The following is a 72,089-nucleotide window of genomic DNA, read 5'->3' on the forward strand; positions in this document are numbered from 1 at the left end:
TACTGGTTCTGTGAGTAGATCAAAGAAGCTGGAGACCTGACTATCAGTGGGGGCAGTTTTGGAAAAGAAAGCATAATTTAAGAAGTATTGAGCTAGTCAGTGAACAAATATTAAGTGAATGCCTACTATATGCCAGCGACAATTCTTTGTCTTGAGAGGTGAAATCCATGGCACCTGGAGCTTGACGGGATGTGTTGGTTATTGCACAGAGTAACTAACAATCTGCTAGGGGAAGAGGAGAAAAGGGAGAAGGTCTGTAAAGGCTATTTAGAGCAGATGGAATTTGAGTTTGGTCATGAGTGTTGGGGAAACTTTTTAGAGGCAGAGACTGAAGAGCAAGCGTACAGCTGGATAAGCAGAACTAAAAAGCTGAGCCAGGGCTGGGATGTTCCAGGTTGGAGTGTATGAGGCCAGCTTGTCTAATTGAATACTGGGGTCTTTCTGCTTGTGATGGGAAATGAAGCTAATCTTTAAATAAGTCATACATTGGGAAGACTTTTGAAAGGCAGGATAAGGCCTTTGGATTTTATTCCGAATGCAGTGAATGGTCACTGGGACATTTCATTTCATAACAAATTCTAATCATACTTAATAGACTATTTAAGAAAGAGATGAAGACCATGTACTGTAGGGTGAACCCAGCCCTGTTTTAAGAAGATATTTGACTTAAAAATAAACTGTATCAGATAACAGTTATCCAATGATGTCTGTTATGCATATTTAGGGTATTTTTGATAGACTGAGTCAAGCTGTTTATAATTCACACAGTATATTATTATCTAGAACAAGATTATATACTTTCCCAAGACCTGCCTGTTTTTCTTCTATGTTAAGGACTTTGTATGAATTTGTTAGATTAAATGACAAGACAGTTTGATAGAAAATCTTTTACTTTTCTAAATTACTATCTTATGTTATTTTGTCTCTGATTATAAATGTCTATTTCATATCAAATGCTAGTTACATTTCAAAGAAATCATTTGCATTAAATCAAATGTTGCATTATTCTTCCTGTTCTAAAATCATAAACAGGTATTTAATCAGGAAGAAAACATTGCCAATATTAGAACTTTCTTGTCTTTTAATTTGCAATTTACACATTCCTGCTAATAGCTCATTCAGTCCTATGCTAATATAACTAATGATTTAACAACATTTGGAAATCAATTTAAAGACTAAGATTGAAAAGGCATGTTTATATTTCTATGCAATTTCTACCTAACAGTGTTCAGACTGGTCTGCTGCATGTCCTGTAGTGGCCTATACCTTTAAGCAAAAGTATCAATTATTTTTTTCTAAAACCTGTTTCAGAACTTGTTGCCTCTAGGAAGCCTTTAAGGACTAATTTTTGGCACATGTTTTTTCCTTATTCTGAGTAGCACTTCAGAATTTAGTCATTTTCTGCTTTTCTAAGTCGTATCTGTTATTTAGTGGGAAACAGGTAGCAATCATATAGGTTCATCAGTAGTGTTTAAGACTAACCCCTTCCTCCACCACACAACTGCAGATACACAGAACATTTAATCACTAATAACTCCAAGGGACAATAGGTAAGATAAACATATGGCAATCTGAATGTTCCTTCTGGGCAAAAATGTCTTGTCAATTATATTCCGTCCATTACAGAACCTAAAAAGAAAGCATTTAATACATTTCTCATTCCCTCTACCAAGTTCAAGGCAATCCTGAGCTGGATCTTCGGAACTGGTTTTCGTGGGAACATGAGGAAGGAGAAACACTTTGGTTCCTAGGGAGCAAAACCTTTGTAACCTGCTCCGAGAGAGAGAGCTCAAAGCATTGGCGGGGAATGCTTCCAGTTATCCATGAGCTCAGGCAGTAGCCACTGCTTTGGGTTCTCCCCAGGGCTGAGGTTTCAGTGCTTCTGAAGATGGCAGCAAAATATCTCAACCATTTGTAAAACAGGGCAGGCTCCTGCAGCTGAAAACTGATTCCGGTTAGAAGAATGATTGCGTTAGAAAGCATGAACATGATGGGGAAGGCCGGCTGCCAGCATGCCCGTGGCCCATGCTACCCCCTCACCTCTGAGTGACTCAGACATGTGAATGAAGCTCAATGGGTTATTTTCTTAGACCTTTCCTTTGTGGTGTTTGGCTCTGTTTCTAGATGTATCAGAAGAGCATTTTCTTTAGCCAAGTGTTCGCAGGTCAATAACTACATAGCCTTATTGATCACTTTCTATTTTTCTCTCTATATATGATGAAAAACTCTTCATGGACTGTGTTTTCTTTGGTACGTTTTGCACAAAATGTCAATCTTTCTGCAATTCATGTATATAGAGAGTATATGTATTTTTTTCCCTTTTAAAATCTTTTCATAAGGTGTCAATTCTTCTGTGATCCACATAGACAAAGTAATACTCGATGGGTGATGGAAAACTAAGAAAGTGCAATCATAATACAGCTTAAAAAATGGGCACATAACATGGCATTCTTGGGCTATGCTGTTTACAGAAAAGTCAAAGATCCATATTGTAATCAAGTGCTTGACTTGAACCCATACCCATAGAGATTGGAACTATAGTTCTATCAACCTCCATTCCAGTGACCATGGCAACATTTTTGGGCTGAGAAAGTGCCCTTGTTAAAGGTAACCCCAAAAGAGCCAGCAGTTACGTTGAAGTGTTCATTGTAGTGAGCCTGTGGCATGAAGGTCCTCCCCAGTAACCGTCAGCCTGCAAACAGAATCACTAGAGCTTAGCAACAGTGTCATAGCACCACTGGAATGGTGGTAGAAGGCTCTCTTCACCCCTAGACTACCATGGAAGATTGGAACCCAGGAATCCACAGAGAGAGCACAAGATTTCTATCTAGAAAAAGGGAGCAAAAGAGAAAGGAAGGGAGTGGATAGGGCAGGACTCTGTAGTTCAGGGGCCTGCAGTCTCTGCACCAGGACACCAGGAGACCTGACTCAGAGAAGAGACTAGAAACCAACAGAAAGAAACTAAAGAGCTGTCTGGTAAGCCAGTGATTAGTAACAAAGACATCTTCCAAATAAGTTGAGCTTTATTTATTAGTTATCCCTGAAATATAGCCTGGTCAGATACTAAGCTGCAGGGACATACATATCTCTTGGGAATTACCAAAAGGGAGAGAAGCATAGCCAATATCCTTTCTTCCACCTTCTCCAGCAATAACCGGGCTTATCACCTCCTGTTCAGCACTCAGACTCTTTCTCTGCAGACACACCAGAAACACCGTGATCCTAGACTCCTGCTAGGGAATCCAAGGCAACTTCTAAAGAAACATCTGATTTACAACTCTTCAGCATGGGATGGCTATACAAATAAGGAGGTCTTCCAACTGCTCTAGCCTGAGGGAATTGGATTTGGGAAAGAGAAATGACCAGTCAAGGCTTGGCAAGTCCTCTAGACCTGCACAGGATCAGAGAGTGGATCTTTGGTGGCCTGAGAACATTTGCACCCACTTTAGAGTTGCTTGTGTTATATGCAGGCTAAATCAATACATGAAGAGTAGTACTGAGTTTAAAAAACAAAAGAATAGGCCCATGGGTATAGCTCAGGGAGAAACTTCCTTACCTGAAAGCCTGAATGGGTGAAAGAAAAATGAATGTAACAGGAACAGAAAGGTGGAATTTGAGGCTTCATGGCAACAGCTCACAGATATGATTTTGATGGACTCTCAGTTTTCAAACATAAGACTAAAAGAGGGAAAAAAAGGCATGAGAGAGATGAAAGGGAAATGAACCAGAGTGCATGCACAGCCTTCTCTCTTGTTACCTCTACCAAATGAACCAGGAGAGGGGATAATTGAGGGCCTCCATTTAACCATCATGGGCAATGTTAACTTTGGCAGTCAGTGTTTACTGTAAAATATGTAACCAGTAACTGAAGTTGACGTTGACCTTGGCAGAGTTACTTAACTACCTTTTGTCAATGAGACTCCTCCTTGAAGAAACCTCACTTTTCCATCCAAAAAACTGCGTTCCTTTGACACCCCAAATCCTCAGAATTTTGCAAAAAGATATTTTTGAATCTCAAAGGGCTATCTTTAATTAAACACACCAAACATATAAATATCCTAAAAAGGAAGTTATGGTATGAACAAATTTTGGCAAATAGCTTTGTCACCACGTACTATACTGGTTCTTCACATTAATTCCACATATGTATTATATGCATACATATATGTATGCATTCTCATTATAGAAAAAATTCTCAAGCATCTGTATATATTTTTGAATGTTAATTCTTATAAAGAATTGGAAAGTCATAGCTCGAAGTGCAGGAATTACTTCAAAACAGTCTTTTTAATATGTGGAAAGAATGAATTATATAAGAGTTCATTTCTACATTTATTATGTTGACTTTTTGTAAAAACATGATATTCTTGTAAGTTAGCTATGGAAACTATAACCTGAAGCAAAGTATTTCCTTAAAATGGTCAATTATAGGAAAGAGATCTTTCCATAAATTGTTAATTGATATTTTCTGTTAAATCACCTTTGCAAATGACCCCCAGGAGTCTTAAATGTTGTGAAAACATCCTCACATTCAGAATCTGCCAACCTGCAGGTAGGGAGCTTCTTAGGAAAGTGGATAGAAACTAGTTACCAGGAGGTGTAAATACTTAGGTAGACACCCTTGCTCCAGACTGACCAGGAGCCAGCATTCCTCAAAATCAAACTCCAGGTTGAATTTATTGTTTTCAGCTAGGTTGCTGCCTTCAGGTTTTTGTGGTTTAACCCAAGGATTTTCTGAGTCAGCCAAGCCCCCGGATTGAGTACTTGTTGTGTATGATGTACTCTTCTAGGTCTTTGGGAAATGAAGTAATATTTCCAACAGCTATAAAAAAATAAACAGGGTCGAGCAGGTCCTAGTTAAGAAAGAGAATTTTATTTTTTTTTTCCTTAGGTCTTAAGGAATGTAGAAATTGAGGTTTTTCATTTGTCATAGTGAAGAAAGATGACTTTTATATTATAGAAGCAGGTTAAGAGCTAAGCAGAATGTATCTTAAAGTATTCCCCAAATGAAAATGATTTGTATCTAGTTATACATTCATCTCTGGGTCTCTCCATTTTCTTATCAACAGGCTTTAAATAAAAGTCTTATTTAAATATGTAGCCTCTTTTCAATTTTGCTACAAAAAGATATATTGGATGATAAAGAAGAAATGTCCCCACAGGCCAGGAAAGTGTTGATGGCAGGAAAAATGAGGGGTCCTCAAGGGAAAGGTGTAGTCAGAGGATTAGAGCTGGGGATAGAAGAGTCTATTTCCTCCTTCAAATGGAAAGTCTTTTTCCATGGCCAGCTTTCAAGGTTAGGGTTTGATTTTATTGGTTGTGGCAGTGTTTTCTTTTTTTTATGTTGATTTTATATACCGTGAAGAACTGTGCTAGGTTCTTGGAACATAAAACAGATAAGACCTAGGCATTGCCCTAAGGGTGGTCAAGTTATCTTGATTAATCTGACTTTTTTTTATCAAGGAAATTTTGATTTGCAGGGCATTTGTCGCGTCATTGCGTCGAAATATAAAATGACTATTTTAAAATAGCAATAATATTCTTAATCACACTTTACCTAATTTCTACCCCTCTTCCCAATTCTTACTCCTCCTACTCATGGGGCAGGAATGGAGCGGAGCCAAAAGTAGGAAAAGAAGCGCTCATTTTTTAATTTTAAAAGCTTGAAATATAATGGCTAATTGTTGAGGCCATGTAAAACTAGCTGTTTCATTGTAACTACATCTAAATGGCTGCATGAAATTGTTTACAGGGAACTGTCTTGGCCTCCTGACTCACAGGTTTCAGTAGAAACATGAAGCTGTCAGTCAGGTCATCTGGGTTTTCCAGGAGAAATGATTCAGAGCTGTGATTTCCAGCTGGGGGAGGTGCAGTACGATTGACTGTTTTTGCAAATACTTAATGTTGAAAAAGTTAATGATTGCATCTGCTTTAAATCTAGAGCAACCTTGGAGAAGAAAGATTTCACCCACAATTTCTCTTGCTTGATTTGATCAGAATCTCAAATGAGACCAACAACTGATTTGTTGACTTGGTTGATAGTTCCTAAGGGTTACTTTTGGCCAAATAGCTCTGTGCACTTCTGATTTAGAAGCTAAACTAGATCTGATCTTCTTTTAAACCTGTCGCACCAAGGCATGCATTTTGACTTGTGTATTCATGCTTGACCACACACTGAATTGTAATCAACTACTAAGACAGTTCCTTTCAATGTAGTGAGATGTGATATCCCAAACTACTGATCTTCCCAGTGTAGAATTCTCCAAAGTATGTGCCACAGAACATTAGTGACCTGAGCTTTTAGAAACTTTTCTATGAAAGACAAGATTTTTTTGGTTAAATGAGTATGGAAAACCTTGGTCTAAACAATGTGGAATGGATTTATTTACTCCAGGATTTCTCAAAACTTCAAATAGCAAAGTAAGAGAAGTGAATTAGCTGTGAGTCCTAGCTCTACCTCTTTGTAATTTTTACCTTGAGCAAGTTATTTAATCTTTCCAAGGCTTAATATACTTATCTCTAAGATGAGGATACAAATACCTACGTCACAGAATTGGTCAGTGGATTAAATAAGATAAAATACCAAAAGTGATAATTTTTGCCGTTTGTTTTTGGGTGTATTTTGTATCACTGTGTTTCTACATCATCATACAATTTAGGTTGTGTTTTGGCATACCAAAATGTAGATTCAACTTTATTTTTAAAAATTTTATATATTTTTATTTACTTTTAGAGAAAGGGTCTTGCTCTATTACCCAGCTGGTATGCACTGGCATGATCATATTTCATGATAACCTCGAACTCCTGAGCTCAAGTGATCCTCTCACCTGAGCCTCCTGAATAGCTGGGTCTACAGGCAGGATCTATAGGCATGTGTCCTCTCACCTCCAGCTATTCAGGAGGCTGGGGTGAGAGGATCACTTGAGCTCAGGAGTTTGCGGTTATAGTGAACTATGATCATGGCAGTGCACGCCAGCCTGGGTGGCAGAGCAAGACCCTTTCTCTAAAAGTAAGTAAGAATAAATAAAATTTTTTAAAAATTCTATTTAAAATCCAATTCTAATTTTAATTTGCAAACAAAGCAGAGGTATTGTTGAGCATTTAAAATTCTACTTAATCACTCTTCTATTAGATGCCCCATTGGAAATCACACAGCAAATCTCTGGGAATTATCTGACCATTTAATGTCCATTTTTATGTGACCTTGGTATTATCCTATACTAGTCATTGATTTTTCTATTGGAATTCTATAGACCTTTAAATGGCCTTCCACTAATGATGACAATGTGTTTTAAAATATTGGAAAGGTAAAGCAGTGCTTCCTACATACCATGCATGCTCTCGCTGAGAAGCTGAATCTCATCAGAGGCCCTGATCTTTGTCTCATATTACACTGAGTTGAGTTGCCCAGATTACTACTCAAGAGCCATCAGGATGTCTGAACTCTGGGTTTCCAGCCACTTACCTTATTTATGGTCACATTATCCATCTTCATCAGGGTACAATAAACATCTCTCCAGTGGGCACTATCTTGAAAATAGTTCAAGTATTGGGTTCAGCCCAAGAAGAACTTGAGTAAATCATACCTTTTCTGCTCTTTAGAATCTTTCCAGCCTACTTCATAAGAGACCCCATTTCAGAGACAGAGAGGACTTTATATATCCTTCAAATACTACTTTGTAAGCATGCCCTTTGGAAAAAAGAGATAATTGTGACTACACATAAGAAACCTAGGATACACTATTGTTCACCTCATCGCGTTCTCTCTCCCCCATGACTGCAAACAATAGGCATTACATTTTCAGTTATTATATGAAGATTCTGAAGAATGGTAACATGTAAGTCCAATTCTTTTTTTGCACATGACTGTATTAGATATGAAACCTAGGTAAGAGCTAAATAAAGGGTTTGTTGTTTCCTATTAGGCATATATAATATCAAAGATGGGGTGTCCCATCCACCTGTGGGACAAGCAGGTTATAGTCAAGATTTTCAGGGAGGCTGTGGGCTCTGTGTGGCAGGATGATGGTCCCTTCTAAGTATACAGCTCATGTCAGTCATAGTGTATTGAGGACACCACAAGTGCCTTCTATATGCCAGGCTCTAAAGAGTAGCACAAAAGACCTCTGTCCTCAAAAGTTTATTTATAATACCAGGACATTCGAATGATGAAGGGCAAAAATAAGGCAACAGATAAACGCATAGTGCATCTACAAATGCTGCAGGAGGTCAGAGGAGAAGAGATGCTAGTGGGCTGTAGACAAGCAAAATGACTTTCTCAGAAGAAAAAAGTCATTGGAACCTTTGAACCAGAGTAAGATTGGATTGGCCAAAAAGAGAAGGAAAGGATTCCTGGAAGTAGGAAAGGAGTGGCAAAGAGCAGAATGTGAAGAACCAAGTAAAACAATTGCTGTGAGTGAAGTGAATTAAGAAAATAGCAAACGCTTTAGACAAGTAGCTTAGAGCAAGTTGAAGAAAAATTCTGAATCTATAATTTGGCTTTGATGGGTAGATTACGGGTGATATTGTAGGTTCTAGAAATGACTGTAGGAAAACAGAGCCTCAGGAAAATGGATTGGGTAGTTTTGTGCAGGAAAAGTTTGAAATGAAGAGTAAGGAGAGAGGTCACTGGGATGACCTAAGGGTGAGGTTACTGAAGACTTGGATGAGGGTCAAAGGAGGTGGGTGGAGACGAGATAAACAGAGAAACATTAAAAAGAATATCTTGCAAGGGATGGATGATACCCTGAAATGCTTAGAAAGTGTAGTTAGTCAATGATGTGAAGAAAGTGTTATGTTTGAAACGTACGTGAAATGCTGTAAAAGTTATGGAGTTTAGAATTGTACTTGAGTTTGAATCCAAGCTTGCTTCTTAACAACCAACAGTGATCTCAGGAAAATTATTAAATTATTTATACTTAAATTTTCCCAAATCTAAAAGGAGAATAAAGTTGTTTATGTGAGGATTAAACAAACTAACACATAAAATGCCCAACACTAGTAGGCACTCAAAAAACATTAGGCCTTGTTTCTCTTAGGTAATCCTAAATCATGCCACAGGGAGCTAGAAACAAGAAACTGGAAATCAGGTTGAAGTTCAGTGGCTAGAAGTGAAGTTAACTACCATCTAAAAAGAGGTGGCAGTTTGAATCATAAGTAAGGTCCACAATTGTGTTGAGGAAATAACTAAATAAGGAAAAGAAGAAAAGGTGCATAAGATTTAGAGAAAACTTGAGAAAACAAAAAGAAGCACTACATAAAAAGATGAGCAGTACATAAGTGGTGTCTTTAGTATGTAATCACTCAGTAAAAACTAGCTGTTACTATTATTGTTGTTATTATTGTTAGAGATGATCAAAGGTATAAGAATGAACACTGGCAAGAACAATGTCATGATCATAAACCAGTAAACTAAGCTGCCAAGAGATTAGGATAGTATTGCAAAGCCATTTCATTCAAATGAAAGTAGTTGGTGACAAAGTATTTGACCTTTGTAATTCTCATCTCTAGTGGAAACTTCATCTTAATTTAGGAAAAAGACTATGTGATGCTCACATAACCACCTGAAATATGAATGATGCATGACTGGGTTAACCATCACCAAAAATACCTCTCCAGCTGATACCCAACCTGCCACAGAAAGAACAAAGAATCAGGGTCCTTAAAATAAATGCAATTGGCAAGCTATTCTAACATAGAGAAAAATAGGAAACTATGAAATATCAAAAAATAGAATTCCCTCTGATGATTTTTAATAAAGCCAAATGCCAAATATTGGCTTTCCCTTTTGTTAGAAAATGAATAAACAGTTTTGCAATGACCTGGAGGCTTGGATAGAATAAATAAATTATTGACACATGAGGAGTAGACAATTCTCCATCCACTGTTGAGCTTTTCATTTTTTTTGTGGAGCAGATGGTCTAAATAAAGCAGCCAAAAATAACAGGTGGGTTTTATTACATTAAACCATTGAAAATACTAAGCATCTACAGTTTAAATCATGTTCAAAATATTAAGCCTTAAAATAACTTTTTGAAAATAGTCTTTCATATTTGCAAGACACCTTTGTCCATCATCGATGATATCAAAGCACAGGGACCAAAGCATATATGAAAACATTTTTAGGGACAACAGGGGAAAGGCAGATAGGAAGGAACAGCTGCTCTTCATAGAAATGATTTTACATGGGGTTGTTAAACCATGTGGATACACACTAACTGAAATGGATAACATCACCTCTTCTGGGGCCAAACAAAGCTTGAGTCTAAGTCATTTCTATCAGAAGTCTGGTGGTTTCGCATGTCCTACACATCATCATTCAACATATGAACAGCAACTACAAAGAACCTCCTCTAATTTGTCAAACACACAACTTTAATTAGAATTCAAACTTCAATCCAATAACACCTAACCTATATGCTATGTATGTGCCTTTTAATGTATATTTTCACAAGTCAAGGAAGGAAAAGAAGAGTCTGCAAGGTGGGAAGAGATAAGAGAAAATACATTGCCTGGCTCGTCAATGGAAGAGATACTGTAGCTAGCACCATTCAGAGATTGTTGTTGTTGTTGTTGTTTTGTATAGTATTCCTTATTAATTAAATACATTTGGTGACTAGTTTTAAAAATAAAAATCATGTCTTCTTATCATCCTTCTCCAATCTCCCACTTCCCTGGAATAAATACCATTAATATTTTCAAGAGTAACCTTCAGAATCTGAGCATGTACCTTGACAGTTGAAATGCTCAAACCATTAAGCCTACAATGAATTTTAGGAATCTTTTACATTTATAAAACATCTTCATCCCTATTGAATAATTTAAAACCATAGGCACCTTCCTGGGTGTGAAGCATGAATTATAAAAAATGGAATTATGTCTCTACTCAATGTTTGAAACTTGCTTTAAAAAAATTTCAACATTGCTTCATGGATCACTTTTACGTGTACATGGAGATCTACTTTATACACGCCCTTTCTTTAGGTATATCCTGTTTATTTGATTATTCCCCGAAGGATGGGTATTTGTTACCTTCAAATGTCACTAACATAAAGCTCCAATTAATACCCTTGCTTATGTATGCTCTTACTTGTGCAATCACACAAGTATTTCTAAAGAACTTATTGCTAGAGGAAGGCTTGATAGATCAAAGATTTTGTGGATTTTCATTTCAATACCTCTTGGAATATCCATTTTCAAAACTTCCTCAATTTTCTTTTACTTTCAGTAAGTCATACTACATTTTTTCTTCTTTAAATCTAAAGTCCTATTTATTTAGGAGACATCTATGTCTCTTATTCTTTCATCTCAGGCTGGCCGCATTTGAGAATCAATTAAGAATTATGTACTTTGGCTGATCATATATGGGTCAGGGAAGAGGGTCTGTTGAAAGATAAAACAGTTTAAACTGTAAGTCATGAGCTCAGATAAATATTGGCATTGTCACTGGGACATGGAAGTAGTAATAATTAGGAGTAATAGTGTATATTTCATTGATAAATCACTTGATGTATAAATATGCCTTTTGGGCTTTGTTTGCCAAAAAATCTATCTTATGTAAGCTCAGTATGAATACAGATGCTTGCAAAAGAAAATATAGGGGGTGGGTATGTGGTGGCGATATGGGTTAAGAGATAATTTCTGCCTGACATAAAAAAGGAAAGGTGTGAAAAGTTGTTATTATGATAGTTGGAATGAGCCTATATATACAAGAATAAACACAGGAATGAGAAAAATAAAGAAATTGATCCTTTAAGAAGATCCTGAAGAAATGGAAATAAGAGCACATTTTGATATGCAGAATACAGAGGTATTAACTAGCTATGAGTGTCAAGGAGCTACCTCAGGACTTGTCTCCCAAGAATCAAATTATATCACATGAAAATAGACAGTGGAATTGTGGTAGAGGCAGACTAGAACTAGAAAGCACAGCAAGTAAGGTCTGAGCAGGGCCAGCCTCACAACAGGAGACATGAGAAGGAGAATCTGGAACTCAGAAGATCTGGAACTTGGAAGATTCTTCAGTTGCTTAATGCAACAGTCCGGTGCATCCGGACTCTGAGGAGTGTCTGCAATGTGATTTCTTTTATATAGGTTTTAGACTCAGTGCAGCAAACATAGATAGGGCAAATAGAACTGTCCCCAAATAGTGAGCTATTGAAGCCAAGAAGGGTCACATCACTCAGTTCTACTGAGGAAAGAAAAGCCAGACCTGGAGCACACTCCTTTCACTCATTGAACTTATTTCCCTTTAGCTGGGATCTCACCGTCCAGACCCACAGAACACTTCCTTTTTGTAAGTAATATTAGCACTGAGCCTAGAGGATATTAGGTAGTGTTGGCTTATGTTTTCCTAGTGTAGACTGAGTATTTTGTGGTTTTGCAGATACATATACAGATATATACTTGCACATGTGTATCCCAATTTAAAGCTGTATAGAAAATTAACTGAGGAACAGACTATGGGGTCTTTGATCTTCCTTCTCATCAAACTTGTGTCCCACCAACTTCAGGCCTGCTGGAGCTAGTTATTCTTGGTGAGTCAAGGTGACTGAGTTTCCAAGAGTTATTTTGGTCCATATGGAGTACTGTTGTAGTCTTCCCATGTTTACACTTTCTCCAGGTGTTCAAGAAAATTATTGGTCCTTCTGTGACTGGCTTGTTTCACTAGAGTGTCTTCCAGATTCATCCATGTTGTCACACATGACAGGAATTCCTTTCTTATTAAGGCCACATAACATCCCATTGTATGTGTGTATCTCATTTCATGTAGGCTAAAATAATTCAACTAATAGAAGCAGAGCATAGAATGGTAGGTGCCAGGGGCTGATGGGAGGGAAAGATGGAGAATTGCTCAAGAGGTGTAAAGTTTCAGATATCCAAGATGAATAAGTTCTAGAGGTCTGCTGAACAATCTTGAAGTATACTTCACCATACTGCATCACGGACTTAAAAATTTTGTTCAGAGGGTAGATCCCATGTTGAGTATATTTACTGTAAAGAAAAAAACCCAAACAACAACAACAACAAAAATAACCCAGGGGCATGAGAAAACTTTTGGAGGTGATGGATTCATTTATTACCTTGATTGTGTTAATGGAAACAGTTGTATTCATATGTCCAAACTCATCACATTGTATACATTAAATATGTGCAGTTTTTTGTATATCAATTGTATATTGATAAAACTGTCAATCAATCAATCAGTCATTCGATCTGTCCCTATTTATATATTAAAAGAAAAGAAAAGAAAAGCCAATGGTAGTTAGGAAGGCAGGGATTAAGAAAAACACTGAACAATTTAAAGGCAAATATTCTCCCCATATCATTGTCTATTCTGGCTGTGTCCATAATTACCTGCTCACCACTGGCAGGCTGGCATTGGTTTCTAATAAACTTTTTTTGTGTGTTGACTTTTTTGTGTGTGCTTCACGCTCCCTGTGCCCCTAGTGCCAGAGTCTCTACAGCAAATCTGTGCTTTTCCATTGCTGCTCTAAGATCAACCTTTCTTCTTTTCATACTATAATGCTTTAGAACCTTAAAATCCTTGCTTATGTCAATCATTACCCTCAGTGTAGCTTCCTTTCTTCTGTCCTTCCCTTCCTCCTTTTTTCCATTCATGGTGGTTAAACACATGCACTCTAGAATGAGATAGCATTGGTTCAATTTTGGCTATATCTATTAAACAGTAGTGTAATTTTGGTTATTTTCCTTTCTGAGGCTCAGTTTCCTTATCAGGAAGATCAGGAGGAGTTAATAAGTTGTTCATTTTGTATGAGAATTAAAATGTGATAATGCATATCAAGTGATTGGCATTGCATCTGGCACCAGTATGCAGTAACAAGAATAATAACCTATTAGCCATATTGTTTATTATTCTTGTTAGTATTAAGCACCTTCTATTTTCTAGACACTGTGTAAGGTACTGAAAATACAAAGTTAGCTTATTATTTAAATAAACTATGGTCTCTTGAGAAATTTATAATCTGGTCAATGTTTCCAGCTAGACTTTATTTATTTATTTATTGAGACAGATTCTCGCTCTCTCGCCAGACTGGATGGAGTGCAGTGGCGTAATCTCGGCTCACTGCAACCTCCAACTCCCTAGTTTAAGTGATTCTCCTGCCTCAGTCTCTCGAATGACTGAGATTACAGCCACGCGCCACCATGCCCAGCTAATTTTTCTATTTTTAGTAGAGATGGGGTTTCACCATGTTGTCCAGGAGGGTCTCAATCTCTTATCCTTGTGATCTGCCCGCCTCAGCCTCCCAAAGTGCTGGGATTACAGGCATGAGCCACCGTGCCCGGACAACTTTATTCTTATTGCTGGTGCAAACACCTGGCGAGGTTTCTATCTACCTTTAAAAAAAGTTTGAACAGAACTAGAACCTCCAAAGTGTGTTGCTCATATTTTAACTCTATAACAAAAGTTTATTTTATACAGAGTGCAACATGGCAAAACCAGCCCAGTCTTCTGGACATACAGTCAGGCTCCTGACTCTGTATTTCTCTTCTTGCGTGAGCAGAGAAAAAGCTCTTTATAACCATATTTATTGTGTTTTATCCTGTAGCCATACTTCTGGTATCAGGACAAATGATTCTATCCTCCTCTACCCCAAATTTTCTTGGGCAGAGGTAGTTGCAAGAATTGGGAAAATGATCCCGTGTTCTTAGTTCCTACAATCGGTCTGTTCTAAGCATTTGATCACTCCCAGGGAAAGGAAGCCACTCCTACTGAGAACTAATAGAGAAAAAAAGGTTTTTACCTCCAATGAAACAAGGAAGTTTTCACAACTTCAAACTATAAGCACACCTACCAAATACTGCAACAAATATTCCTGTATCACAGAAGCATTCAACCTGTTAGGTTTCAATGAAAAGATCTCTGAAAAGATTTCTGAAAAGATCTCAGGGTAGATGTAAGACTTCAAAGAAGAAATTATAAGACAAAAGATGAAGAAAAAAATGATCTAGCATGATCCAGAGGAAATATAAGAGAAAACCAAACCATGATAAAGATAAAAGTCATATTAGGAAAAAAATGATCAATGGAAACAAAAATGATTGCTTGGAAGTTGATATGTATGAAAGAAAAAGAGATCCTGTTTATACATAACTGGTGTCTCTGAAGAAGAGTGTGGAAAAAATGGAGCAATTAAAATTATAAAGCAATATCACAGGTGAAATGTCACAGAAATGAGAACAAACTCAAATCTGCAAATTGAAAGTACACCCTGAAAAATTGACACAGAATCATCTGAGACATTTTGTGAAACTTACTGGACTTCAACAATGCAGAAAAACATCATATGAATGCTATGGACTGAATGTGTCCCTTCTGAAATGTACATGCTGAAATCCTAATCCCCAATGTGATGGTATTAGAAGGTGGGTCTTTTGGGAAGTAATTAGGTCATGGAGCTGGAGCCCTATGAATGGGATTAGTACCCTTACAAAAAGACAAGGGGCCAGGGAGAGGACACATGAGTGGGCACTTCCTTTCTCTCTCTCTGCTCTCCCTCATGAGAAGGTACAGAGGTAAGAAGACCATCAACAACTAGGAAAAGTGCCCTCACTAGCTACCCACCAGGATCCATTGGTGTCATAATCTTGGACTTTTTATACTCCAGATGGTGAGAAATAAATCTCTGCTGTTTAAGTCAACCATTGTGTGGTATTTTTGCTACAGCAGCATAAACTGACTAAGACAATGAGCATGAGACAAGAAAGGCAAATAGTGTACAAATGGGAAAATTCGGTTGGCTACAGATGTCTTTAAGGCAACATTCAATTCCTGAAGACAGTAGACAATATCTGAAAAGTCCTGAATGAGTGGCCCAGTAGTTTATACCATCTGCTCTTCAAACAAAACACAAGAGACATTTCCACAAAGTCAGCAACTTTGTTAGCAACTTAGGGACCAAAGCACTCTTTAGTAGAATCGATACCAGTCAGACAAGAGATGAAGCATAATAAAAACTCAATTATGAGCTAGACATGGTGGCTCACACCTGTAATTCCAGCACTTTGGTAGGCCTAGGCAGGACAGCTTGAGCCCAGTAGTTTGAGACCAGCATGGGCAACATGACGAGACTCTGTCCTTACATTTTTTTTTTTTAATTAGCCAGGCACGGTGGTGTGTGCCTTTAGTCCTAGCTACTTAAAAGGCTGAGGCTGGAGGATTGGTTGAACCCAGGAGTTCAAGGCTGCAGTGAGCCGTTGTCGCATCACTGCTTTCCAGCCTTGGTGACTGAGTGAGACCCTGTCTCAAAATAAAAACCAAAAACATACATATGGAGAAGACATGGTAAAAAGACTGGCTGTAAATAGTGAATCAATTTAAGCACCGAATTATGGTTTCAAATCAAAAATAAAAATAGATACAATTTAAAATAGAAAAGTAATTTTGTATAAATCCTTTTATATTAAAATGTAAAGATTTTTAAGGGATTGAGTATCTCTTGAAGAAACCATTATTTCGGTTTTACTTAGTTTCTTTTTCTTTATTTGAATTCCGCAATTTTTATTTTAAACAGCAAATATAGTATGATAATACTTTACATAATTTTTTTTCATTTTAGGTTCTGGGGTATATGTGCAGGTTTGTTACCTGGGTAAATTGCATGTCACTGAGGCTTGATGGATGAATGATTCCATTACCAAAGTAGTGAGCATAGTATTTGAAAGGTAATCTTCAAACCCATGTTTCCTCCCACCCCCTACACTCAAGCAGTCTCCAGGATCTATTATTCTCATCTTTATGTGTATTCTTGTTTATCTCCCACTTATAAGTGAGAATATGTGGTTTTCGGTTTTCTGTTCCTGCATGGGTTTGTTTAGGATAATGGCCTCCAGCTGCATCCATGTTGCTGCAAAGGACATGATTTCATTATCTTTATGGCTGCATAGTATTCCATGGTGTGTATAGACCACATTTTCTTTATTCAGTCCATTGTTGATGGTCAACTTAGTTGATTTCATGTGTTTGCTATTGTGAATAGCATTGTGATGAACATACAAGCGCATGTGTCTTTTTGGTAGACTGATTTATGTGTATAACCAGTCATGGGATTGCTGGGTCGAATGGTAGTTTTATGTTCTTTGAGAAATTATACTGCTTTCCACAGTGGCTGAACTAATTTACATTCCCACCAGCCATGCATAAGTGTTTCATCATCTCTGTTACCTCGCCAGTATCTCACCAGCAACTTTTTAATAATAGCCATTCTTACTGGGGTTAAATGGTATCTCATTGTGGCTTTTATGTGCATTTCTCTAATAATTAATAGTGATGAAAATTTTTCATATATTTGTGGGTCACATGTATGTCTTGTTTTGAAAAGTGTCTGTTCACAACCTTTGCCCATTTTTAACGGGTTATTTGTTTTTTGCTTGCTGATTTGTTTAAGTTCCTTATAGATTCTGGATATTAGACCTTTGTTGTATATATAGTTTGTAAAAATTTTCTCTCATTCTGTAGGTTGTCTATTTACTCTCTTGATGGTTTCTTTTGCTTTGCAGAAGCTCTTTAATTAGATCCCATTTGTCAATTTCTGCTTGCTTTTTTTTTTTTTTTTGAGACAGAGTCTTGCTCTGTCACTCAGGCTGGAGTACAGTGGAGCAATCTCGGCTCACTGCAAGCTCTGCCTCCCGGGTTCATGCCATTCTCCTGCCTCAGCCTCCCAAGTAGCAGGGACTATAGGCGCCCACCACCACGCCTGGCTAATTTTTTTGTATTTTTAGTAGAGATGGAGTTTCACCGTGTTAGCCAGGATGTCTCGATCTCCTGACCTCGTGATCTGCCTGCCTCAGCCCTCCCAAAGTGCTGGGATTACAGGCGTGAGCTGCCGTGCCCAACCAATTTCTGTTTTTGTTGCAATTGCTTTTCAGGACTTAGTCATAAATTTTTGCCAAGGCTGATATCCTGAATGGTGTTTCCTAGGTTTTCTTCTAGAGTTTTGATAGTTTTCAGTTTTACGTTTAAGTCATTAATCAATCTTGAGTTAATTTTTCTATATGGTGAAAAGAAGGGGCCTAGTTTCAGTCTTCCCTGTATGGATAGCCAGTTATCTCAGCATCATTTATTGAACAGAGAGTCCTTTCCTTATTGTTTGTTATTGTCAAGTTTGTAGAAGATCAGGTGGTTATAGGTGTGCAGCTTTATTTTTGAGATCTCTATCTTGTTCCATTGGTCTATGTGTCTGTTTTTGCACCAGTACCATGTTGTTTTGGATAATACTTTTTGCTCCATTTCCTACTGATCTCTCTGTAAGGAGGTGTATGAAATGGTGCTCAGCAAATAATAACTAGAGTAATGTGGAGGTGGTGAAAATTCATATGGTTTAAACAACATGTTTTCTTTATACTTTTTGAACTGCTTGGCTTTTTCTAAACAAGGAACTATTAATTTTACACAAAAGGCATTTACTTAGCTTCAATTCTAATAATGTAGGAGAAGAAATGTGAGTGGAAAGGAAATAAAGCAGTAACTATCTACTCTTTCTGAAATACCATAACTCAATCAGTGAGTTCAAAATCAGTTTAAAGACTGGTCACAGAATCATACTATTCTGTCTACATTTGTATATATTTAATATTTTCCTTAAGACAAATTTTTAAAACACTCAATTTGTAAGTTATTGAATAAAAGACCAAACTTCGGCATACATATAGTCCCAGAACATCTTAATATTGTGCCCAAGTTTCACTGTGAAAATAAAATGTCCTTTTCTTTTGTCTAGTTTGGCTGCTTCTCATATTAATGACAAAAATATTAGAGTCAATCAGGGATGAAAATTATTACTTCTGTAGCTTTTCATTTACAGAGGTGAATTTGTATATAAATTTTTTAGTCAGAAAAAACTGAGTTACACAACCTTTCTTTATCATTCTCATCTTAAAAAACTGTTTTTCATTTGATTTAAAACCAGACTAATTCAATGACAAAGTAACAAGGGAAGTAAAATTATGACAGATGAGGTTGGGCAGGCAGATGAATTTTGATGTGGTATCTGAAGCTAAAACCATGTTATAAAACTCATGTGATTCTATTTGTTTTAGTGGAATTACTAAGCATTTATTTGCCTCTCATGAGCAAAGTGTTTTATTACTGTATTACAGAATTTTCATAATGTCCAACAACCTTTTGTGTGCCAAGAGAAAGAGAGAGGGGAGGGAGAGTTGAATAAAAATGTAAAAAGAGCAAACAAAATATTTGTCTCTCTTTTACAAAACCATTTAAAATTCATTGAGTCCCCTTTATTAGCTAACCCAGTGTCATAAACAAAATACAAGGGAGAAGACTGTAATGTAACATTCTGAGGTCATGTAATGATCAGATTCATGAAATGCTGAAATAGGAACTTTACTCTCCTGACTCTTCTTCCTTGTAGTCAAGCAATGAAAGGAAAGAATGTTCGAAGTGGCAACTTATGACCTTATTGGGTCTCTGAGTGGTACAGTAAATGTGATTTTAGGGCAGAGAATAGAAAATATTCTATCTGCTATTTTCTTCAAAAGGTTTTAAGAAGTGCTTACCAAGTCCCTGCACTACCTAGGAAATGACACTAATACATTTAAGCAGATACAACTCCAGTTTTTCCAGGACAATGGTTTTTAACTTGGAGACCATGGATCTGTTGAACCAAGAATAAGTTTCAAAGGGTCTATGAAATTTTTACATTTCTATGTTTCTATATATATGACTTATAGAAGAGAGGGTCAGAAGTTAAGAACAAATGCTCTAGAAGTTATTTATCTGAATAATATTACAAAAAGCAAATAATTTTAAAAATTACATTAAATATTAATTTTTTTTGGAAATAGCATCCCATAAAATGTTGGGCTCACAGGAAACCTCTGAATACTAAAACAGAACTTGTTCTACATGTTTTATAAACCTACAAACTAGATTCTCCCAACCAAGAACACTCATAAACCTGACCTGATTACAACATACCTCAAAAATCCCAAGTGTATGTATATCTTCTGGGCTGGTGAACATGGTCTCCAACTCTTCAAGTTTTATGCACAGTAGTAGAGGCTAGAAGAGGAAGCTCAATTTGAATCCCAGGCGAATCTTTCCAAATTCCCCCACAAACAAAATGCAGTTAACATTTACAGAATAGAAGAGTGCTGTTGCATTCTTTTGGAATTTTAGTAAACTACTGTATGAGCCATGATACTTTTTACTTCTTCTCTTACAAGACTTATCTGAGAGGCCAAGAAAAAAATAACGTGTGTTATCAACATTCCTTAAAACTCTATAAGTCAACTTTACAGGTTGCAGGTAAAGTTGCAACCTGCAAAAGGTTGGAGGGAGTGTTAACAAAGCCCACTAGCTAGAGCTTTTCATATATCTCAGGAGAACATCTCTTGGGTCATATCTAAGAGCATATTAATTTTCTAGTTCTTTTCAAAGTAGTATATCACTGAGTAATGGTCTTCTGTTGGCCTTTGTATTATTTAATAAATACTTCATCTGTTCTTGTGATGTTGACATGTCAGAATTTCAAACCTAACTGGAAGAATGTTAAGTTGGAGGAATAATAAACTAGATCACCTTTGGAGCCAAAAACTGATGTGATCATGCCAAGAAAACAAAGTTATACTTTAGTGTTTTTGGAAACACTGAACTCTATACTTCCATTTTTGTTCCTCAAGTACCAAAAGGCATTTATTATGTTCTCAAATTGTTTGCTGCTCATATATGATGGAGTATTAAGTATAAAAATGGCACATCTCTTCTTTTTTTTCCAAATTGTACATGATTTGGTAGAAATGGGAAAGAAAAGAAAGGAACAAGTTAGTTATGTTCTTCCCTATCCCTATGTCTCTTGTCTTTCCAAGTGCAAGAATATTGTCTTTCTAATTCCTTCCATTAAGTATGCCACTTTTGGATTCTGTATTTGTTCTCTTTCTAAAGAGTAGCTGACATGCTACTATTTTCACTATCATCTAGAAATATAGGAGACATTCTTCACTGAGAAAAATTCTCAACTGAAAAGCTATGACGTAAATTAAAACTGCAGTTCTTCTAGATGAAGATGTGACTACAACAGCAATTGACCTAACTGGCAATATTCTAAGCCAAAGAATATGATTAATTACTTTTTCTCTATTGTTTTCCACCTTTTAACAGGTGTTACTATAAATTTGGAAACAATAGGGTTCCAACAGCTCATGAATTGTGCAATGTTAATGCTGTCCATGAAATATTGTGTCCTGCTTTCTATAAGCAGTGAATGTGTTTGCTTTCTTTTAACACTCTAGAATTTATTAGCACATAGATTATGATGTGAAACACACTCATCATTCCACCAAGTTGCTATAATCAACGTGCCTAGAAGACCAGCACTATTAAGTCACTCCATATATCTTGGTGACTGAATGGTTGATCTTTCTCATCCCATTGACTAATGAGGAGACACTTGAAGTGATCTCTAAATTGGTATGCAACATGCTCTTGATTTATAGCAGCACCAAAACTATACTTAATGAGTTCTACGCTGCAGAGGTACCTGTAACTATAACGTTTCTTCCAGCGAAAATAACTATGGCACATTGACAAGTCAGCAGAATCTCTTGTCCTCAACTCTTCTTTTTCTTCCCTCTTTCCTTCAACCTTTCAACTATTACCCAAAGTCCAACAGGACCACATTTTGATATTTTTATTTTGAAAGCATCGTAATTCTAAGCTTTTAAGAATTATCTTTATCACTAGTAGATAAAGTCCAGATAAAGTCACGTGGGGTGATTGTGGTATAATGGTGGCATTGACAATACCTGTTTGCAAAACACATTTCAGTTAATAAAGTTTTATCACAAGCATAATTATCTCAGTATTACCAATAATCAGACTGGATCTCTAGATTAATTGACATGAGCTATGTCATGCCAGACTGATTGGCAGATCCATGATTTGGGCTAGTTCTTTGAGGTCTAGTTAGGTGCTCTTTCTACTACATCATATTGTGACTATGCAGCCATTTTGTTCCCAAAAGCAACATTTTCAACAAGGAAAGAGGATTTTATAAAGGCCTACATAAGGAGACAATGACAGGATATGATTTGAGCACTGCTATGTGACAGTGTGACAGAAAAACTCACTCATCTTTAAATCCCTCTTCAACTAGACTATAACAAATGTCTAACATTTTAACATTAGTAATACATTCCCTCAAGCAAAGACTTATTTTTCACACATACCCCTGTTAAAATGCAAATATTCCAAAAAGGCAAAAATTCAAGTGACGAAGAGAGTCAATTTATTACATTTATTTTTAATGCTAGGTGAGAAGAAATTGAACACAGGCAGGTAAGTATTCAGTTTAGGAAGATTTGCTATAAATGTGTCCTGCTAAGGAGAGCAGTTCTGAGCATTTTGTGACAATAGGGTTTTTTTCTGGATTAAGTTTTGGCAACATTACAGTGCTAATGTGGGCCTTGAGTGTTTTTTTATTACTGTTTATTAGTCTTGAGTGTTTGTATTAGTGTTTCTTAAGACACTAAAAAGAAGCCAGATTTTCCTAGCAACAGAGTCCAAGGGAAAAAGAAGAAAAAAATAATAAATAATAAAAAGGAGTCAGAAGCATTGTGAAATTATTCATTTGGCATGCTGTTTAGTGACCACTTTTAACCACTTCCTTTTTCAATTATTGTTTTCATATTTTCTTGGGAAATTCTACTGCTCAGGGTAGAAGGTAGACAACGGGGACAATGAAAGGAAACTATAGGCTTGGTGTATTACTCAGGGTTTTCCAGAGAAACAGAACAAATAAGATATAGATAGATAGAAAGATAGATAGATAGACAGATAGAGAATTGGCTCACCAGAAATTGTGGGGGATGAGAAATCCCAGCATCTGCTGTCTGCAAGCTAGAAAACCAGAAAGCTGGCGATGCAATTCAATCCCACTCTGAAAGCCTAAGAAAGGGGTGGGGGAACTGCTGGTATAAGTCCCAGACTCTGAAGGCCCCAAAACTAGGAGCTCCCATGTCCAAGGGCAGGAGAAGATGGATGTTCAAGTTCAAGAAGAGAGAGAGAGAATTCACCCTTCCTCCTCTTTATGCTCAGGTCCTCAGTGGATTGGATGATGCCTGCACACATTGGTGAGGGTGGATCTTCTTGACTCTGGCTATGATTCAAATGCTAATCTCTTTGCATAAACACATTTAGAAATAATGTCTTACCATCTCTCTAGGCATCCCTTACTCAGTCAAGTTGACACATAAAATTAATCATCACGCTTGGGGTCTGGAATAAGGTGGAAGAAGCAAGACTAAAGAAAGTCTGTTGAGATCTCTCTGAGATGGAATTATCACATCAGCAATGCCTAGTCTTTCGAGTTATAGACATCTTTATATATTTGATAAAAGCAATCACTCCTCTCTCCAGAAGAATGCATATAACATGGCACAAAATTTTACATAGAATTTTGAAAGAATCATGATCTACCTGAACACCAAATATAGACTACTAAGAGACCTATGGAACTTACATATTAAAATTTGCACTAGAGGCCATGATTCATAAATATAGGCACTTCAATCTTTTTATTATTGTAGCCTCAGTGCCAAATATCATGTCTGAGCACATGGAAGGTACTCAACAACTAATTTCTAAATAAATAGACTTCAATAGTAGTAGGCACCAGTAAGAAAAGAATAAATGACTGCTATATACAAACACATGTGTTAATCTTAAGAAAAAATAATGTGGTTGGGAGACAACTGTCCTTGGATATCTCAGGGTGTATGCATGATCTAGGCATTCTGAGTAAAGGATATTGGCAAACATGCCCTAGAAGCTAGAGATGGTGTCTCCCTAAAGATACAAACTCATAGAGACATGCAAATTAATAAAGTCTCTTTCCTCTCTTTCAGATACATTTGTTCACATTACAGGTTAGTAATCTTATCTTCTTCTTCTTTCCCAGAAGATATGTTTAAATTGCAAAGTAAAAGTCTTTCTCTCTAGGAAGCAGAGTGACAGGTGTGCCAGCCAGTATATGTAAGTTGCAAGTCTCATAATTTGGGGTTCCTCCCTTGTGATGCAAGCCCATTGCATATGTAGGTAAGCATCTGGCTGTCACTGCATCAGCTTGTGGGGATTGGAGAACAGGAAACTGCTGCTCAGATGCTGCTTTGGCTACTCTTTTCCTATAAGTAATAAACAGTCTGTGTCTCTTACACAGAGCTTTGTTTTCTTTTGTCAGCACGGGTATATAAAACTATGACAAACTAATTTGTTATATCACACATGGAGGTAATCACAGTTCTGTTATAGTTTCAGACAACATGAAGGAAACCAGACATTAATAGAGAAAATTTTGTATGATTTATCTTACATTCAGGAAAAAGCAAAACTAATCTTCAGTGATAGAAATCAGAGTTGTGTTTTTCTTTGGGGTATATGAACTGAAAAGAGAAAGGAAGAAGTCTTCTGGAGTGTTTACAATGATCTATATATTGCTTTAGATGGTGGTTACATGAATATAAATATTCAATTATTACCTAAGATTTGTGTAGTGTACTGCATGTGTGCTATACCTCAATAAAATATTGCATAACAGAAAGGCCAATAGAAAAATGCCCTTTAAATTTCAGCAAGAAGTTAAGCTTAAGAAGAGAGCATATGTCTCCAAAAGCTTTTTATGAGGTACTTGACCCAACCTCTCTGATGTATTTTCACTGTTACATAGCATCAGAGTGTGCCATACATCACCTAGTTAATTATTCCTGCTGCCAGAGCTGGGAAACCTGGAAGGCTTGTATAATGGCTAATTTTATGTGTTGACATGGCTAGGCCATGGGTTGCCCAGATATTTGAAAAGATCAAACATTATTTGGATGTTTCTGTGGGATGTTTCTGGGTGAGATTAACATTTAAGTTGATGGACTTTGAGTAAAGCAGAAAACCCTCTGTAATGTGGTGGGCCTCATCCAATCAACCAAAGGCCTGAATCAAACAAAAAGATTAGCTTCCCTTGAGCAAGACAGAATTCAGCAGACTGCCTTCAGCCTTCATCAGCAACATCAGCAATTCCTGATTCTGTAGCAGATGGCCTCAGACTCGAACTGGAACATCAGCATCAGCTCTCCTGAGTCTCTAGCCTGCCATCCTACATCCTGCAGATTCTGGACTTGCTGGCCTCCATAGTAACGTGAGCCAATGTTTTATAATAAATATTTTTATACACGCTCCCATACACAAAGATGATCCCTGACTTACAACGATTTGACTTATGATTTTTTGACTTTACAATGATACAAAAGACATACAAATTCAGTAGAAACTATGCTTTGAATACCCATAGAACCATTCTGTTTTTCACTTTCAGTACAGTATTCAATAAATTATATAATATATTCAACACTTTATTATATGATAGGCTTTGTGTTAGTTTTGCCCAACTTCAGGTTAGTGGAAGTGTTTTGAACACACTTAAGGTAGGCTAGGCTAAGATACGATGTTTGTTAAGTTAGGTGTATTAAATGCGTTTTTGTCTTATGATGGGTTTATCACGATATTACCCCATCATAAGTCAACGAACATCTGTGTATACACACACACACACACTTTCTACATATATATGTATGTGTACATACAGACACACACACACTTGCACCCCCACACACATGCACCCTATTGGTTGTGTTCTCTTGAGAACTCTAATAGAGCTTATCAATCTCAAAAGTTCAATATCACCATCACTTTTACTAATTATACGGCCTTGCCTGTCCTGTCTTATTGTCTTCAAATATGGCAGAAAACCACATCTCAATCCTTACTATACTCTGCTTAAAGTCCATTCCTTCCTTCTGATTAATCATCTCTACTTCTGCTTGTTTTTTACTGAAATAACAGGTGTGCATAGACAAAATCGTGAAACCATATTGAGAATATCATGTGTTTGGGAACTCATAAGGGCCAAAACCTGGGATGTCATCAAAAAATCAATCAAAATTTTCTGGAAATCAATATTGTAACAGTATCTTTTTTTTTTTTTTTTCTTGAGATGGAGTCTTGCTTTGTTGCCCAGGCTGGAGTGCAGTGGCATGATCTTGGCTCACTGCAACCTCTGCCTTCCGGGTTCAAGCAATTTTTTCTGCCTCAGCCTCCTGAGTAGCTGGGATTACAGGCACCCGCCACCATGCCCAGCTAGTTTTTGTATCTTTTAGTAGAGATGGGGTTTTGCCATGTTGGCCAGGCTGGTCTTGAACTCCTGACTTCAGGTGATCCACCTGTCTCAGCCTCCCAAAGTGTTGGGATTACAGGCGTGAGCCACCACGCCTGCCTGTAATAGTATCTTTAAACTAGTCTGCTCCTCAGTTTTCCCCTCTCCTTTCTGTATTTTGCTGTATTCTTCATTATATTCTTGCTAAATATACTACCTCCATTGAACATATGACAAGACATAGCGTTATTCAATAGTGGATGAGGATTGGAACATATAATTCTGGCTTCCTGATTATCATGACCCTTTTATATCTATTTACATAATATCTTTAGAAGGTATAGTATATAGAATACATTTATTTTAGTTGAGTTTTATATCCAGTAACAGCTATTAAATTTTACATTTAATCCTAACTGGACTAGTTCAAAATTCATAAGACTAAACACATTTCTCAGTTTTTGCTTTTTTCTCTTAGTTGATTTTATAAAGCTATATAAGACCAACATTCACATAAAAGACAACTTTTACCAACTATTGTGTTTTCTGGCTCCTAAGTTAATTGTACTAATACATATTTTAAAGGAAATTTGTCAATCAGATAAATGTCTTTTTAGATAAAAATATAAGAGCAGCAGTGATGGCTGCTGACATTTATTGGAATATGCACAAATGTCTCACCATAGCTTGTTAAATAACTATTTTCCTGCTGAAAATATGTTTAACTTTTACCACCTTAGCAAAAGTGGATCTGATAGCAATTCTCAGAGCAGATCTCTAATTTGGTAAATAGCCCACAGAGGTATTTTATTTACGTGTTTCAAATCCTTTTTCAAAAAGTAAGGTCTACTTCAATAAAATGGAGGGATAATTTTTACACACACACACATACACACACTCTCAGACTTTATCTCTAAGAAGAGTATGGTGGCCATGAGAATGCATTTCACAAATCACAGAGCATAATTTTCTGATGGCTTTCACTTCTGTATGCTGAAGTTTATCTCCACATTCTGACTGAGGCTATGGCTTCCACCGGCTGCACCCAGCCAGTGCCTGATCGCATCAGGGATGCTAAAGCAGGCCCATTCCTGATACATGTAGAACTCCTTTGATGATGACTTTGGCTCAAGACCTCCCCCTAGTGAACTTTCCTTAGAACTACACGGCAGGCTAGGGGCTTCCACCTGGAGCATCCGCGGTGGAGAGCCTCCGCCTCTCCTCTCAGGATGAGACCTCCGCCACCGCGGTCTAATGGCTTTCCAGGTCTCCCCAGTATCCCTCTCCATTTTCTCTCCCTGGTATCTTCCATAATAGGTCATTTGCATGTTTAATTCTTGATATCTGATTCTCGAAGGACAAAAGCTAACAAATACAGAGATATTTTATTATTGAAACAGTTTCTTGAGATAAAGACTATGTTTTTAATGACGTCTATATAGAGAAGAATACACTAAAGGATAACAGAGAACGGGAAATAGAAAAAAGAAGATGGTACTCAAAGGGCTGGCAGAGAAACAATATCAAAGAGAGGAGAAAGATAGAAGAGGTGAAAGCCAAAGGCTCCCAAAAAGGGAGGTGGAGACAGATAGTAAAAAAGAAATAGCATCAGATGATGAATACAATGGCAAGAAAATCTGACTCCATGTTCCCGAACTTAGCAATGCTGTCAGCTTCTTGCTTATCCTTCACCCTAGGGTGCTGTGGATAAGGAGGTGAAGGAGACGGAAAAGTTACCGAAGAGAACAGAAACTCATCTAACATCATCTTTCATCTCTAGTCATTCTTCATGTGGTTCATCCTTCTCAGCCTGAATAAAAAAGTTTCTCTAGAGGCACGAGTGTCTACAATTTCAGATTTTTTTTTTTTTATTTCATCAATTTTACACATTTATTTATTAGGTTTTAATGTTTCTACTACTTGTGTGTGCCAAAAAATTATTGATTTTCTTTTTTTTTTTTTGATTTTTTTATTATTATTATTGTTATTATTATTATTATTATACTTTAGGCTCTATGGTACATGTGCGCAACGTGCAGGTAAGTTACATATGTATACACCATCATGACCGAATTACCTTCCAAAGGCATTACCTTCCAATACCAAAATAATCATAGGAATTAGAATTTCAACTCAATTTTGGAATGACACAAACATTTAGTTCATAAGAGTAGCCAAGATGTTCTTTCATTTAATCTTTTTCCTTTCTTTTATTCCTTTATCTCCTGTTGCTTAAAGGAATCATCATTTTTCTTTTCTAGGTGTCAACAGTTTTGGCATTGCAGAAGACCATGGAGACAACTTTTTTATTCCTTCATCACAAAAGGACTGAAGATACAAAAATGAGTTTTTCTTTCCTATGGCCTTGGACTAGCTATATACTATAGTAATTAGCAAGCAGGCTCTGAATTACACGAGCCCCTCCCACTGACTCTTGTACTTTTTAGCTATAAGAACCTAAGCATGAACTTCGCAGAGCTCCAGTGCTTCTGTTTTGAAAAGAGATAATATTTCCTATGGGATAGGGTTGTCTGGGGGTACTAAATGAGAAATACATACAAAGTACTTAATGGAAGGCATGTAGGACTCAATAGAGGTAGCTATTAAATTGTATGTAAGTAACAAATCCTGATAATGTTCAATTCTGAATAAAACTTAGCAAGGTAGTTTTATTGTCTTTATTATTTTTTATTGATTAGAAAACTGATCCTAAAGTAAGTTAATTAATTTTCCCATAGAAATACCCATTTATTGTACAAATTGGTGATTTTCAAACCTAGATCTATTTTCCACTGTCTTGCAGCAATGCTGTGCAGAGCTGGGCCTGCCTCATGCCCTTGGCATACCTGTGAGTTACTGTGTAAGCTGTGTTCGCCTGCTAAAGAGTTCATCTTCCAGAAAAATCAGAGAGATACTATGGGCAAAAGCCCAGAATTCCTTAAGAGTATAGGAAGATGTACAATGAACACTCCCACCCACTAAGAAGGAAGAACAATTAAAGACTGAACTATGGTGATGCCATATTTTTACATCCGAAGGCACTGCACCACAGGCCCACAATGAACATTTAGCTCTCATAAGTCTCCACATTCTTTATTCTGTTTTTGGAAAAGCTTCCTGTTTCTAATTTGACAAGCCATCTGCCTTGTTAGCTTTGCTTCCTTTATCATTTTTTTTTTTTACCTTTGAAAATAAACTCTAGAAGCAGCCCCACGTAAGGTAAAGAAAAATAATGAAGAAAAACATGTGCCAAGGGCTTCACCGCCACAACGTTCATCCCTAGTGTTTTTAATTTGTCGATTTGTTTTGCTTGATTGGAGGTCCACTGAATAGGAATATAATTTCTATGCTACTGCCTGTATGCAAATACAATCATTCACTATTTCTTAATATAAAATTGCAAGATGGCTTACTTTTAGAAATACAGAGGGAAATGTAATTAAGTATTGAAAACAGTTTCTCTTTTCCAGTCAAAAGTGTCTGAATAACTTCTATTTATATACTACTCTGTAATTGCCAAAGCACTTTTATATGTATCATTAGATTTAATCCTCCTATTTACCTTCTCTGGGATTAAATTAGCTTGTAGTTGAGGATGGGGTGGGGTAGATTTTGTGAAATTTCTACAGATTCTGCTGTGTGCTCCCTTCCTCTTGTTTAAATATAGGAATTTTAGGAATCTGCACAGGTCTCTTAATTTATCACATACGCCTCAGGTAAAAAAACTGGCTTAGGCACAGGGTAAAAACAGACTTAATGTGTCCCTTCCAGGTAAACATTTGCATTTTAAGCACATTTAATTATCTCTGAAATTCCGCATTTGACCCTTTCACCTTCCCCAAAAACTTGTTGGGGAAGAAACCATTGGTTTGTACTCCTTGAGAAGCCTCTTGCAAGTTGCTTAATATTTAAAGGTTAAAAAATAATTACTTGGGCTCAAAATTAACAGGTTTTTGCTTGTATTCCCTGTGATCTATGAGCAGATTACTTTATTAGAAAATCATTAGAGCATAATTTGCTTCTACTTGTTGCTGACATCAATTTTTATTTCTTATAATTAAAATACAGGTTCTTATAATATGTCATTATTGTAAATAGCATGCTGCCAGATATTGATGTGGAATTGTCATTAACCCTAACACCTATGCTTTTTTTTAAAAGTGTGTGAGTTTACCAAGGTTATGCCACATTTAGACCCCTTCACCCTACTTATACACAAAGTGCTCTTTCTACAGACAGCCTGGGGATGGGTCTCACAATGAATTTCCATAAATATTTCCTTTTGTGTTGTCTTGCTTTTATTCTCGAAAGCCATGAAAACCCAACTGAATTTGTCTGGACGATTCTGAATGAGTTTCTTACTGATGTAGGAAACACAATATGAGCAAAAGCAAAATCAGAGTCTAAGCCGGACTGAAGAAGATGGGAAGTCTGTTATTTATGCTATTATAAGAGGGAGGCTGGAAATCAGGACGTTTAAGAGACAAGGATGCACAGAACCCCAGCTTAAACTTTCTGTTAGACTTTTAGTCTTGTCATCAAAGTCTTGCCTTAAAAGACAAATATGTCTTAGTTTTACAGTTCAACATGCACCAAAAATTTTACCTAGCTAGAGTTTCTAGGCTATTCTCTCCTTGGAAATAAATTATACCTCTCAGAAAATTCAGCCCAAGAACCAGTTCTAATGCTTATAAGAGGGATTCAATGATCAGCCCATATGTGATGAGAAATAGAAATCGGAAGAAAAGAAGAAAAGTTTATTATTTTAACATGCACACTTGGTAAGAAAGCATGTGAGTGTATGCATGCAGACAAAGTGTAAGTCTTCTCCTGTGCGCACTTTCAAAATAATTAATTTGTTTAAAGTTTAACAGTCATTTTGTGCATGCCCCTTTTCTTCATTGCCCATGGTTTCACTTGGCTATAATCAAATAAAAATGGATTCACTGGTCCTCTTAACAATAGAGCAGATTTGAGAGCAGAAAATAGGCCTTTGGGATTCAGCATGTGTCCTGCTTTGGAAAACCTTGAAATTTAGCAAAGAGTTCTTGACAATATATTAAAACTTCTGTAGCCTCTTACAGACCCATTTATTACACTTCATCTCTTTTTTTAAAGGCGTGAGTCCATTCCATGAGGTTTTTTTTTTCTTTTCATGATAGCTGATTTGTAATGCCTTCCTATGTGTCACATGGTTATAGAAATCATTATAGACTCTAGATGATAGAAGAAAATGTAAGCATTCTATATCCAATTCTCTGTGCATGAAGAAAAACAAGCTAAATGATGTACATCCAATAGCTATTGGCTGTGCTGGAACTAAAATTTAAGCTATTTACTCTGAAATAGTATGCACTGTACTATGCTGTCTCAGGAATTTGTCTTCTGAAAAAAAGACTTCTAGGAAGGAAAAACTGGGTACTGTTCTACTGGAATCTCCTTTCTGGTAAACTTTCTTCCTGCCCTGGTCTCCAATCTGGGAGTTCCCAGCTGACAAGTGTGTTAGTAGCCTCGCCTGTCCGCCATTCAGGAGCTGTAACATGGTGGTTCTGTGTCTTAGCTGCACATTCCAAATCACCTGAGGAATCCAACAAAAAAGAGCTTCTATTTCTGGCCATAATTCAACATCTGGTATTGAACTTACCCTAAGTAAGTTGTAAGGAAGTATAAAATTGAACAAAATACAAGGCAATTGTTTTCATACATTAGACAATCAGAGTCAGAGGACTGTGATATTAGAGAGGATGAAAATTTAAGAGATATGATTCATTTTGCCCCAGGTTTTTCCTGGTAGTACCTTCCCAATCTAAGAACAGGAAAATGGAATGTGAGTAGAGGGCAGGTGCCTCTCTGAGCCATTGGGCTGAGGATGGAAGACAGAGAATGCAGCTTGGGATTGCCGAAGCAATTGGGGCTTGCGGAGCAGGATGCAAGAGAAGAGGGAGTCATGTAGATGGTTGTTCCAGAAAATGGCACAGTTTCCCTGCAACACCCTAGCCAAAAGCTGCTCTGCATGTGCAGAGGGGAGATTGTCAGGCCCAGCAGAGAGCAGATGCTGCAGGCCCAATTGCTGTACAGAAATCCCAGAGACCATGAATGGCTGGGAGAGGTTAGTGGTCTAGACTGGCTAGAAAGGTGCTGAATTTTGTTCTGGCAGCTGGTTAAATTGTTAGTATATCCTATTGTATCTGTCGAGCTTTGTCTTAAAATAGGAATATAGTGTTGTATTTTCTTTATCCTAAGTCATGGTTAAGGTATAAGCCCTTACTCTCATTACATAGCCTTTCTGGATCTCAGCTGCATGCTCAGCAAACAAAGAACACCACATCTAGGCATGTAATAGTTACACCACTAAATACAAAAGATAAACACAAATTTTAAAAGTGGTCAGAAATAAAAACATATATGCAAATGAACAATGATATGAATGATGGCTAGCTACTATTAGAAATAAATGGCAGCCAGGAGTCTATGAAATAGCATATTTAAAGTGGTGAAAAGAGATACTGTAAACTCTCTCCTTCAATAATGATAGTGAAATGACGACACGTTAAATAATAGCTGGGAAAATTTGTTCCCAGCATATCTGCACTAACAAGAAATGATAAAGGGAATTCTTGAAGCTGAAGTCAAATATTATTACATAGAAACTTAAAATTAAAAAAAGGATTTAGAGCACCACAGAAGTGGTTAATATGTGAGTAAATAAAAAGAACTATCTTTATTTAAAAATTAAAAGACTATTTAAAAAATTAATATTTATTGTGAGATCTACAGTGTATATAAAAATAAAATATATAAGAATGATAGCACAAAGGATAGGAAATAGATGGAGTTAGCCTGTTATGAGGTTCATACATTTCACATAAACTAGTATAATATTATTTTAAGTAGACAATAAAAAGAATGCATATTGTAATTCCTGAAGAGCACTCAAAATTATATAAAGGAATATATCTAAAAACACATCAGAGAAAACCAAGTATAATAATATTAGGATTTTATATATATGTATATGTATATATTAAAAACATACATATATCAACACACACACAGACACACACACACACATATTAAGACAGCATGGCTAAATTTTCAGGATCCAGTAACACAGTGCTTAAAGGGACACTTGTGTTAAATGCATATATTATAGAAAGAAAATTGATTGAAAACAAAAATCTAAGTTTCTACATAAAGAAGCTAGAAAAAGAAGAGTAATACAACCCAAAGTTAAGAAAAGTTAATAATAAAGGGAAGGGCAGAAATAAAAAATGAAAAAAATAAAAAAAATTAAAGTCAAAACTGGATATTTTGAACAGATTAACAAATTAACAAACTTTTTGCAAGATGATCAAGAAGAAATGAGAAATACTAATTAATATAAATGTTAGTAAAGAGCCTGTAGATATTAAAACAATAAAACACTTTATGCCAATACATTTGACAATTTAGAACCACAATTCAGAACCATAGGTTATCAAATTTGATGCAAAAGAAAAGGAAAGTTAAAGCTTTTTATATATTAAAGAAAAAAACTTTGAAAAAAAACTGCAGGCCTTAATGATTTTACTAGTGAATTCTTTCAACTATTTAAGGCAGAAATAATACTAATGTACAAAGAATCTTTCAGAAAACAGAGATGGAGGGAGGGAGCACTTCCCAACTCATTTTATGAGGTCATCATAATTACAGACCAGTATTACTCATGAGCCCAATATTACTCAAAAATCCTCAGACCAATGTTACTCAAAAATTATTAACAAAATATTCATAAATGAACCCTAAAATATCTAAAACCATGTATATTTAATTAAACTTTTTCATAGGAATGCAAAACTAGTTTGTTAATTCAAACGTGAATCAATATAATTCATTGTGTTAACAGAAAAAGAAAAAATGTCTTATAATCACTTCAATAGATATAGGAAGTCATTGAACAAAATTCAATATTTATTCATGAAAAGATAGCAAAATTAAGATTGGAGGTCAATTTGTCAATTTGATAAAGGCCATCTATGAAAAATGTACAGCTAAATATTTTACCACTAAATAGTAAAATATTTAACGCTTCCTAAATACATGCAGTGATATATCATGTACATTGATGGATAAACACAATATTGTTGAGATGTACTTTTTCTCCAAAGCAATCTATAAACTCACGCAATTCCAACTTCAAAGGAATTCTAAATCTGATTCTAAATTTTACGTGGAATAGCAAAGATTCAAATAGCCAATACAATCTTGAAAAAGGTCATCTAAATTGGAGAATTTATACTACTTAATATCAAGAGGTACTATAAATTGAAGTACAGTGTGTAAGGGCAAATTGATTAATAGAACAAAGTGGAGTACAGACATAGAGCCAGCTGATTTTCAGCAAATGTTTCAGAGCAGTTCAGTGAAGAAAATACAGCCTTTTCAATAAATGGTTATGAAATACTTTTGTGGAAAATAAATGTATGAATAAGTAAACTTGATCTCTTTCTCATATCATATACCAGGGGTTGGCAAACATTTTCTGCAAGGTTAGCGAAGTAAATATTTTTACCTGTATGATCTCTGTTATTACAACCATTGAACTCTGTCATTATAGGGCAAAAGCTGCCATTATGTAACTACCTGAGTAAAACAGTTTCAATAAAACTGTTTTTAAAAAAAGGTGATGGGGTAGACTTTGTCGGCAGGCTGTAGTTTGCCCACCCTTGACATTGGAAAGTTTTAGATGAATCTCATATCTCCATCCTAAAGCTAAAATGGCAAGTTTCTGGAACAAAATGTAGAATATCCTCGCAACCTTGAGGTAAACAAGGATTTTTAGATAAGGCACAAAAGTATTTAACCATAAAAGGAAAAATAACAAGAAAAATAACTTCTTTAAAATTCAAAAAAATCTGTATCAAAAGACACTATAAATAAAATATAAAAATGCAATCTACAGGTTAGGGAAAAAACAATTACAATTAAAATGACTGGCTACACGAAATAGAAAAACCATTTGTAAACATTTGTCAGCACTCACTGAGTTACACACTAAAGATCAGTGTATTTTGCTATATGTAAAAATTTTAAAGCACACTGAATTTCAGCTTTTAAATGAAAACAAATGATAACACTGATTCCACAGCTCCCTTTACCCATCTCCCATCCCGATATTCTGCTTTGATAGATATGGTGGGTGGAGCTTCAGTGTCCCATGGCAGGAGAGGATGGATGTCTCAGTTCAAGAAGACAGAGAGAGAGAAAACCATTTTTCTAAAGGTTGGTTTTTGTTCTATACGGGTCCTCAGCAGATTACATGATGTCCCACCTGTATCAGTAACGGTGAATTTTCTTTACTCAGTCTGCTGATTCAAATACTAATCCCTTCCAGAAATATCCTCAGACATACCCAGAAATAATGCATAATATTTTACCAACTATCTGGGCATCCAGTCAAGTGGGCATATAAAATTAACCACCTCATCAATAAAATACATTTTTTAAACTAATATTACCTGTTATTTTCGAATGGGATTTTCTAACAAACGCTGTGCTTTTCTGATGGTGAGGATATTAATAGGAATAGAGTTCCTTCTCTACTAAAAGCACAAATTCATTTTATTATATCCCTAGTAATACAACTCAAAAAATTAATGGATTATATTCTAATGATTTATTTCCTAATGAAATTCTTTATATTTGAGTAAAAAGGCTATGCAAACTCTTGAATGCTCTAGACAAGCAGATAACAGGAAACAGAAAAAGAGGTAGCTAAGGAAAAGCAATGGTCCAGACTATTGTTATTTAAATAACTTAACTACATATGCAAATTATTTAGTAAAGAATTATTAGAAATGCTTAATAAAAGTATAATAAAACCTCTATAGTTCATAAATATGTACTATATAATTGCAAAGTGCTAAAAGAGAAAACTGGGAGCTTATGCATATTCCTTTTCTGTAAACACATTCATTCTTTAATTCAACAAACGTATTTTTAGCCATCTATGACATGTCTGGCATGGTTCTGGGCCTACGGTTTTATCAGTAAATAACACAGCACCCTCTACCCATGGGGCTCACATGAGGGATTTGAAATGTTAGTGAAATATAATAGATCCACATGATGGAGTCCTAGTGCTTACAGAAATAATTTCAATGGAAAGTAGTACCTCTGGTATAAATACCAATCTAGGGAATCCAAATTGAAAAGAAAATATGAAATGCCCAGAAGAAGGCCATATATAAATTTTGGAATTTATGTCTGGAAAAAGTGAGATTAACTGCTCAAAAATTTATGTCTACTTTTGAAAATCTAACCAAGATTATGAACATCATATATAATGCAAACAAATTCCATGGGGTAAATGAATGTTAAGGTAAGATGACATGTACTAGATGTTGGGGTGTTATGAAAAGTGAATCCTAAAAATAACCAATTTCCTTTGAAAATACTGTGAATTCTATATACACGACTATCTTTACTATCTTTTAGCCTAGTATATTCTAGAGAACTGTTGCAATGGAAGACAGACAATGAGTTCCTGGTTTTCCAGTTGAAAGATTTTACTACTTTAAACATTTTTAAATCTTAGGAAAATCTACATGATATCAAAACCATTATTTGTTGACTACTCCTTGTATTCTATGCATTATGATAACTGATTTATGTACATTATCTCATTCTATCTATTCTTCTGACACACCTGTGGAGTAAGTTTTATTGTCCCACTTCACAGAGAAGGAATTTGAAGAGCAGAAAAGTTGTTCACCTGTGATCACAAAGGTAGTAAATGGGAGAGCTGTGATTCAAACCCATATTATTATGATACCCAAAACACTGCCATGTGTTATAGGCTCCCCAGGCTGTTGTTCATAACATTTGTTCATGTGTTCATTCAACAAATATTTTATTGAACATCTACTATATTTTAAGCAAAGCGCTTTACATTCCATCTTATAGTTTATTTAACCCTTGTGACAACATGGATAAATGCTTCTCATTATCCCAGCATGGCTAGGATAAAAGCAGGCAGAAGAACATGGAAGGACTAGACTGACTGAATCTTCTGGCCTCCATCTTTCTCCCATTCTCAATTCTTCCTGCTCTCGAACATCAGACTCTACGTTCTTCAGCTGTTGGACTCTTGGACTTACCCCAGTGATTTGCCAGGGGCTGTTGGGCCTTTGGCCACAGACTGAAGGCTGCACTATCAGCTTCCCTACTTTTGAGGTTTTGGGACATGGGCTATCTTCCTGGCTTCTCAGCTTGCAGATGCCCTATTGTGGGACTTCACCTTGTGATTGGGTGAGTTAATTCTCCTAATAAATTCCCCTTCATAAATTCATCTATCCCATTAGTTCTGTCCCTTTAGAGAACTCTAATTCAGTAGGTGAACAAATGTTTCTCGAATATTTGAGCAAAAGTTCCTTGTCTATTTGGTATCTGAAAAAGACAGACACCTAGGATATAAATCAGTAATTCAGGCTATCATTTTAGCAGAATAACAAAGCCTCAATGGGAAGAAATAGAGGCTAGTGTCCAGACTGATTTCAAGAGAGTGGTCCCAGGTGCCCAGAGATAAACAGGCACTGCCAAAAGGCAGTTTGCTTCAAGCATTTATAGGAAAAAAATCTCTGAGGGAGTTACAAAGAACTGTGTCCCTCCTTTTATCCCAGGAGGTATGAGCAGAGGGGAACAGAATGACGGCAGTAACATGCGGTCTCAGCTTTACGCTTGTTTTTCTCTCTGAGGCTCTCATCAATGTCACATGCTATAAATGCAAGCTGGTGTATTTGATGGAAGAAATGGTGAAAAGGTGAAAAGATAAACAGGATTGAGGAATGCCTTGCAGGACTCTGACAAAATAAGAAAGCCAGGAAGAATAAGTCCCCGAGGAGACAACAGGAATGAAAACAGATGTCCAGAGTTGTAGCTATAAAAATACAACATAGAAGAAAAAAGAAAGTTCTTCCATAGCATGCATAATGGATGGTAATTCCAGGCGGCATACTAAACATTAGCAGTGTCAAAACTCTGAAAAAAAAAATAAAGTGATTAACTTGTGCTGGAAGGTGCAAATGTAATCTAAATGCCTTGTTCAGTAAAAGGTTAAGGGCAAAGTTATTCTCCAGTTAAATGGTAAGCCCTTTTGAGGGCAGGAACCATGACACATTGTATTAGTCCATTCTTGCACTGCTATATAGAAATATCTGAGACTGGGATTGGGTAATTTATGAAGAAAGGAGGTGTAATTGGCTCATGGTTCTGCAGGCTGTACAGGAAGCATGGCTGGGGAGGCCTCAGGAAACTTTCAATCATGGCTGAAAGGGAAGCAGGCACTTCTTACAGGGCTGAAGGAGGAGGAAGAGAGTAAAGGGAGAGGTGCTACACACTTTTAAACAACCAGATCTCATGAGAACTCACTCACTATCATGAGAACAGCAAGGGACAAATCCACCCCCATGATTCAGTCACCTCCTACCAGGCCCCTCCTCCAACACTGGGGATTACAATTCTACATGAGATTTGGGTGGGGACACAGATTCAAACTATATCACACATATAAGTTTCTATCTTTTGAAGCTTGCACAATACCTAACACATTAGTGTCTGTTGAATTGACTAAACATACACAAACACATACAAACAGGAACTGGAAGGCATGGTAGATATCTTCGAAGGATATAATAGCTCTGCAGATCTCAGAGTGCTTAAAAGAAGCAAGAAATACAGAAATAGCTTGTCCTACCAGGAAGAACCAATCAGGAGTTACAAATAAAATGGAAAATCATGAACTACAGTGAGTAATACCTAATGTGAATGATAACAACCTCAAAAGTATGAAGTCAGTGGTTCATTGGGAAAGACACAAACAAAGAGAGCCAGCAACTGAAAGCCCTTCTGAAGGCCTGGGGCCCAGAAGCAGAGAGCAAATATTAGAGGAAACAATGGCCAGTTTGCAGAGAGCAAGAAAAAAAAGTATGGAAAGTATGAAGGAGAGAGAATTCACAAGAGAAACTGACTTCATAAGGGATTAATTAAATAACAAGTGAATTGCAAAGAGTATGCCAATTTTCTGCAACATAAATAACAGAGCAAATGAAACATATGAAAACCTAGAAAATCAGCAGTGTCTTGAGGCACTAGCCTAGTCAGGCTGCCTAATGAACTGTTACTGACCATCAGTGTGGACCCCCAAATTTAAATTACCAGATCATAACTGACAGAGATATGGGTGTAATTAGTTTTTGGAAAATAAGAAAAACTATAATTCATAATATTTAGTTTCACTGTATAAACATTTATGTTCACCCACAGGGCAAGCTGTATTTAGATAACCCTATTTTGCCTAAATGCATAATATTGAAACTATAATAAGGCATCTCAGAGTGAACTGAATTGAGTAAACTCTGATTGCCTTGTTATAGGTCAGAGATGGGCCAAAAGCCATGAAAACCCCCAAGGAACGAATGAATCCTGACTTTTTAGAGGGCTGATTGTTGGGAAATTGAGGGCCCATTAAAATCGTTTGAATGCTGCTTTTTCTTTGTACCTGGACTCCTGGACCTAGGGAACCCTAACAATTGTGTATTAGATCCAAAGGTAAAAAGGCCTCTGTAGGGAAACTGAGTAGAAACTGTACTGGAATGTATATATCATGATCATTGTATAAATGACCAGACCAAGACATCAAAGTGAAATTGATAACATGAATGACCCTATAACCATTGAAGATTAAATTTAAAATTAAAAAGCTCCTAAAAAGGAATTTGCAGGTCCAGATGTCACCACTTGATAATTCTGCTAAACATTTAAAGAGGCATTAACATAAATTTTACACACTGTCTCCCAGAAATAGAAGAGGACTAAACACTTCCAACTCATTTTATGAGGCTAGCATTTTGCTGATACTAAAATTAGACAATTAGGTAAAGATAGTTTTAAAAAAGTAATAAAGAAAAAAAAGAAAGACGGCTACAGATGAGTATTTCTCATGAATTTAGATTCTCAAGTAAATATTAGCAAATCAAATCCAGCAGTATATAAAAATAATTATACACAAAGACCAAGTTGGGTTTATTCTAGGTATGCAAAGCTGATTCAACATTAAAAAATCAATTAATCTAATCCACCATATCAACAGGCTAAAGAAAAAATCATAAATCATGTAATCATATCAACTGATGCAGAAAAAGCATTTGACAAAATCCAGCACTCATTTATGATAAAAGCTCTCAGAAAACTAGAAATAGAGGGAAACATTTTTAAGTGGAAAAAACCTCTATACAAAAACCCCGCAGTGAACATCATACTTAATGGTGAAAGACTGAATGTTTTTTCCCTAAAATTAGGTAGGTAGAATGGAAGAATGTCTGCTCTCATCATTCTTATTCAAAGTATTGGAAGTTGTAGACAGCACAATAAGGAAAAAAGAGAAAAGAAAAGAAAAATGGCATCCATATTGAGAAGGAAGAAACAAAACTGTTGTTATTTGCAGATGACATGATTGTCTATGTAGGAAATCCCAAGGAATGTACAAAATACCTCTTAGAACCAATGAGTTCATCAAAAGCAAAGGATAGATCATCCTAAAAAAAATTAATAGCATTTCTGTAAACTAACAATGAACATTTGGACATTTAAAATACAGTATAATTTATAATTGCTCTAAAATAAAATACTTGATATAAATCTAACAGAACATATACAAAATCTGAATTCCAAAAATTACAAAATGCTGATGAAAGAAATCAAATATCTAAATAAATAGAAACTCATACAAAGTTAATGGACTGAACAAATTAACATAGTAAAGATGCCAATTGTGCCAAAGTTGATCTATAGGTTGAATGAAACACCTATTAAAGTTCAAACCATTGGTTTTTGGTACAACACAACAATCTTAGTCTAAAATTTATATATAAAGGCACTGGAGTGAGAATAGCTAAAATAATTTTGGAAAAAGAGAATAGAGTGGTAAATACAACTCTATGTGATGAAAAGGCTTACGTATAGCTACAGTAAAATCAACACCTATCATACACACATCGATCAACAGATCAGAAAAGAAAACTCAGAAATAGACCTATACCAACATGCTGAAGTTATTTTAGATTTTTGACAAAGGTGCAAAAGCAATTCAATGGGGAATAGTCTTTTTAACAAATGATGCTGGGGCTATCACAGACAGGCAAAAAGAAAATGAATTTTGACCTAAACCTCACTTCTTATACAAAAATTAACTCAAAATGGATAACACACCAAATGTAAAATATAACATTATAATAATTTTAGAAAACAATATAAGAAAATGCTTCAGGACTAAGCTAGTCAAAGAGTTCTTAAACTTGACACCAAAAGCATAATCCATAAAAGCAAAAACTGATAAATTGATAAAGTGAATCTCATCAAAATTAAAAACTTTTGCTCCACATAGACCCTGATAAGCAGATAAAAAGACAAGCTACAAACTGGGTGAAAATATTTGCAAACCACCTATCTGACATAGGAATATTATCTAGAATATAAAAAGAACTGTCAAAACCCAATAGTTAAAAAATCAGTTTTAGAACATTTTACCCACCCCAAAGAAACTTAATACTCATTAACAATCATTCCCAATCCTACCCTCCTACTTTTCTCCCCAGACCCAGGCAATGACTAATCTAATTTCTGTCTTAATTGATTTACCTATTCTGGATATTTTATATAAATGTAATCATACAATATGTGGCTGGCCTCTTTGACTTAGCACAGTGTTTTCAAGGTTCATCCATGTTGTCACATGCATCAGTACTTCATTCTTTTTCATAGATGAATAGGATTACATTTTCTGGATATATCACATTTTGTTCATCCACTTATCAGTATGAATAATTGACTTGCTTCCAAGTTTGGCTATTCAAAATAATGCTGCTCTGAACACTCATGTCCAAGCATTTGTATGGCTGTGCGTTTTCCATTCCCTTGAACATATACATAGAAATTGAATTGCTGGGTCATGTGATAACTTCAGGTTTAACATTTTGAGAAGTTGCAAAACTGTTTCTGAACTAGCTGCAAATTTACATTCTCACTAGCAATTGTACAAGAATTCCAATTTCTCCATATCCTGGTCAGCACTTGCTATTGTCTGTCTTTTTGATTATAGCCCTCCTAGGGGATGTGAAGTGGTATCTCATTGTAATTTGGATTTGCATTTCCCTAGTGACTGAAAATGTTGAGCACTATTAGTGATACATATTTTATCATTTGTATATGCTCTTTGAGAAATGTCTATTCAGATACTTTGCCCATTTTAAAATTAGGTTCGCATTTTATTATTATTATGAATGTTTAAAAGCTTTTTTACTGCAGATCAATTCCCCATCCCCCCTTAAAAAGAAACAAAATGAACATATACATAGGATGGGAACTCTGTTGGATTGTTCAATTCACCCAGCCCCTTGTTGACCATAGAGGTGGGGGGAACAGGGAGTAGGTTTTATTAGTCAGGTTATCAAAGCAACCAGATGTTTTGATGGCAGCTTATTTGAGGTCCACTGATGTTTGAATATGCAATAGGAAAGCATGACTGTCATTTCTCACCTGCACATATCTGAACACATTCAGATGCCAAGGAAACTACAAAGAAACAAAAAAGTGTATTCATTCCAGGATTCATTGATTGAGATTTTTAAGTGCCCCTTTTTTCCCATAGAGGTCCAGAGCAGTGATAACGTGCCAGGAGTGCTGTGTTTTCTGGCATGAGCTCCCATCCTCTAGTGGTCCTGAGACAGTAGATTGATCCTGGAGCCTTCTTGAAATGAGCAGGTGGTCCGGTTGTGTAGAATATGTGTAGCCCAAGTCCTGGGGGTGGAGGTGGGGCAATGTTCACCATAGCTGGAGGGCCACTTGAGAGTAGGTGGAAGGAGTTGACAGATGCATCTTCTGCTGCTGCAGGAGGAGAAGGAGCTCCTAGCAGAGCTGGAATGAGCTCTAGCAGGATCCCAGAGTCTGTGGTTCTGTCCTTTTTTTCTTTTCCTTTGGTTGCTTGTGATCTTCCCCATTTTACCATGAGCCTGCAGCCATTGACAGTCAATTTATTAAAGGACTTCTCAGTGGCCACTTCTTCAGCCTGCCCTGTGGGAAAGCAGCACACTGCTGGCCAGGCCTGGTGGCTCATGCCTGAAATCCCAGCACTTTGGGAGGCCGAGGAGGGCAGATCACCTGAGGTCAGGAGCTCGAGACCAGCCTGACCAACATGGTGAAATTCCACCTCTACTAAAAATACAAAATTAGTTGGGCATGGTGGCACATGCCTGTAATCCCAGCTACTTGGGAGGCTGAGGAGGGAGAATCGCTTGAACCTGTGAGGCAGAGGTTGCAGTGAGCCAAGATCACGCCACTGTACTCCAGCCTGGGCAACAAAGAGCAAAACTCCATCTCAAAAAATAAAAATAAATAAAAATAAAAATAAAAATAATTAAATAAAAATAAAAGCACACTGCTGTCTCTGCACAGTGATCATCCAGGTCTCTCTACATAGGTAGAGATGATTTGTTAGCTTGGTCTCAGTAATGATACCCTCCAGATCATCAACATATAGTGTGGTGATAGCCTTATCCCCTGGTGGATCTAGATGAGGCATTGTTAAAGCCTGCTTTAGAAGCTTCTACGCTCCAGCTCCAGGATCACTGATTCCATAATACTGGTCTTTAATATTCTTATCAGCAACGGTATCATCTGGATCTGCAGGCCTCTCATGCCTATATGGACATGCCTCTCCTCTTTCACTCTCTCCTTTCATCCAGAAGGAGCAAATGTGGGCCTTATTTCTTAAGTGGTAGGATATGGTCTGGGCTAGTTTGTTCAGCATGTCACTGCTAGATGTGGCTTTCCCCAGCAGACCAACTGGCTGTGTTCCATCAGAGTTAGAAACCTCTCTTTCCATATTCTGAATGGAGTACTTTTGCTCACCTCCAACTTTGGCATGTCATCTTTTAAGGATAGTCCTGCATCATGTACCTGGATGGACAGGCCATACTCTGCCACTAAGAGGCAGGTCTGACAGAAATTAGTTAATTTGCTGCAGCTTTGGTACCCTTCAGTCTTCTTGAAATGCATGTAAGCTCCAGGGCACCAGCCAAACACTGAATGGTTTGGCACAGATTTTGCATTCCTTCCCACACTTTTCCTTGGTTATTTGGATATCTGGGTTTTCTGCAAGACATGTCTAGCACAGAATGCAGAAGTCTGCTTCCTCCCAGTTCTTCCTGTTGTAGGTGTGGAAACGCAGAGAGGTCACCATCTTGAGAGCATCTGGAGGCAGTGGTAGCTTTCCAGGTGGGAGAGAGGACCACTACAAATCCCATCAGGCCCAGCCCTAAATTTCATGATTTTTCTGCAAGAATAGTAAAATGGATGACCTTGAAGTCCCATTTCTTCATAAGTGACTTTATGCAATATGAGATTAATTTCCCTGTTAACAATAGTTTCAAGACAGAAGTGAGTGTAGAGAGAAATGGATGAAAGAGGAGATTTTCAGTTTATAAAGATCTGTATGCTTTGTCTTTTTTTTAGTGCATATCTTTTATAAATGGAGATAGAAGAAAAATGATGGCAGATACTGTTTGGCAGCAAAGCAGCAGTGTTACCCTCATCACTATTTGTATTCAGATAGCAGGAACCTTGTCATTGTGACACTGTGTCTCCATGAAATGCTGCGTTTGTGACTAGTTGTGTCCGAAGTTTGATTTCTCACAGATCAGCAAGGGACTGGGATCCTGTCACAGCCCGTTCAGGTTTGCTATGAATATACTTGCCTTCCAGGAGCTGAGCTGAGTGCACCCCACCCCTTCCCTCTGCCCTTCCTCTTCTCCTCTTATTTTGTTATTGAGTTGTAAGAGTTATTTAAATATGCTGGATACCAGTCCATTATCATATATATGATTTGCAGCTAGACAGGATTTTAAGCATCAACAAGCATAATCTCCATCTTTCATAAATGTGTGCCGAGGATTAGAGACATTAAAAGACAAATGATAGATCATTGATTTGGGGCAGAAACAGACTTGCATCCAGATGTTCCTACTATCAGGTGTGGGAGGACACTGCAAATGCAAAATAATGAAGAAGTATATCTTCCAAGCTTCATACTTCTTTACTTCAGCTCAGCACTAAACGAAATGCTCTCATGAAGTAACAGAAGTGTTTAACTCCACTGAGCCCCATATTAGGAGTCACAAAAGAACTTCTCTGTGAACTTCATCTAACCCTTCTAACCAAGGAGATCTTTTCCATTGAAGTAATATCTAATGGAGCATTTTCCAAGATGTTTTTTATTGATATGCGTAGCAAAAGATCCATCCTGATGGGTACAAACACCCTTAAAAGGAAAACATGTACAAAACAGTACATTATTAAGGAAGATTGTACTCAATGTATAAGACCACATTGAGGAATGTTAAAAATCACAGAAATGGTGTTGGTTTCATTTTGGGGCTTTAAGAAATACTGTGTCATTAGAGCATATGTGACAGTCTAGTTTGAAAAATATAACAAATTAAAGTGGGACTTTTCAAAAGGGATTTCTTTCCGAAAAGGTCAGCTATAAAAACAGGGAGTGGGGGAGATTTCTTACTCCCAAGATCACCAAAATAACATCATTTATTGGACTTGATGCCCATATGTTAAGTTTTACAATGTTCATCACTAAATGTAACAAATGTAGTTAGAAAGCAGTAAACTTAGAAAAGAATCAGTACCAATGATATAGGTAATAATAACAGAGAAAACTGAAAATTTTTTGCCCTTTTCTAAATACATATATTATTTTGTTTTTAGGTTAGTCATTTTAGGATAAAAACTGAGATTTTTTGGGGGGGATGGTTTGCAACCTCCACCTCCCAGGTTCAAGCGATTCTCCTGCCTCAGCCTCCAGAGTAGCAGGGATTACAGGCACCTGCCACCATGCCCTGCTAATTTTTGTATTTTTAGTACAGATGGGGTATCACCATGTTGGCCAGGCTGGTCTCAAACTAAGCTCAAGTGAACCGCCCACCTCAGCCTCCCAAAGTGCTAGAATTTCAGGCATGAGCCACCGTGCCTGGCCGTGTGCACAGATTGTCTTTGTGTCTTATGGTTCACCTTTTGATGTAAAGAGACAAACTGCACCTCATTTTAATGCTAAAACCCTGCCCTAAAGTGAACATGTGATGTATGTTACATGTATGTTTACCTGTTATGCATGCGCTCAGCTCCCCTCATAAATATGTATAGCTTTTTCCCCCAAATATGCTGAATATGCGTGATACAGACCCTTTAATGCATAAAACCCAATCTGTCCTTCCTCTTTTCAAAGAGAGAGCACCTTTGTTCCACACTGGAGACTTTCTTTTCCCAGCTTGGAAACCATTATCACCAATAAAGCTCTCTTTTCTACTGTTTAGCCATCCTGGTGGTTTTTTGGACAACAGATGCCAATAGCTATTTCTGCACTTCAGCTCATAGAGGCAGCATTCTGGGGAGAAGAGGTGTATTTCAGGGCTGTTTGGTCCCAAACTTTGGATGGAGGAAGAGACAGAAATAACTAAAAGGAATTTGTCTAGAAATAATGAAAGAAGTCTCTTTCATGGTAAGGATTGGGGTTGAATTTCTGCAGAAATTCCTAAGGTACGTGAAAAATTTGGAGTTTTTGCTGGTGGGCCCAAAGACTAAGAAGTGAGAAGAAAAGAGAAACCATGTGTACCTAAGCAGGAGAGGGGCTCTGCAATGTGCCAATATGCTGAGGCCCGAGAGAGACAGCTAGCATGACATCTCTCCATCTTTGACAGACCGTGGTTTAGGGGCCCTCTAGGAGCAGCTGAATTCTGAGTTGTGCTTTTTAGTTAATTCTCTTATGATCGTCTCAAGTCATTTCTAAAGTTTTTGAACACAGAAGTCTAAATTCAGTGGGGCTTAGGGAAATGTAAGCTGGAGCTCTGCAGGTGCGGCAAAGCAGACCAAGGAAAGTAATGCAATACAAGAAGCAGTCAGGAGACAGCAGGAAGAAATGAAAGAAGATGCCCGGACAGCAGTCTGGAGGGAGAGGTGACAAGTGACACCCAGTTTGCACTAGGTACTCCCTAAGCATTCTTAACATTTCTTAGGAAAGGGCCCAGAATATCTTCTGAATTAGGGACTAGAGTTATTTTATTTTCTCCAAATAATCAAACTCACAATAATTTTCTTATCCAGAAGACAAGAAAATCTGGAGAAACGTAGGGTGCATTTGTAAATTCTGGATTTGCAGTGCTAAGCTGGAAAAGCTCAGGTCTTCTACATCACTTTAACAACGCCATGCAGCCATGTGCTGGCCTCATTTCCAACAACAAAAAAAGAAGAAACAAAAGCTGCAGATCCCTTTGTCTGAATTTTCTGATATCTATTTTTTATAGAGTGATCTTTCTTTTCCTCCTGGCTTGATCACGTCACTCGTGGTGCTCAAGTGTGCTTCATAGGGAGATTAGCGACTTTCTCAAGCACGTGATTGGATGGCACATAATTCTCTTTGGCTGAAGGAGCAGTAGCTTCTTTACAGTTGAATAGATTTCATAGTCAGCAATCTCAGAATTATTTTAGAAGATAATTTCTTGCTGACTAAACAAATCATGGTACAATATAAGTTAGACACCTTATTTGCAGAAAAAGGAGTTGCCATAGCTCGCTGAATGATCATTTGTTGGATTCCATGAATCTCAAAAAAAAATGAAAGGATCTCTCTCTAGGTATTTCTAGGGCTATCAAAGTAAACAAGTCAGATGAATTATTGATAGGCTTTGGATCAATGAAATGCCACTGGAATGACAAATGATAAGCACAGTAAAACTGTCACAATCCTTATTCCCCAAATACTGTTCACCAATTCCTCCCACCTAGCCTTACTTATATCAATTTATCTCAAATGACTTCTTCCCCTACAACCACCACACACATTTTTCCAACATCAATTAATTCTGTCTTGTCTCATAAGACCTATTTGTAGGGTCAGCTACCCCATGAAACCTTCTCCAAATAATCAAACCCACAATAATTTTCTATCTTCTCAACACTAAGTTTTAGAACTTCTATTATTTGTACTAGGAATTAAATTACCTAAAATCTATAAGGTTCCTGGTACATTCTAGCCCACCCTGTGAAAGATCATTGAGTTAAAGTCTAAAGCCTTCATAAAATTGTTAGTTCCCTTCCGACCTCCTTCTCTGTTGGCACTTAGCATAGGGTACCACATCTCTGTATTATGGCTTCTTAAGAATCGTGTTTTCTAACTTTTTTTTTTCTTTTGTACCTACTATCTATCCTTCACAAATATAAAGAGTATTTTAATTATCCATTTCTGCAGCTTCCATTTCCACCATGACACTGAATTGTAGAGAAGTGTTGGACTAAATGTTGCCATAGATCAATATTATAAAAAGGCCCTATTCTTAGTCTGGTGCTACCCATGAAATGGAACAAATATTAACTAATACAAAAAGTGACATTCACCTATGGATTATGCCATAAAGTAGTGAGCTGTATGTCAAAAATAAATGTGTTTCAAATGTGTATTCAAATTTCAGGTATAGCTTATTGAAGTTTACCTATAGCTTCTCATCCTTGGCCTTTTGAGTATACATTTATAAGCTTTCATTAAAAGTACACTAAAAGTTCTAGGAGAGCAAATCTATGGCAATGTCAGACTTACTGTGTCCTGAGAAGGACCTCTTAAAGAAGCTCTTAGGAATTCCAGGAGCCCCACTAGTATCCTTTTTTATTCTTAGTTAAGTGCTACAATTCATTAGCATGGATGGGTAGCAGAAATTCTGTCATGACATATTTGCACCAGTAAGCTGAATGTTGAGTTTCTTAAAATACAGCTAGCAAAAAACAGGGGAGGCAGGAATGCCTGTTTAATAGAGCAGAATCCCCATCCTCCAACCCCAGTTTGAACCAAATATGTTAAGAAATGCTTTACAACAGAGAATTACTACAGAGTGTAAAGCACTACTATACTTCATATGAACTAACAACATTTTTTGTTGCTACCTTTAAGAAACTAATTTTAGTTACATAGTACATATACATAGGCTTAGTGAAGCAGAACGCCCCCACCCCCGCCCAAATATTTTAAATGTAGAACTGATTTGCTAAATAATCTAGGTCATTCACACACACCCCCAAAAAATCCACCCCAAATACTCTAAGTTGTAATGGTTTTATACTGAATTTTTCAGATGATAAAATCTGTGTAAACCAGGGTTTCATAAAAGATAAAACAATGTGACTTATTAGCTACAGAACAATGATAAAGCCTGATAGTCTCCAGGTATAAATATCAAATGAGAAAACTCCATAATATGATAGTGCTTGTTTCGGCCTTATTGACACCCATTGGCAAAAACTATTCTAGCCCATAAATGGTTCCTCAAGTTGATATACCTGTGTCCTCAGATATTATTTGCTGCTACTGATTGTATGTCTTTGGTAATGCTGTCCTTCCCCATTTGCATTTGCCAAAGTTGGGTTAAGAGGATTGGATGCCTTGGTGTAACATTTTAAACCCACTCCCTGCTGTGGTCTTTAGATGTTGGTCTTTAGAGGCACATTTGTTGAAACATGGTTGAATAACGGCACTGCACAACTGCTTTTCTAGAGAATATATCCCATAACAGAATTTCTTAAATTCATATTTTCAGTTATTTGCTCAGAGACATACAGATCCACTTTATTGCACCCTATTATCTACCCCTACCGTGCCTTCGGCACTTTAAAACCTGCTTAGCACAAGATAAATTACATTTGTACACTTAAACTCTCAGTGTCCTGGGGAGTTTCGAAATATAAAATTTATTTTTTTAAAGTACATCTTTGAAAACAACCAAAATGTGGTGAAACAGTCTTTGAAATGCAACATGGCAGATGGACAGAAAACTTTACTAGCGTGATGGATAGGTCCTTTATTTATTCCTCTGTGAATGGCTGCTGATCATAATCACTTTTATAGCTTGACTGCAACGAAAAGGATTATTTCTTTTGTCCTGGAATCTCAGGATGAGCATATTTGCTCAGAGGATGAAGAGGACCAAATTAGACCGAACTACTGGGGCATAATAAATTCACAGCAGTCACAAGCCAATGTTCTTTAATTCTTAAGACATTATCAACTTTAAATATTCTGATCCTCTCACAGTTAGCTCACTTATCCTTTTGTCCTTCTTGAATTAACTTCTTTTTCTTTTACATTGTCTCCTGAGGGGACCTCATTTTAAATCTTTTCAGTTTAATTCCATTAATTGGCATATTTTCTGGTCTCATGTTCTCCTCTTGGGTCTTGAACTTATGTTCCCCTCCGTTCTTAAACTCCTTAGCTATATTTTGCAGCTTTGAATGACAACTTGCTCCATCTGTAGACAAAGCATTGCATTCTTATCTTTCACTTCCAGGCTAATGTTTAACAATGAATTCACAATCCTGGCATTTTATCAGCCTATTAAGTAAACCAAAATATAGAGTTCCTTGATTTTAAAGCCATCATACTGAAATCCAGGGAAATTAGCTCACTAATTTGAGCATAATTTAAAAGCGAACAATTCTAAATTATGGTAAATGGATCCAAATAAGACATATTATCTTTGCAGGTCCTCCTGCTTACAACTGAGACAGATCTAGCGGCCATACTGTCTTGGGCTTATATCCATTTCGTCTTCACCACTTATCAGCTGAGTAATCATGGGAAGGTTATATACATCTCTAACTCTCAATATTTTCCTCTCTAAAATGTGGGTAATAATAAAAGTTCATTTTAAACCATAGAGATGTGATGAATATTTAATAGGATAATTGTCACGGAATGCTTAATATAATGCCTTGCATAGAAAATAATCAATGCTAGCTATCATTATTGTCATTACTATTAAAGTGCGATCACATCTATTAGTGGTGTATTTATATCCTTCCTGCAAAGCACATCTAAGTCTCACCTTATCCGAACCCTCAGACTCCACATGGAGAATGTCATGTTGGGAAGAAGGCTCCGTACAACTTGTCACTTATTCTGTTCCACTGTTGTAGTCATCCCTTCTCTTTAATTAAACTGCAAATCACTTACATAGAGAGACTTTGTCATACAAACCATGCTCAGCACAATGTCTTATTCTCATAAAAGAGGTGGCATACTCATCTATTATCAACAATAAAAGTATGAGAAATCAGATATTATTTTCAACTTGCTTTTAGAAAGAGGCTAAAACTAGAAGCAGATGGTAGGTTATTACAGGGAGATGTAAGGATTATTGAGTTAATCAGAGGGGGAGAGTTTAGGGAAATAAGAGGAGAGATGAACCTATCTCTCAGCCAGTCTTGATTATCCATAGAAGATAAAAAGAACAATTGAGTGATAAACAAAAATCATAGTGCTCATTTTCACAAACTTATATTTAATAATTACATGATCCCATTGCATTCAATCATCAAATACTTACACAAAAGATTTGGAATTGACAGTGATGTCTGCACGAGGGCTGATTAGAAGCTCCTAGTACTCTCCTCCCATGTAAAATACCCAAAACAATGAATAAACAACTACATTTTGCCCAACATATCTAAAGGAGTACCAAATACTAGCAAAGCAGCAGCAGAAATCCTGTAGAACAAGAAATCTAGGATGGCTGCATAGAGAAGGGCAGGAAACAGCTTGCTTTCACCACCCACTGCCCTAGTTGAGATCAGTTCAGCACCAGGAGGGACTTCTCTCTGTGGAGAAAAGGTAAGCAAGAGGACCCCAGAAGCCCCTACCACTGCTGCAGACACCTGCAGTTCTCACAGGCTTGGAGCCCAGCTGAGGGAGTTCCCCAGAGTCTACTTGCTGAGCTACCCTCTGAGAAGGAGCCAGTGATGCTGTGTCTCCCCTAGTGTGGCCAGTGCTGCTACTGCTCTGTGCCATTTTGGAACTGGAGCCACTGCTAGAATGCATCCTGCTTCAGAGACAAGTAGCCCTTGCGTCCCTCCATCCCTGAGGCTCAGCCTCCGCTGCATTATGCTCACTGACAGTGCATCATCCCCAGACCAAACTCCTGCTATTGCCAACTCCTTAAGGTTAAACTTCCATAGAACCAGTCCCTCCCCACCATCCCAGTCACTGGTGGACCCTCCCTTTGTTGCTGACCTGAAGTGTGCCCTACCCCCAAGCACACAGAGCCTCAAACTACCAGAGCAGTCATGCCTCCAGTGTCATAGCTGAGGCAACACCCCAGTTCCCAGGGACCTCATGCCTCCTACACACCAGACAGTCACCATCTTCAAACCACAAGAATCCAGAAGCTCCACTAGCCCATGTAGCACCACTTTCTGGATCCAACCACATGTGGTGCCTTGCATTCCAGGGAATTAGAACCTTGGCTGACCTGTGCCACCCACCCTCCAGAACAAACAACTGCAGCACCCTGACTCCTAGAACTAGACTAACTCCCCTAGTACAAGCTGCTGAGGCACCTCACTTCTGAGAGCAGTCATCTGTGCTGCTCTCCGACCACTAGGGTCCAAGCCACAGTGGCATCTTATCATTCTTGGGTCTTTGCTCCTGCTGCAGCTGGCCTCATAGAGCCTAACATGCTGCCATATCCCACCATCCCAGGTCCAGATTCACCACTGGATGGTACCTCATTCCCTGGAGCCTGAGTGTGCCCTGTTAGTTCTGCATCATGAATTACATGAATTACAGCTGTCCCCAGGGCTCAAGCTTCCAGAGAACTTCTTCCCTGAAGCCATACCAGTGCCATGCCCTGCCCTCTACAGTTCAGCACTACAGCTATATCCCAGCCCCCTAGGCCTAAGCTGCTAGGTGTGCCTCAGAACAACAGATCCTGGCTTAGTAGAATTGCATCCACTAATGGCTGTGCCTCAAGTCCTTGGTGCTATAGTAGTTTTACAAGACCCCAACCCCAGGAACTGAGATTCACAGCTGCTCTGAGCACCTGTGCCCTGGATCCCAGTGCTGCTGTGGCTGCCTGTGAGCCATGCGACCCAGAATCCAAGGAGATTCTCTTAGCTACGATGAACCACTATGAGAAAGACAAGAACAGGATAATCCCTAAAACTCTTGCCCTAATAACCTAGGCAGCCACCATAATTGCCACAAACTCCTGCAAACTAGATGACTGAGGAACCTCCCATCATTGCTAACACTGATCACAACTGAAGAAGCTGCATAGAGACTACATCACTGCACCCACATGGAACCAAAATCACTGCACCCTGCCCAATGTGCACCCTCAGGTTCATCTGCAGGTGAAAGTCTTCCCCTGTGAAAACTACTTTGTAACATTTGGAAGACTGCACCATCAGATGCACAGACATCAAGGCAGAGACACAAGAAACATGAAAAAGCAAAGGAACATAATGCTACAAAAGAAACGCAGTAATTCTCCAACAACTGATCCCAAAGAAATAAAAACTTAAAAACTGCCTGAAAATAAATTCAAAATGATGATCTTAAGGAAACTTAGATACAAGAGAATACAAACAGACAATTCAATAAAATCAAGAAAGCAATTCGTTGTCTAAATGGTAAATTCAACTGAGATAAATACCACCAAAATGAATCAGACAGAAATCTCAGAGCCTAAAAATTCAATCAATAAAACAAAAAATAAAATCGAGGGCTTCAACAACAGACTAGATAAAGCAGTAAAAGGAATCTGTGGACTTGAATATAGGTCTTTTGAAATTATCCAGTCAGAGGCGAAAAAAAGAATAAAAAAGAGTGAAGAGAGCCTATGGGACATTAAGTGAACAAGTATTTATACTATAGTATTTCTAGAAAGCGAAGAGACAGAGAAAGAGACACAAGCTTATTTAATGAAATAATTGCCGGAAATGTCTCAAGTCTTGGGAAAGATATAGACATCCAAATCCATGAAGCTTTAAGCCTCCCAAATAGATTTATTTGAAATAAGTCCTCTTCAAGGCACATTATAATAAAACTGGTAAAAGTCAAAGACAAAGAGAATTTTAAAAGCAGCAAGAGAAAAGCATCAAGTCACATAAAAGTCAGTCCCCACTAGACTGTCAGTGAATTTATTTGCAGATACCTTGCAGGCCAGGGGAGAAGGGGATTATGTGATCAAAGTGATGAAAGAAAAAACAAACAAACTACTCTCTGCCAAGAATACTATACCCAGCAAACTGTTCTTCAGAAATGAAGGAAAAATAAGTCATTGACCAGCAAAAATTGAGGGAACTCATTACCACCAAGCCTGCCTTACAAGAGTGCTTAAGGGAGTTCTTCAAGGGAAATAAAAAGATGACAATTGCTAGCATAAATACATATGACACTATAAAACTCACTAGAAGAAGTGAATACAAAATCAGATCCAGAATACTCCAGTAATGTAATGGTGGCATATTAATAATACATACCTCAAGTACAAAAGCTAAAAAGAAAAATGGTCAAAAACAACAATAAGTTGTGAAGTATTATATGATGATGTAAATTGTGACATACAAAATGTAAATTGTGTGCATGAGGGATAAAGGTCTAAGGTTTTTGTATGTGATATAAGTTAATTTGTTATCAGCTTAAAATACAATAAGTCCTCACTTAATGTCATTGATAAGTTATTAGAAACTGACTTTAAAAGAAATGATATATTAAAAAACCAATTTTACCATAGTCTAATTGATATAAACAAGAGTTAAGTTCCCATGGCATATTTCTGGTCATAAAAGCATCACCAGACTTCTAAATAAAGACCCCAAACACTTCTAATATTAAACATTGAAATAAATGTGAGTTAAACGTACATTTAAGAAAAATTAATTAAAAACTAAGATAATTATTTACCCAATTACTCCAGTTCAGTTTCACAAGTGGCTAGAGATATTGCATGATCTCTATTATATGTGAAATCTTAAAAAAAATTCCAAATTACAGAGACAACAAAACAGTGGTTATCACAGGTGGAGAGAGGAAGTGGAAACATAGGTCAGAGGATACAAAGTAGCAGATATATAGGATGAATAAGTCTAGAGATCTAAGGTACAATATGAGAAATATAGGTAATAAAATTTTATTATATATGGGATTTATGCAAAATGGGTAGATTTTAGCTGCTCTTATCACAAAAACAAAAAAAAAACTAGGTAACTGTGAGATGATGAATGTTAATTTGCTTAAGTACAGTAACCATTTTGCTATCTATATGTATCCTATAATATGTTGTATAACTTAAATTTACACACTGAAATTTATTAGAAAAACAATTTTGATGAATATGTTCATTTGCTTCACTATAGTAATATTTTAACTGTCTATATGTCCCATAATATTACGCTATATAACTTAAATTTACACAATGAAATTTATTACAAAATAATTTGGAACATAACCTAATACATAATTTAGATAACAACCTATCAAAGAGACTAATACCCAACTCAGATAAGTGACAAGTGCTTCAGTGATGATAACATACTAAAATAAAATGCAAAGCTGTATTTCATCACTCGGACTATAAAAATGGTGCTGAAGGATGGTGTTCTTAAAAAGGTTATGTCCTGGAGAGATCAAATTCTCAAACAGTAATCAACGCTCACCTCGTTTCCTCAAGAATCTCTTGTGGTGACATGGAACAAAACTGGATTGATAAGCCCGTTCAACAATCCAATTGTTCTCCACATTTGAAAATTTAAAGGTGGGCTTAGTTCAGGTTATCACAAGTTTAATCTTATTTCACCTCCATTTCTGCTCATTAACACATTTTATCAGCATAAAGACAGTAACAGCCAAAAAATGAATTCAAAGGTTTCATATCATCTACTTAGAAAATAACAAATTTTTGATATTATATGTACAACTACTTGGAGATAGCAGAATTCAGGACTTTGAAATCAGATTACAGAGTCAGAAACTTATAACTTTGAAAGGGTGGTAAAACAGCTAGTATATAAACATAATTAGGAAGAAAAACTAGTAGAATTTCATCTTCATTTCATAAAGTCAAGCAACAAGGCTAATGAAATTAGCCAGCAGGACACAGTTCTCATGTAGGCAAGTCACCTTGGTTTTATCACCCGGCCCTGCTAAAACCCAGGGGGCCATCTTACTGTTACTAACAAGGGGGCTGCATATGTATAATAAAGACAAACAAAAAAATCTTCTATCATGATTACTATGGTTTAAACATCCCCCCTTTAAAAACTGTTGTTGAAATTAACTGCCACTGTGATGGTGTTGAGAGATGGGACATTTAAGAGGTAGAGCTCTCATAAGATCTTCAATGATCTCATTTCAGGAGTGGGTTAATTATAGCAGGGGTCTGCCTACTTTTTTCTCTCTGTCTCTCATGATTGCTTGTCCTTTGCATTCTGCCTTTTGCCTTCCACCATGGGATGAGGCCCTCACCAGATGCCAGTGCCATGCTTCTCAGCCTCAAGAACCATAAGCCAAATAAATTTTATTACCCAGTTTGTGGTATTCTGTGATAGTAGCAGAAAACAGATTGATAATTTAGATGGCAACTTTAAATGCAGACATCAGAAATGCCAGACCAGGATCACTCCCTTTGGAAATAAAAGAAAAGGAAACAATAAGTAGAAGTATGAGGATTAAAAAAAAAGTCACTGAAGTAAAAAGTATAACATTAGGATTCTGTTTAGCTTCATATAACAGAAACACAAATAATGTCTTAATTGAGTAGGAAAAACGTTTATTTCTCTTTTTTTTTTGAGATGGAGTCTTGCTCTTGTTGCCCAGGCTGGTGTGCAGTGGCACGATCTTAGCTCACTGCAACCTCCACCTCCCTGGTTCAAGTGATTCTCCTGCCTCAGCCTCCCAAGTAGCTGGGATTACAGGTGCCAGCCACCATGCCCGGCTAATTTTGTGTTTTTAGTAGAGACCCATGTTGTTCAGGCTAGTCTCGAACTCCTGACCTTAAGTGATCCACCTGCCTCAGCCTCCCAAAGTGCTGGGATTACAGGTGTGAACCACTGTGCCCAGCAAAAGTTTATTTTTCTTACACAATGAGATGGCCAGAAGTTGGAAGTCCAAAGTTTGCCTTGTGGCTCCACAACACTATAAGGGACAAGGCTCCTGTTCTTTTTCTGCTTCCCCGCACTTAATGAGCAGATGTCACCTTCATGATTGTAAAGTGTCTGCTATAATCCCAGGTATCTGTCCCTACAGATATTTTAAAAGTGGAAGAGCAAAGGCAAAGGGGAAAATGCAAAATGGTGCATGCTGTGAGTGTCCCTCATTTAAGGAGTTTCCCACAAGTGCCATCTGGTGACTTTAACTTACATGCCACATGGCTTCCTTACCTGAGAGCTTGGGAAGCTCAGTTTTTCTGCTGGGCATAATGCTGCCCAAGAAAATATTTAGGGTCAGTTAGGAAAGGGGAAGAAGAGAAAGGATCTGGGATAGATAATTAACAGTGTCTATCAAAAACTCCTATCTTGTCAACATTTTTCCTTCAATGAATAAGGTGTTCCAATTACTTTACAATCTATATTCTCTTGTGAGTAATAGGCTCAGAGATCCAAATGGGAGTAAACTCCAATGCCCCCAAGTTTTCCAGCCCCCAGGGGTTACCTGTCTATTTAATGTCTAACTAAACAATCTAAATCTCAGTGGAAATGACCTCACAAACTCTACATTCTCTACTGGGAATTTGTTTTCCATTATCATTTCTGAGAATCCCACAAGACCACTGACGTTTTTCACAGATTTATTTTGGTTGCCTTTTACCATAGACCTTGTCTGGAGATTCTCTTCTCATCACTTCTAGCTACTTCACAGCTGCCTTTTCAGACATGCACAGAGTTTCTCTCCACTGATTTCCCCAAAGCACAGTTAACAAAAGTCTATACTTTAAATCTTTGTTAGTTTGTTTGTTTGGTTTAACTGAGGCTTGAATTAACATAAGAATCTTACAGCTCAGAAATGAAGACCTTATGTGAGATATCAGACATCAGTATTCCTAGAGTCTAATAGCCATGTCCCTTTAAGTGCTCATTCCTGGCGTAACTCTCCGCTAATTTCCTGCTTGATACCACATTGCAGAGATCAGATCATCTTGTATAGGTGGAAGCCCCTTTCCCATGATCTTTCTTCATTAAGCCTAGAAAACCCCATTTTTCCTTTTCTACCCTAGCCAAAAGAAGATCAAAACAGTTACCATTATAAAAATTCATGCAGGGATGCCCTGATACAATTAAATCTATGGAGAATGATTTAAAGTTGGTACTTTGAACCTTCATCTTAAGCATCTGCATTTGGATCACTTTCCTCACTTGGGGCTTTCCCAGGAGCTATTTGAGAATAAAGCAAATGAATATTTTTTACCTAGAAAATTTATGAATATGACTAAAAGGCTTGCTCCTAGAATAAATTGAGGGCCTAAAACCTTTCAAGTATCACTTTCCAGATGACATAATTTTAAGATCAAGGCTCCCCAACTACAATAGGAAAACAACATTAGCCTATCTAAAAATGCAGTTTGTTCACACTATTTAGAAATCTACACTGCCATTAACATCCAACATCATGAATCTCAGCCCCACAGAAACCACAGAGACAATCTAGTTTGGCCTCTTCATTTTAATTTGAACCAACTGAAACGTGAAAGTGTACCTAAGGTTATTCTGAGAGTCAAAAATAAAACCAAAGATGAAGGACCTGGAGTTTGCAAGCACTGTTCATTGATAACAACACCCAGGATGGTGGTGATCTCTGGCTCCTACAGGTAAGGGGGGTTATTTAGGAAGTCCATGACCCTAATACTTTAGGTAGTTTTCTAAATCTTTTCTTATATGAATGCTTTTGTTGCTTCTAAAAGCTCCAGAAGGTGTACTTCTGGGCATGGGAGGTACACAGAGTGAGAAATATCTGTAATAGAGCTCCCTCTAACACCAAGAAAATATTTCATCAACACCCATGTTCAAGAAAAATGTTACATCAACATCCATGTTCAAGAGCCCTATCATTTCTTGTAATCAGCTAAATCTTATCCTGGATTTCAGTATGCTTCCCTTTACAAGAGAATTTCTCAAAATAGTTTCTTATAATCATGGATTCCAACTCCTTTTCCCCCATCCTCTTTAAACTGACTGCAATTAGACTTTTACTCCCATTACATTACAGCTCTCTTACCATAGTCACCAATGACCTCCATGTTACATAATCCAATGACTAGCCTTTAATCTTCCTACTTGACTTATCATCAGCAGTTTGGAATAGTTGAACATTCCATACCTAAAACACGTTTTTCACCAGATTCCACAACACTTTCCTGGTTTTTGTCCTACTTTACAATCAATCCTCCTTAGTTTCCTTTGCTGGTTCTTTAATATTCATGTTAACCTTTTACCACTGGAATTCTCTAGTGATCATTCTTGGGTCTTCTCTACTCTGTCCTCTGTATCTTGGTGATCTTTCTCAGTTTTATGGCTTTAAACACCATCTTCATTCTCATGGTTCCTGAGTGAACATTTCTAGCATGGAACTTTCCCCTGAACTCCTGTTTTGAACATTCGACTGCCACTGGCTATCTCCAATAGATACCTAATAGAAATCATATAATTCATGTTTTAAAAAACAAAGTCTTGTTCAATTCTATCCTATTCAACTTGCTTCTCCTATGCTTCTTCCCATTGTGGATCACCACAACCTCCACCTCCTGGGTTCAAGTGATCCTCCTTCCTCAGCCTCCCCAGTAGCTGGGATCATGGGCACCCACCACCATGCCCAGATAATTATTTTTAGTAGAGACAGGGTTTCACCATGTTGGCCAGGCTGGTCTTGAACTCCTGACCTCAGGTGATCCACCCACGTTGGCCTCCCAGAATTCTGGGATTACAGGTGTGAGTCACTGTGCCTGGCCAGTTAATGGCAATTTTATAGCCCAGTTGCTCAGACCAAAAAGTTTGGGTCATCCTTGATTTTCTCTTGTATGTAGCACTGAATCAATAAGCAAATCTTGATTATATATTATATTATACATATTGTGTTACATCTCTACATGTATTTAGGATCTGTCCTCTTCTCAACACAGCATTACTACCCCCTGATCCTAGCCTTAATTATTGCAATAACTTCTTAAGAGTTCTCCCTGCTTTTGCCCTTGCCTACTCACCTATCCCAAACAGCTTATTTTATTATATAAAGGAGAAAGATTCTGTTAATATATTCAGAACCTGTCACTGCTCTGCTCCAATCCCTCCAGGGCTCTTCACCTTTGATTAAAACCTGGAATCTTTTCAATGTCCCTGAGGCCCTCCAAAGCTGGAATCTTTTCAGTGGCCCCCAGACCCTCCTGCTCTGCCTATACCTCTCCTACCTCCTCTCTGAACCTGTCTGCTCCTCATATCTTCACTGACTCTGCTCCACCACACTAGCCCTCTTGAAGTTCCAGGCACAGTTTCCTCTGCCTAGAACCCCTTTCCCTGAGATGTCTGCAAGAGTTCCTTCCCTCTTCTCATTCAAACCATTGTCCAATGCCTTTTCCCTGACCATCTGACTTAAAATTACCCCTCCTCTCTCCCCACAGCAATCCCCTCTCCCCATAGTGATCCTTGCTTTTATTGTACTTCCTTTACTACACCTTTGCAGCTCTCTCTACTTTATTATCTTCTAAAGTTCTATGTGATTTTCTTGTGTATTGTCTAGCTCCTCCACACCTTAGAAAGCAAGCTGAATGAAGGCAAGATTTTGTATCTTTTATTCACTGCTGTCTAGATAGTTACGGGTGTAGAATTATTAGTGCTTAATACGTATTTTGGAATGCATAAATAAATGAATGAATTACAGTGAATAACAATATAATTAGTTCAAATGAAACAAACACAAAATGCAAAGAATCTGTGACCTGGAGTACCCTTAGTTGGTAAGCACTGCCTTGAATCTAAATGATATTGGACTTTTCCAGGAGGTAGCTACTCTCAGTCATTGGATGTTCAGGGGGCTGAATTCAGTTAGATGGTATATTGAACATGTGAAAATCTGTACTAGTTTAAAAAACTAATTTAAAACACGAGACTTTTTGTAGAGAATTCATACATACTGGGTGACTCTGAGAAGAATTTCCTATTACAAAATATCTAAAAGCAGTTGTGCATTTGGTTAGAAAACTCCTGTAAACTTGACCTTGCAAAATAAGGGCATATTTTAGACCATCTAATAAATAAAATACACCTGCATTTGAACTTTTTCTCTATAAAAATGTTAAAAGGAAAGGTTTCAAAACATAAATTCAATGTCTGAGTGAATTGGCTGCAGTTTTATGATCAACAGTAAAAGCTGTCATCTGGTTTGTCAATTACATACAAACTAAAAGGTCCTCAAGAAGTTATCTATATAAAGGACTTTAATGACTCACAAAAAGTCTACATCAAAGTATGTGTCAAGGAACAGCTAATTAATAAGTGTCTGGTAAAGAAAGACTGACATTAATGTAAATTAATGACATTATGGAGTTTAGCAACAATTTGCAATTGAGGATTTACATAATCAGTCATTATAGTTCCCTGTTGTCTCTCAGGTCAATAATGTACAGTTTGAAGACACGCTAATACATATTTACTCATTAATCTACAATGCCTTTTAAGAGAGAGGCTGGGTCTCTGGTTGAATTAATTCCTATTTAAATTATAATAGCAGATAATTGTTTCACAGATTTGAAGAATAATACACGAACTCAAAGATGTAAATTAAACATTGGTCATTTATAAAACTCTTTGTGTTTATGATTAGCGTAGTAAAGACAGCTTATGATCTACCAAACATCATCGTAATTAGAGGCTGAAATGAAGCAGTATCTCAGATCTCTATTTGCTTTGGATTGCCTGAAAAGACTGAAGGGTATCTTTGGTGAGCATGGAGGAGGCAGAAGGTGGGAGGTTGGAAAGAAGAGAGAGATTTGTTACATTTTATTTGGTCATAAAAGCACAGCAGAATCTCAAAGCAAAATGGCAACAGTGATGAGAACAAATTATTCCAGGTCCTAGGTATTCTCTGTGACCCTTAAAAGTGAAAAATCACTAAATGATAATTGCATTTGACACTTTCAAGTAACTAGTCTATTTTTTTCTCCCATGTTACTGTAATCTATCACAAAAATGAATTAGAAATAAGGCTTGCTACTTTGATGGGGCCAATCGTACTGACCTATTTGTTTACATAAATTCAATACTCCCTAAACAATGTACTAGCCAGAGAGACTTACTCCCACTTTTTCCAAGTACAAATTTCCTATGTGCTATACAGTACTATTTCATAACTATCTAGGGGCTATTCTGCTGCCAAAGTCTTTACAGCCCAACCTAGAATATGAAAAATATATGATTAACGGTGACTGTGGTCATCATTAAAATTACTTAAACATGAAAGCTAAGCGCTACTTCTTACTGCTAGTGATAGGGGCCAAACCTCTTCTTTTAAGATCTAAGCAAAATAGTGTAGGCTTATCTCTTAGAAGCTAAACAAAATGTTTTCAGGTTCCCAAATGGCTTATGTTTTGGATGAATGGCCTTTCCTGCTTTAGTGAGTTTACATAGACCAATGTGAGGAAATTTATCATATCATGATTGAAACGCCTCTTAAACAGGTTGCAAGGCAATGCTGTCACAGCATTTGGCTGCACCAACACTTCATTTAGGGATCAGCATTAATCCCTCATTTGCATGGACACTGACTTTGCTCCTCTAATGATATTAACAGTCATCGTAAATCTACTTTTCACTTGCTATCACTATGCCAAGATATAACGGAATGGGAAAGAATTATATGGGAATTACTCTGGACAGCTACTCTATGTACACGGTCAGCATCATTCAATGTCCCTGACAGTCAGAATTTGATAGCTTAAAGACAGGACATAGAACATACAAAAAATAATAATTTATTTGCTCAAGTTAAGGAAAGGCTGGTGCATAAAAATTAAAACCAGACCATCTCAACTGACTGAATGGTAAAGGCGTCATACTATGTTTTTACATTGTGTGAGAACTTCAAAATCCAGGCAGGAGAGAATTTTTGAGGGGATAAAAAATGGGGTAAAATATGTAATAATGAATGACTCCTAGGAAAAAAAACTGTAATCAAAAGCATTAGATAATTTATAATTAGCTCTATAAATTTGAAGATTGTGCCCCAGATAAAATGGTTGCATACTATATTAATTAGCCATTTTCAGTGGCAATATAGTCTATGTTCAGGACAATGCTTTCTTAAGAGACAAGTAGGGAAGGGAGAAAATAGGGCAATTTTCGGCCTAAACCCCACAGAAACTTTTTACATAGGTGTTGAAATAATATCACTAAAAATGAAACTTCACATAAAACTCAGCTGGATATAGGTCTAGGGTGATCATGTACAATGGCCATCCTCCAGATTAGTCTTGTTTATCCTTAGAATTTGGAGTTATTTTACTTTGGTTACTCTTCCATAGGATGGATCATGCCTGAGTGCTCTGCCCAACCCCCCCGCTTCAATTTACTTTTTAAAAGAACTGTTCTCTAAAATAGGTCTAAAGAGTAGCTCTCAAAATCCATAGAAGTGTGTATTTCCTGACTAGGTGGATTCGTTTGTGGTAGATCAATGCACACATTATGAACAACTATATGTAAATACAAAATATAAAAGTCATCTTTTTTTTTTTTTTTTTGAGACAAGGTCTTGCACTGTCACCCATGCTAGAGTGCAGTGGTGTGATCATGGCTCACTGCAGCCTTAACTTCCTGGGCTCAAATGATTCTTCCATCTCAGCCTCCGGAGGAGCTGGGACCACCTGTGTGTACCACCATACCTGGCTAAATTTTGTATTTTTTGTAGAGATGGGGTTTCGCCATGTTGCTCAGGCTGGTCTTGAACTCGTAGGCTCAAGTGATCTGCCTGCCTTGGCCTCCTAAAGTGTTGAGATTACAGGCATGAGCTACCATGCTCAGCCCCAAAGTTATCTTCTAAAGGGTACCAGAGAGTTCCCTAAGCAAGGAGTATGAGGGCAGTTGAGATTCTATACAGAAGATAATTGCAGTCAGCAGTTTTTCCCTAGAGGCACTTGCCCATTTTGAGTGTGGGATACAGGCTGTGCATCTAAGATTTATTTGGGTAGAGAGTCAATGCAGGGGACAGAGAAACCATGAAGGCTCCCAAAGGGTTTATGGAGGTGGAGTGATAAAACTGGATAGGTGATTGACCTCTAACCTCTGCTCAATTCTGAAGGTACACAAAGTGGGAGAATAAATAGCTAAGTCACAGACTTCTGAGAAGCAGAGTCGAATTTTCTTAATCTTGTAGTATGGAGAAGACAAAGATTAGAGTTCAGAATCTGTCATGGATAAGGACATCAATAAACACCCCAAGGCCTTATTTGAAAAACCTGGTGGGCTATCGCCTAGGAATCAGGGTGGACAAGAGACTGAGGCATCACTACCAAACCATCACTACCATCATGCCTGATGAGACTAAGGTGATTAGCTCTCTAACCCCACCTGCTGAGCAGGAGAAAATGTTATTTCTCTTTGGAAAATGGTAGTATTGTTTGTAATCTCTGTAGATTTTTTATACCCAATGTCTACAATTCCATATTAAAAAACATTACTAGAAATGCCAAGGGATGAGACCATTTAACTAAGAGAATGAAAAAAGACTTGTGACTATCCAGATATTAAAGTAAGTAGGCATTCTGTCCTAGTATACTAATAAATGAATAGAAATTTATAGACAGGATTTAAAAATAATTATCATACATATGTGCAAGAAAATAGACACAAAGAAACACAGATGAAAAGATAATTTTATCAAAAAGTTGGAATCTTAAAAATTATCAGTTGGAAATTGTAGGCCTAAACAGAACACTAGCCCAAATTATTTAAAAGGGTTAATAGCAACTGACACAATAAAAGATAAGATTAGTGAACTAGAAGACGATGTCAAAAGAGATCTTCTATCTAACATTGTACTAAAGATTCTAATCAGTGCAATAAAGCAAGAAATAGAAATAAAGAGCATAAAAATTGAAAAGGAGGACATATAATGCTTATTAATTATAAATGGCACACTAGTATACAGTGTGCATCAAAAATGCAAAAAGATTTTACAGACAACTCTTGGAATCAGTAAGAGAAATTATCAAGGCCACTAGAGGCAAGATAGTATATGAACTTCAATTGTATTTCTATATACCAGCAACAAATTAATAGAAAACAAAATTTTAACATTTTTACACTGCATCAAAGACATCAAATATTTAGGAATCAATAGAATGAAAACCTTGGTAATGTAATAAAATTTAGTGAGATTTTAAAGGCCTGAGTAAATGGAGGGTTGTATCATGTTCATGGATTACATTAATTATTGTAAAGTTATAGATGGCTTCCAGATTGATTTATGGATTCAGTGACGCCTAATCAAACTCCTGTCAGTATCGTGTGTATGTAAGAGTGTGTGTGTGTGTGTGTGTGTGTGTGTGTGTGTGTATAAAATGACAAGCTGATTCTAAAAGGTATATGGAAATACAAAGACCTAAGAGTGGTCTGAGTAATACTGAAGAAGAACAAATACACTATCACTAACAAATACACTAACACTGAAGAAGAACAAATACACTATCAAATATCAATATTTTCTTTACAACTCTATCAAAATTGTGTAGTATTTATGCAAGCATAGACAAATAGATCATTACAGTAGAAATAGAGCAGAATTGCAATAGTTATATTGCACCACAGTAGGCGAAAGGTGATCTTTTTTCATTAAATGATGCTGGGTCAATTGGATGGACATATTTTTTAAAATTAATCTGGACACCCTACCTCACAGCACACTAAAAATTCAATTTCAGATGGACTCAGGTATAAATGCAAAAAGTGAAAGAAGGATTCTTAACAATAGCAGAAAAATGCCTTCATAACCTCTAGGTCTGAGATGATCTGAAAAGAACAGATATCTCTAACAGTATGTTTGGAAACATGACCATCATCCCATAAAGCTTTGACACCCTTGTGGGAAAAGGAGGACAAGTGAAGGAAAAGCAATAAAAATTTAGCAAATGATGAATCCCTAAAGGCCAAGCACTCTGAACCCAGCCACTTGGTCTGCTTTTCCATCTCAGCTGACGTCCCTCTGAAGGATGAGGAACAGAATCTCTGTGGAGCTTTACAAAGTATAGACAGCCCCTGGAAAAGAACTCATTATATGGCTTGTCCAGGCATGTGTGGTCTCAGGCAATCTCAGTGAGTATCTCTGGATTAAGTGTGGGCGTATCTGAGGGGCAGGGCAAACACTTAGATTCTAGGTATAAGCTGGGCCCGGTAATATGAGAGACAATGGAATTCACCATGAAGTTCAGGAGCCGAATTCAGAACCATATGGAGAATTAGCATCTTCAACATCTAAGATGCAGAGTTGCACATGTCTTCCCTGTCCTAACTCCATCAACTTTCAGTTACCAACTATTAACTTGGTAGTGTCACATAATAATACAAAAACAATAGCTAGAATTTATTAAGGGGCTCACTATGTGTTAGTTCCATTGTAAGTGCTTTTCATATGTTAACTCATTTGATCGTCACACAATTCTATGATAAAACTATTGCTATTATACCCACTTTACAGATGAGTACCCTAAAGCAGAAAAGGTAAAATACCTTGGACAAGATCTTAGAAATAATTACTAATGCAGCCAGGATTGAAACTCAGGCAATTTGGCTCCCACAAGAACACATTTTCATTGTTTGAGAAGTAAGCCTTGAGGATGAACTCAGATTATAGTTTTTATCCCACAGGAACTCAGTACCCTTGAGTTCAGCATTGAGTATTGACAAACTAATAAATCTACATTATATTTCTTACATGTTTGTGTTTGTGGACTAAAGTCTGTATTTGCTTTATAAGCAAAAGTAGAGAATATGCCCTGAAAAGTAGGCATACTACATGCCAGGCATTTTTGCCTATGTAATCTTGAAGGAGAAATTTTTGTTTTAATTTTTGAATGAAGAAACTAGAAATTCATAGATTTATATACATAGAGTTTCCACACATATAAAGTGGCAGAATTAAAATTAAATTTCAGGAATCTTCATGTCTAGTTTATTATTCTTTTCACAATAGTCATTCTCAAACCATTCTGAAAACTAGTTTAACAAAAACTAAACATTATTAATTAATAGATAAGAAACATTTTATGTTCAAACCTCGTTTGACTTCTAGTTATAGGTGATTAGGAAGAAAAACATCAGTAAATAATCACCTAATTGTTTTCTAATTTAGATTATGTGACTTAGCCAAGGAAAAGTAATTAGATATGATTTATTGCAGTTTCTTCTTCTTCTTCTTTTTTTTTTTTTGGCAGGATCTAGCTCTGTCGTCCAGGCTGGAGTGCAGTGGAATGAATGTGGTGCACTGCAGCCTTGGCCTCTTGGGCTCAAGGATCCCGCAGTCTCAGTCTCCTGAGTAGCTGGGATGACAGGTGTGTGCCAGCATGCCCAGCAATTACTGTGGTTTCTAACCCACCTTCTAGGTAGAATGGTGAAAGCCTAGAGATTTTTTTCACCCAAGATCCTAATTTTCTATGAGTTTCCCAAAGCTATTTTCATTTTAAACCATAGATTTCCAGAGAAGAATGAATTTTTTCCATAGCAATATCTACCTTCTGTTACTAAGAAGCAAGAAATAAGGGGTGGTGGCATGTGAGAAGATCCCATCAGGAGAACAATACAGCTTCTATGGCCTTGATTTTGTCCATTTCTGGACTTCACATTCTTCACAACTCAGTGGCAGGTGAGATATATTTTCCCAGCCAGATCAGTCTTCTTTCTATAGAAACTTTAATATAGATTTCGGACCTCAAGTTAAGCCCTAGATCTTCAGGACTGACAAGACTCTCTGGGATGAGGTTTTCAATGCTGAAGATGAAGCCACATTGATGATATTCTCAGATAATCACTGATCATCTTCATCTGATTACATCTTTACAACAAGCCCACAGAAAGGATTCTTTCCCCATTTACCAAGGCTCAGAGAGATTGGGCTGCTGCCTCAAGGTCATTAAGTCAACAAATGGTAGGGCTGGGATTTGAACCTGCATTCTCTCTGACTTCAAAACCCAAGTTCTACACTACTGCCCTGCTGGAAAATCTCTTCGCTACTTTAATGAGGTAAAAAATGGGGATTTTGTGTATTGATATATTGGAATTTTAAAAAAAAGACTTAGAGAAATACAACCCTCAATTAACAATTTGAAGCTGTTAACTTGATGAATGATGTATAATGATAGAACATGAATTGTACAGCACCTGTTAATAATTTCCTGAATAATTGGACAGCTCATTTATTATCTGAGTCCTTTCAGCACCCTTTGGGTATTCCAAAGGCACACTGCTTTTGGGACCAGTCATGTTCAGCTGAACAGAATCCTAAATCACCTAACATGGCTTCGGAGTAGGATGACTGTGTTTCACTTTAAAATGACTAGAAATTTTGTACCTTAAGCTAAATGAATATACTAAATTTTAGTCCATATTGTCTAGTTCTAATGAAACAGTCACTCCTTCCACCAATCTAAGGGCATTAATTGGTCTAAGTCCTGGGGTTAGTCAGTGTTATTAGTTTATTAGTTTCCTGTTGCTGCTGTAACTAATCACCACAAACTTAGTTGCTTAAAGTAATACAAATTTATTATCTTACAGCTCTGAAACCAACATGGGTTGAAACCAAGTTGTTGACAAGACTGGGCTCTCTCAGGAGCTCTAGGGGAAAACATATTTATTTGCCTTTCTCAGTTCCTAGAGCTACATTCTTCAGTTCATGCCCCTTTCTCCATTTTCAGTTAGCAGTGGAGCACCTTCAAGTCTCTCTTTGCTTCCAATATTCTGTAGCCTTCAGTCACCCTAATCTCCAGCCTCCCCATTGTAAGGACCCCTGTGATTGTATCAGGCCCACCCAGATAACCCAGAATAACTTCCCTATCTGAGAGTCCTTAACTTAATTACATCTGCATTGTCTATTTTGCCAGATAAAGTAACATTCATAGGTTCTGGGGTTAGGACATAGACATCTTAGTATGGGAGAAGAAGACATTATTTACATACCAAGTCAGACAACATTTTTCTATTTTACATTTTAAGATAGTGAAAAGAGGTTTTAGGTCATGTCTTAGTTTGTTTTGTGTTGTTGTAACAAACAACCATAGACTGGATAATTTATAAAGGACAGAAGTTTATTTTCTAACAGTCCAAAATCTGGGAAATCTAAGATCAAGTTACCAGCATCTGGTGAGGGCCTTCTTGCTGCCTCATCCCATGGTGGAAGTGGAAGAGCAACAGTGAATGACAGAGAGCAAGATGGGAGCCTGACTTGACCTAAAAAGAACCCAGTTCTACAATAATGAATTGATTCCCACAATGACAGCATTAATCCATTCATGAGAGCAGTGTCCTCGTGACCCAAACAGCTCCCAATTGGGCTCCACTTCCCACTTCCTAGGCTCAAGTGATCCTCCAACCACAGCCTCCTGAATAGCTGGAACTACAGGTATGTGCCACCACATCCACCATGCCCAACTAATTTTAATTTTTTTGGTAGAGATGAGGGTCTTACTATGTTGCCCAGGCTAGTCTTGAACTCGTAGGATCTAGTCATCCTCCTGCCTTGGCCTTCCAAAGTTCTGGGATTACAGCCATGAGCCACTGCACCTGGCTTTGTTTCCATCACATGAAGTTTGGGAGACACATTCAAACCACAACAGGGTGTATTATCAATATTCAACTACTGGTAAGCATTTTAGGAGTGGTTTATTTTTCAACTAAGCTCATTGTAAATAGTCATTATTATAGAATAAGTACTTTATTTGGAAAAACTAATCATAAACTAAAGCAACACGGATGAATTAGAAACCACTTCTTGAAATACACATGGTAATTGTTCTTCAAAGATATAGTGCTCTTCACCTCATTGGTGAAGTAAATAGGAATCTTGCCTCAAATAGTAAAGAATAATAAAAATAAAAATAAAAACACTTAATGTTAGCCACTTGTGATTCAGAGGGTTTTTACAGTGTTAAAAGCTTTTCATAAAACCAGGAAGTTGCAATAATATTTAAATCAATGTCACTCAGATGTCTTTGCAAGGCAAACAAAGCTCTATCAATTGAACAACCAAACCACTGTTCAAATTAATCAGTAGGAACTTGATAAATTCCACTGATGTAGAAAATTAGCACTTTGCATGTTTCCCAGATTTTGATTTCATTTGGGCGTCTGGTCATGAATTATAACCACTCTTCTTGGACTCGAGCTATTTCACTTGAAATCCATTATTTCTAGCAGAATTATGAGTCTTGTTAAGGAAATGCCAGCTATTTCCATTTTGAGCATCTGCACTGCAGTTCTATTATTAACATGGAGTTCATTTTAAAAAGAGGGAAGAATTAGATTTGTGTCTTAGGGCATTGGGGAGGGGGCAGGTGGTGGTGATTGGAGCTTCAGTGAAACAAACAAGCTCACAAGGTGGCTTCCAATTGACACAGCTGTCATGTAAATATCTGTCCCTGCTGTATAGCTAAGGGATCCTGGGCTTAAAGACCTTATAGCCATATGTAAACAATGCAGTGCTGATGACAGGTCTATAGCACTGGAGAGAACATGTGCAGCTGTTTCATCTTCCTTCCTATGGAGAGATACAAATGTTCAGGAGGCAGATCACAGATGCTTAAAACTCAGTTTTAGAAGCTTACAAGGCTAGTCCTGCTTTTGTGATGCACTTCACATCACTGCCTTCCGGGTCATGCCGTAATAGCCCATGGTGTGAATGCTTCTGTGCGGGCTCCCTACTGGGTCTCTCACTACCTCTCTCTTCTGCTCCTCCAGCTTCAGCCCAATTGTTTCCCCTGAGTGGCAGTTAGGCAAAGCATCTCTTTCACCACTGGATGCAGAGGGAACCCCTGACCCATGCCTCTGCATGTTGCATTGATCAGAGGGTTCCCCAGATCAAAGAATCGAAGATGCTACTGCTCAGATAGGTCATTTACTCTGTTCTCTGCTTACTGCTCTCTTCTCTTCACAGCATTTTTTCCAGTATTTAGCCCAGGCTTATTACAAAATAATCAAACAGGAAACAAAGTATTGCTTCAGCTAAGGTTCACTTAGTAAAAGCGAAAGCACAGTTGATGTGACATAAAAAAGTATTATGCACATGTCAATTTGAAGGCAATAAATTTTTGCTTCCTCTTTCAGTTCTTCAAATTAAAACTGAGGTGACTATGTACAATTTTTCAGGTAAGTAAACTCGTGTTGAGCTTTGAAGACTTACCTGGATTCTTTGGGTTAGCATAGTATTTCATGACCTGAATTATTCAGAGCCCCAAATTATTTCAGTATATTTTTCTGGTCACATTATGTGTTTAACAGACACAAGTCCAATAGCAAGGCTGATTTTTAAACAGGCATTTTCTTTCTTTTTTTTCTTATTTGAGCCACTTCCTTAAGCAGCAGTTAGATGTTTGAGCTCTACTAGCAGACTAAGTCAATTTAAATCCAGACATAGCCACTTATTAAATCTGAGATTGTGGGCAAGTTATTGAAACTATCCAAGCTTAAAATTCCTTATTGTAAACTGGGGATAATAACACTACTTATCTCTTAGGGTTGTTTTGAGGATTAACTGGATAATCCATACTAAGTCTTTAGTTTAATTTCATGCACATAAAACCACCCACTAAATATGAGCCATGATTGTGATTCTTATATTTGGAAGAATACCGGCGTAAATTAGAAACTCTTAGCTAAAGAAAAAAAAAACACTTAATAGTAATCCATACATAAATGCCTTCTCCATCTTCCAAACCTGTAACCTCCAAAGATTTACACCTAGCTGTAGTCTCCCCTGAAAACTACCACCTTTTGTGCATCCAAGTACGGTATATTATCCAGGAAACCCCC

The 72,089-nt window shown here is 37.1% G+C and overlaps 1 long non-coding RNA gene and 1 pseudogene across 2 annotated transcripts; one reads left to right on the forward strand and one right to left on the reverse strand.

The window, feature by feature from the left end:
* Positions 1–2,758: 2,758 nt before the first annotated feature.
* LOC134738438 (uncharacterized) lies at positions 2,759–28,843 on the forward strand. Of its 2 annotated transcripts, none has more exons than XR_010124161.1 (4): positions 2,759–2,976; positions 12,386–12,536; positions 23,884–23,904; positions 28,439–28,843. It is a non-coding gene; the product is annotated as an uncharacterized LOC134738438 (long non-coding RNA). The 2 variants fall into 2 exon arrangements; XR_010124162.1 differs by lacking the exon at positions 23,884–23,904 and adding an exon at positions 23,937–24,010.
* Positions 28,844–42,769: 13,926 nt separating this feature from the next.
* LOC129018769 (pre-mRNA-splicing factor RBM22-like) lies at positions 42,770–44,451 on the reverse strand (annotated as a pseudogene).
* Between the last annotated feature and the right edge of the window lie 27,638 nt (positions 44,452–72,089).

The sequence above is a fragment of the Pongo pygmaeus genome, chromosome 17, assembly GCF_028885625.2.
Source record: "Pongo pygmaeus isolate AG05252 chromosome 17, NHGRI_mPonPyg2-v2.0_pri, whole genome shotgun sequence".
Classification (NCBI taxonomy): domain Eukaryota; kingdom Metazoa; phylum Chordata; class Mammalia; order Primates; family Hominidae; genus Pongo; species Pongo pygmaeus.